A 60,948-nucleotide genomic window follows, 5' to 3' on the forward strand; every position below is an offset into this window, starting at 1 on the left:
AAGCCCCCCTAAAACCCCCCATGAGGCTTTTGTGTTCACACAATGCAGGTGGGTGTCAAGGTTTGGGGGGAACGTGCCCATGGCTGCCCGGGAGCCATCAATGGCAGCACAAAGCTCCCCCTCATTCCTGCATGGCAACCCCCCCCCCCCCCCCCCCCCCCCCCGCTTTGCGGAGACCTCCAGTGGATGGCTCCCCCTCGACCCTAATCCCAGCACTCCCTCCCCGATGGCTGTAATAACACCAGCTGTCTGTTACTCAAACTCTGAGGAGGAAAAAGCACTGATTATCCAAATACAGTCATTAAAGGGGAAATGTGTTTTTAGGACTGTCAGAGTGATTAATGAGGGCTAGCCGTCTTTGCAAATGCACTTGTTTAGTCTAACTGGCAGCCTCTACTTTCCTATTGATTTATTGCAGCCGTTGCCGGGCCTCGGTGTGTGCGGAGTCAGGGCACTTCACAACTGTGCCCTGTTTAAACAGGAAAAGCACGCACCGTTTTGTCCAGGAGGGAGGGAACAGCCTAAAGTCTCTCCCCTCAGTTCAGTCTCCAGGGCCCCAGACCAACAAAGAAGACATTAAAAACCTGCAGCCCAGAGAGAGAGAAGGAAACTGCCTCCCCTTGGTCGTCCCCAGTTCCAAGGTCAGCGGAGGTGCACCCTGGCCCCTGGACAAAGCCCGCCCTATTGTCACACTCAGCATGCCCGCATCCTCTCCTCCGGTCCCCCCAAACCAGCTGTCAGCCACCAGGTCCAAGGACAGGAAAGGCACCCAGCAGAGAGGGAGGCCAGGGAGGGGGCCAATGGGCTCAGCCAAGCTAAAAACAGAACCGAAGCAACCCCGCGGTCCGGGGGCGGGAACAAGGTCAGGAGTTTGTGGGAAATTGATGGAGCCGCGTGGTTGATTTCAACATTTAAAAAGGGGCGGGGGGGGGGGCGATACAAGAGCGATATCGACTTCGTTCCACTTGTACAGTTTCTGTTTTGACAAATGATGTACCTAATGACCAAGATAGAGAAATGGCAGCTTGAAAATAGAGACCCAGTACTGGGGAATTAAGACTTCCAGGAGGTCGATCACCAAAGCAAACAATTTACAGGATTCCTGGTCCGTGCCCAGCGCAATGCGGGGCGTCGGGAGACACAAGAGAAAACTCAGACCATGTTCCTGCCCAATTTGGTTGGACGAGACAAGATATACCCATGAGATCGGGAACAAGACAGTATTCTATATCACTGCCTTCATGCCAGTCTAATAAGTGCTGAATTGCACGGTGCAGACAGTGGAGAACAGGACAGAATATAATAAGGGGCTAGCTGTGCAGATTGACAGTCAGGCTACAGAAGCTGGAGGGAGAGCTCACTGGGGCTGACACTGGGGACCTTCCCATGGGAGCGCCATTCTGTTGGGAGGCTCCCCAATTCCTCGTAGGCCCATCCTCTTCTGAAGGCTGGAAGATGGGTGAGGCCTTCATTCCATAGTGGTGAGAGGGCTGAGCCAGAGCCCAGCGATTTCCACTCTCAAGCAGATCAAGGAATAGGCCTGCCTAACCAGCTTGCACTTTCCATGGAGAATTCCAGACCTGGAAATGGTTTGTGCTTCTTCCTAGATGAAGTACCTTTACAAGTTTTCCCAGGGGTGGTGGCATATCACCAGCTTTATTAACACTTCCCGAGACAGGAAAAGCTGTCAGTGGATTCGGATCACAGAGGAGCTAGGAAAGCATTCTCTTAAGAGAAAAGAAATTGAATCTGCTGACTGAGAGGAAATGAAGTGACGGTATTGTTCAAAATGGAGACCAAGAGTGTGAGTGTACTTTGGTAGCTTGAGGACTGTCCTGAAAAGTCCAGAAAGTGTAGTCATCATACGTATAGTAGAAAGAGCATTGAAACAGGAGTGAGAAAACCTGGATTTTGCTGTTTCTGAAATTTAATTTCTGTGCAACCTTGAATAAGTCACTTTATCTCTCTGAGTCTCTTTTTTTCCCATTTCTGAAATGAAGTTGTGGCACCTTGTAATTTTTAAGCCCCTTTTTTTTCACGTGAAGCATTTTATTTTTTTTTTAACTGAAGTATAGTTGATTTACAATATTAGTTTCTGGTATACAACATAGCAATTCAATATTTTATAGATTATACTCCATTTAAAGTTATTAAAAATATTGGCTATATTTCCCCGTATTGTACAATATATCCTTGTACCTTATCTATTTTATACATAGCAGTTTGTATTCCTTAATCCCCTACCCCTGTCTTGCCCCCCTTCCCTCTCCCCACTGGTAATCACTAGTTTGTTCTCTATGTCTGTGAGTCTGTTTCTGTTTTGTTATATACATTCATTTGTTTTATTTTTTTAGACTCCACATGTAAGTGATAACACAGAGTATTTGTCTTTCTCTGACTTCTTTCACTAAGCGTAATACCATCCAGGTCCATCCGCATTGTTGCAAGTGACAGAATTTTGTTCTTTTTATGGCTGAGTAGTATTCTATTTTACATACATATATATATACCACATCTTCTTTATCCATTTGTCTGTTGATGGACACTTAGGTTGTTTCCATATCTTGACTGCTGTAAATAATGCTGCTACAAACGTTGGGATGCATGTATCTTTTTGAATCAGTGTTTTCATTTTCTTTGGCTATATGCCCAAGAGTGGAATTGCTGGGTCATATGGTAGTTCTATTTTTAGTTTTATGACCAGCCTCCATACTGTGTTCCATAGTGGCTGCACCAATTTAATTCCCACTAAAAGTGTACAGGTGTTCCCTTTTCTTCACATCTAAGCCCTTTCTAACTGGAATATTCTATGAGTTTATAAAATGTTTAAAGGGTGAAGCATGGTGGTCAGAGTTGGGCAGGTTGCTGTGACACTGGTTCCCAGTCTAATGCAATACTGAAGTTCCCATCAGGACAGTAGAAGTGGAAGACCCAGAAAAAGAAACCTCGTGACTTTACCTCAGTGATGGAGGGTAGGTGGAAGGTCCACAAGAAGAATGTTGTAATGTGGACTTTCCATCCAGGGAACTGGGCCCAAAAGAATGAAGCATTAAAATATTTTTTCAGGGCTTCCCTGGTGGCGCAGTGGTTGAGAGTCCGCCTGCTGATGCAGGGGACACGGGTTCGTGCCCCGGTCCGGGAAGATCCCACATGCCGCGGAGCGGCTGGGCCCGTGAGCCATGGCTGCTGAGGCTGCATGTCCGGAGCCTGTGCTCCACAACGGCAGAGGCCACAGCAGTGAGAGGCCTGCGTACCGCAAAAATATATTTTTTTTTCATTTGATGAAATGCTGAGAATAGGGTAATGCCGGTATTTCAGCGACTGCTTGGTAATTAAGTGGGTCAGACATTATTATTTTAAATAATATGAGGTTAAACCAAGGTCTACAAAAAATCCATTTTTCACAGCCTCCATCCAATTGCTTTTGGAAAATGGGACTGGCGAGGGAAGAAATGAAAGGCAGATAAAAATCAAACCACAGTGGGGGGACCTTTGCTCTGAGTGGGCAGTGGCGATCTCCATAGCTCTTTGGAACATAAAATAAAATGATCCTCCTGGAGTTTAAATCAGAGCCAGATTTTCGAATGGAAACAGTCATTTGGAAAATGTCACTGCACGTTCCCCACATCCTATTTGTTTTCCTGGGTATGTGGATGTGTGAATTCTTGTGGAGGGGTGGGGGGCTGGGCGGGGGGCGAGTTATATACAGGTTTGTCCATAAAAGGAACTAGCATGACTACGCCGCCATGCTTATCCTTCTTACTTACAGCTTACAACTTCAAATACAGGCAGCACCAAACAAGTATACAATAAGCCAGGCATACCCTAGAGCATCTCTAGGAGCATCTTTTGTGTGCGCCATGGCACAGTTAAATATAATAATATGTGCTGGCCATTTAATATTTACAACAAACCTCCAGTTCACGCTGATGAGAAAACTGGAATTTGGAGAGGTTAGGGAACTTGCTCACGATTTCACAGTTAAAGAGCTGTGGAACCAGGATTCCAACACAGTCCTGACTATAAAATTCTTTGCACTGAGTCAGTAGCTTCCGACTTTGTATCCAGGTGGGTTTAGATGCTGCAAATGGATAGAATCAGGGGAACTGTCCCATCGGAATGTCTTGGCCAGTGTGCCTACATGTGTTGGGACCTTGCTGGACACCATGCAGTTGAAGGTACCTAGGTCCTTCCTTCCAAGAGCTGAGATGCCACTGAGTACAGTGGGTTTGACTCATTTGTTAAACATTACAGAATGTCCCCTGCATACCAGGTACAATTGTCTCCTCTGGGCACTAAAAAGGTGAGAGTGACCCTGGCCCTTGCCTCAAGGAGCTTCAGTCTACTAGGAGATAGATGTATAAGCTAATTAAGATATGATGGACTAAGGGCGTACTAATGCTGTTGCAATAGTCAGTATAGGCTAGATTATGCTACAGTAACAAATTAACCCTGAAATCTCAGAAGCTTAACACAACAAAATCTTGTTTTTCACTTACACTACATCTCCATCGTGGGCTGACAGGGATCTCTGGATCAATCCGGATTTGACCAGAGAAGCAGAACCAATAATATAGTAAGGCATTTATTGTAAGGTGTTGGCTTACACAGTCGTGGTGGCTAGCTAAGCACGTTGGAAGTCCGTAAGGAGACAGGCAAGAAGAGAAGACCACAGCAGGCTGAAACTCTACTGGCATGAGCCCTTTGGAGTCTCTGAGCTCAGGGAAGCCTCTTTGAAAGGGCTCACCTGATTAGGTCAGGCCCACCCTGGATCATCTCCCTTTTGAGCCACTTAAAGCCAACTGATTAAGGACTTCAATCACATCCACAAAGTTCCTTCCCAGAAGCAGAGTTTGATTAAATACCCTGGACTCTCGTTCAGTCTAACCAAGGTGACACCTCAGAAAGCATCACGGTGTTGCACATAACTAATCAGGACTCCTGACATCCTCAGTGGTCACAGCAGGGGGAGAGCTGGAGGTCTTGCATGAACACAGCTCAGGCCAAAAGTGATACATGTCACCTATGCTCATAATCCTCTGGCTGGAACTGGTCACACGGCCCCTCCTAAGTGCAAGATGTTGACCCTCCCTTGTGCACACAAGGAGAGGGGAGCTGGAGGGTGGTCCGCCACAGGCGTTGTCTGGGTGCTCTGACGGCTTCCATCTTGCCCTCCCCATGCTCAGGGCGAAACTGAGTTTGTAGCAAGATGAAGGCACGTGGTGACTGCCAAGGGCCACACGGTAGGTCAGAGAGAAGCCAGGACAGAACCCAGCTCTCCTTCACTCCAGCCCACCTCCAACCTGCTTCCTCGGACCTTCCCAAACAGAAGCCCTTCCAAACCCACAGAGCCCTGTTCACCTGGAGGAAGTTTACATTTGAAATCGTAGGAAACAGGTGCGGGGATGGAACGCTTTAGCCAGACACGGCTGACCTCACTCCTGTTGGGACAGACATCCCAGGGCTCTGAGACCCTGAAGCTCAAAGAGGTTCGTGACCTTCCGCATAGCTTGTAGTCCTGAGGCAGCGTATTAACACCTCCTCCTTATAGGAAGCGTAGGGACCTTCTATGTATTGGACTCTAGCAAAGCTTCCATCTGTGAAACTTACAAAAAGCTAAGGATTGATTCAACGTGATAATGATCAATGGTCACCAACAAACAGGTACCATCAACAGGATGTCCGCTTACATTCAAAGGAAAAGGTCTGGGCAACAGGACCAGACGTGGCCTTCTTCCTTCTCTAACATTTACTGAGTGCTTGCTGTATGCTAGACACTGCGCTAAGTACTTCCATACAAGGTTTTATTTAATCCTGGCATCCATTCCCTGCAGTAAGTCTACTCTTGAACACATTTTGCCCAATGTCACAAAGTCAGTAAGCATTAGAGGCAAGATCCCTACCAAATCTATCCGATTCCAAAAACCTATATTCCTGCCACCAGAGGCATCCAGCCAAGGGAGCATGAGGGAGCTCCACGGCCACCCATGACACCTGGCCTGGGCTGCATTAGCTGGGAAGGGGGCGTTTGTCTGAGTCCTCCAAAGGCCCCAGGTGGGCGGGGGCGGGATAGGCAGAGCCTTGGTGACCTCTGACCCTCTCCCCTAAAGACCATGGGTCAGAAAGGGACATTAAATCCCCTGATCCCAGACTCACTTCCTGAAGTCACGACTGAGCCTTGTAGCATCTCCTGTGGAGATATTTCTGGAGAACCTGAGAAGTTCTCTAAATGCTATCAGAGGACAGAAGATGCATAAGACATGAGCCCACACATCCAACTGTTTGCAATCTAGTAGGAGAACCAGGACAAACACATATCAATAACATGAAATAACGTATGACATTAACAAATGAACGGGAGCTGCGAAGAGTGCCAGGCGTTTGGAGCAGCCCAGGAGCTGGGAGGACTCACTTGTTCACTCAGCCCCCGGAGGAAGAAGGAGGGGCCTTCCAGGCCAGTGGGGCGGCCTGAGCAAAGCCAAAGCTGGAGTTTGCAAGGTGTATTGAGGACGTCGTCCAGCCCACGCCAACCAGCTGCCATCTGCTGGGAACAGGAAGGCACTTACAAACGTAATTTAAGGGAGTCTTTGCTTGGGGCCACTAGCATGAGTGTGGTCACCCAGCAGCCTACTCCAAGGGGCGATGGCCTCAGTACAGACACAGTCCAGTGAAGGGGCTGCAGCAGAAGGAAAGGAAGGCTCTTTGCAGACTTCAGCTCGGGCTCAGAACTGAGACATGCCTCCCACTTGCTGGCCCGGGTCACCTTTTTGACAGCCACCCACCCCAGGCTCTCCTGCTCCAGGCCCACCTTCCTGGATCCACTTACAGCCTCGGGGCCCAGAGCACAGAGAGGGGCTGGGGAGCCTCTTGGCGATGACCCTGACCGGTGGGGTCACCCGTGCCATCCCCAAGCTGAGCCTCACCTGTCTCCCCTGACTCCGCACCCTTCCCTGGGGGCACTAGAGGAGGAACTGTTCTTGGAAGCATCCTTCTTGGCACCCCTTGGCCCCAACCATCACCCCCCCACCCCATCCCTCCCCGATGCCATTCCTCCCCCACCACACACACACACACACACACACACACACACACGTGCGCGTGCGCCCTGCCCCCTTCCCCTCTCGTCCTCCCCACCCCTCCCCCTCCATTTGTGTCAATGAACAGCCCCTTTTATCTATTCTGTAGGTACAAATGGAGCTGTCAAATCTGATGAGGCGCTTGATATGACAGGCTCTAGGAGTCAGGACCCCTGGAACAGAGTACGCCTTGTCCGTCATGGCCCGCCCGCCACTTTCCATAATGCCCAGACTGATGAGATTCTGAGTAGGGCCCAGCACATTTTCAACTCTATTTTGGGTGAAAACCCTTCTTGAAAGATCTTGAAAGGAGCTGGCAGTCCAGCCGCCCAGATGATTAATGAGGGTTGGCTCCGCTGGATGGATTTCTCCGGGTGCCAACAGCCGTCCTCCCGACAGGCCAGAGCCTGTGGCCGTCGACTTCCCCCAGCACTGCTCCCTTCCAGCAACACCCCCCAAAAAGCCTTTCCCCGAACCCTCAGACATCCCCCCCACCACGCCTCACCTCCGCCCACACCCACCTCCGGCCCCGCATCTCTCCGGCCCATGCTGAGCAGCCCGGCAGATGGAAAAAAGTTAGAGCTCGCAGCTCGGTGAGGCCTGGCTGGGCGCGCAGGGCCCGCTGGGGAGCTTTGCAGGCCTGTGGGGCGCGGAGGGGGCACCGAGAGGGGGTGAAGAGGCAGTGACCCAAGTTCTCCTTGAGCGCCGTGTCACACGCCCCCATGGTCAAGCGTGGGCCTGTCTACTTTTTTCCCATGGATCTCAGGAGCTCTGGGGACAGAAGCCATGGGGCATCTTACACCCCAGAGAGTCGAGCATCAAAGGCCTTATTTTTCTCTCATTTCAGTGTTGCACGGAGGGGACATTTGGAACAAGACAATTCTTTATTGGGCAGGACTCTCCCACGCAGGGCAGAAGGTTTAGCATCCTTGGTCTCAAGGCACTACTTGCTGGTAGCTCCTCCCCAGTCGTGGAGACGACCCCAAAATATCCTCTACAATCGCAGCGCCCCTGGGGGTGGTACCAGCCCTGGTACCTGGTGGTTGAGGACCACCATTGAGGTCAAGAGCCTCCCCTCCATCCCTCGTGCCTCGAGGGCCTCGTCCACTCCCCTGTCTCCTCCAGCTCTCACATTCTCAAGCCCACTCAGAGAGGAGACCCCTTGAAAGTCAGGAAAGAGGAGGTGGGGTGTGCTCTCACTCCCCATAACACTAATGCTCCCCCTTTGCCGCTCACCTCAGGCCAGCCCCGCTCTAAACTCTATTTTCTTCCCTCTTCTTCTGCTCTCTTGTCTCCCCAGCGGACTCTGGCTCATCCACGCGTCAGGGAAGAGAAGGGTCCCCGAAACTTCTTTGGGCTTTCCAAGCTCAGAATCCTTCAGGAACAGGCTGGTGGTGGGCAGCTGGGATTGGGAATGGGCTGTCTGGTTCTTTCTGGAACATCCATTTATTTCTTTTTCAAACAGGCTCCTAGGTCTGGGGACTCCATCAGAGGAGAAGCTGGTCCCTGGAACCAGGGCTGTCACTCAGGATGTCTTGTGGGGCAGGCTAAGCACCTTCCACAGGGCCAGACCATGAGGGAGGGCTCCCAAGAATGCCACGCCATGCCTACTCTCCTCACTCCCTCCCTTTGTTTTTTTTTTTTTTTTTTTGCGGTACGCGGGCCTCTCACTGTTGGGGCCCCTCCCGTTGCGGAGCGCAGGCTCCGGATGCGCAGGCGCAGCGGCCATGGCTCACGGGCCCAGCCGCTCCGTGGCATGTGGGATCTTCCCGGACCGGGGCACGAACCCGTGTCCCCTGCATCGGCAGGCGGACTCCCAACCACTGCGCCACCAGGGAAGCCCACTCCCCATTTTTTTAATTGAAATATAGTTGATTTACAATGTTGTGCTAGCTTCAGGTGTACAGCAAAGTGATTCAGAATATACATATTCTTTTTCAGATTATTTCCACTATAGGTTATTACAAGACCTTGAATATAGTTCCCTGTGCTATACAGTAGGTCCTAGTAGTTTATCTATTTTATATATAGTAGTTTGTATCTGTTAATCCCAAACTTCCAATTTACCCTTCCCCTCCTTCCCCTTTGGTAACCATAAGTTTGTTTTCTAGGTCTGTGAGTCTGTTTCTGTTTTGTAAATAAGTTGACTTGTATTGTTTTTTTTTAGATTCCTCAGATATTTGTCTTTCTCTGTCTGACTTACTTCACTCAGTACGATCATCTCTAGGTCCTCCCGTGTTGCTGCAAATGGCATCATTTCATTCTTTTTCATGGCTACTCACTCCCCATTTTCTGCTTTCCCTTTCCTTCTGAAAAAGAGAGAGAAGTCCCATAGTCTACCTATCCCCAGGCCACTGGGTAAATGCCCAGCCAGCTCTGAGATCATCCAGCCACCAGGTGGACACAGCTCATGCATTCCATTACATCTCCTGAGCAGCTACTGCACACCAGGCATGGGGCTAGACTCCAGGCATACGATCGTGGGCAAAAAGACACTCAGCGCCTGCCTGCATAAAGCTTGCAGACTAATACGGAGGGAAAAACTAAACAAACCAATATATAATTAAAAACTGCGGTAGCAGCAATGACAGAAATTGTTTCACAGCGCGTACACGGCGGGTAACAAGGAACCATCGTTTAGAACTAAGGTCAGGGAGAATCTCTGGTTACGTGACCTTTGCAGCCAAGCCTGAAGGATGAGTGGGATCAAGCAGGTGAGGCGGGGACTGTGTCTCAGGCTGGGAAATCCACACCCGAACGGCGGCCGGATTCTCCCGTCATGAAGGAACTTTCCCTTGGAGCTGTGCCTCCAGAGAAGGACAAAAATTCAGCCTGAGCCCTGGAAGGACCCAGAGCGGGACGAGCTGGGAGGAGAAGGGATGCCGCCGAGGGTGCGGAGAGAGAGCATCACCATCCAGGGACCGCCAGCCGCAGAAGCAAGGCAGGGCTACAAACCAGCACGAGCCAGAGGGAGATGAAGGAAGATCCAGTGCTGCCGGGACTTGTCCAGGGAGTCACAGGGACACCCTGGGACAGAGCTTGGAGGTTCTTCCAGCTCCTGGAGCTGTGGCGAGGACAGCTGCTGATGGAGACAAAAATTAAACTGGTGATCACTCAAATCAACCTATAATTCCAGGGTTCTTGCCAGGAGTGTGAAGCTTGAGGGCAACCTCAGCCTTCTCTCTTCCTGAAAGATACATTTTTAATGAAATACGCAAGGGTGTGTTTCTAACTCTTGGAAACTCATAGGCCTTATGTACCCAAGGTCAAACCTGTAACCCCACGTTCAAGTCCATCACTAAGTAGTCCACAGAGACCAGTCCATCAAGTTCTTCCTTCTCACTCCTCCTCACAAGTTCACTGGTCTTTTTACCATGACCACTTGTGGTTTTCCCTCGCTCTGAATCCCTTGAGCCCCTTATTTTATCTTCTGTCTAGTCCTTCTCTATGTGAGGACCCCTCGTTGCCCTTCACCCGCCCATAAATTCCTTAAAGGAGAGAAGGATCTTTTATTCATCTTCGTGTCCCCTGCGTGCCTGGGACAGCGCCAGGTACGTGGTGGACAGTCAGTGGAAGTTTGTTGAATTCTACTTAATTGGAAAACAGCGAAAGGGCTAAAATATTTGTCAATGTCTTTGAACTGAAGTCCTTAGCTGGGTGAGAGAAGAGACCAGGGGGTGAAACTCAGAGGAGGGACAAAAGACAGAGCCACCAGGGAAGAGAGAAAGAAGGCATGCCCTCCAGCGATGCCCAGTGACCAGCTGTTCCAGAAGCCTTTCCTTCTCATCAGTGCAGAGCAGGAGGGGTGGTCCCGGGGGCAAGGCGGTCACCCTGGGGACTCTGGCTGGAGTGGCAAACTCTTGAGGTAGGCAGAGGAGATGCACTTGGGGACGGAGCTGTCAGTGGCCTGTGTCCTCTAGCAACTCACAGGGGTGGCTGGAATCCCCCCACTCAACTCATTCCTTGGAATTAAAGAACAAAGTCCCGTAAAAACATTATAAAATGTGCGAGTGAAAGGGATGGAGGGAGAAGTCAACCCTCTGGAGACAGACAGCAGTGCTCACCTGTTCGGGGACAGCCTCCACCCGGGTAGGCAGAGGGCAGGGTCTGCAGGGCATGAGACATCAGAGTGGTGAAGGAGCCAGGTCAGGAAAGCTTCTGGAAATGACCATTCTCCCACATGCTCATGCCCCTTGGAAGAGCTGGCAGCTGGGCAGCACACGTACCAAGGATGCAGAGGAAGAGGACTCCCCTTCAGAGAGCAAGCCTGGGGCAACACAGCTTCTCTCTCTGACCCTCGTCCCACCCACTCAAAGCCACCACCACGAGGGAGGGACCTGGGCCTGTGTCCATCGCTGCAGTCCCAGTGTCCAGTCCAACGGGCCCTCAGGAGATAGTTCTGGAATAAATGAATGAATTAATACGGCTATAGAGAGGTGCTGAGATTGGACCCCAAGGAGAAATAGTCCTTCCTCTCTGTTCGGCAAAGGGACCCAGAAGACCAGTGGAAGTTCAGACCCACATTCCTGGAAGCGATCCCTGAAATTAGTCAAGTCCCCCAGCTAGCAGACACAGGTCCACACCTGAGGACACACTTGACAAACTTACCCCACCAGCTTCTGAAACAGAACCGAGCTCCCTGCTGTCTTGCAGAATTTCTTCAGGGAGAAAAAGAATTTTCCTGGCCATTGGGCCAGAATAGAAAAACAAGGCTACATAAAACAGCCCTAGGAGGGAAAGGGTAGGCCAAAAAAAATACGCTCCTCTTTCCCCTATTTTTTTAGACCTGGGCTTCTTTCCGCAGCACAGGGGAGGAGGGACTCAGCCTAAGGACCCCCGCCCCCTCACCAGGACAGAGGCCCTCACAGGCAGGGAGTCGAAGAAAAGTTTTCCGAGACTGATTACCGAGAGGGTAACTAGGCACACGGAGCACATGTGAACAGGCTCCTCGTTTCCAATTCAGGACTGTCAGATGGTGATTAATGACCAACAGCCACAGAGCGGCCGTGATTGCCAAGTGCCGTATTGTTAATGCTGACATTTAATGATGCCGGACACGACTCCAGCACAATTCCACACCACCATCCTCAAATAGCACTCGACGGACTTAATTGGTTAAGTGTTTGTGTGTGTGTGTGTGTGTGTGTGTGTGTGTGCGAAAGAGAGAGGGAGGTATAAAGGGCAGAAGAAAGAGGTGAGACGTCTATGTGTGAATTCGCCCTACGCACACGTCTATATTTTAACATGTGTCACCGTGCTGTCCCACGAGTTGGGGAGAGAGTCCATGTAACTGTATCTGCAGACCCGCAGTATCAACCCCAACAGAAAGGTCTCGGACACAGCGAAACCCCCCAGCCCGCCCTCCGCACTGGCCACACCATCTGACCCCTGCTGTGGTCACCACCACCACCGCTGTCTCTCAGGGGCAGCTGGGAAACCAGCATGTTTGTGAAGTTAAAGCACATGAGAGTGCATTGAAAGAAGAAGTTGTCTAGAAGTGGGCCAGGATCCAGGGCTCCTGAGAAGCCACTTTTTCACTGAACTCAGATCAATGGTCCCTTGGCCGCCTGACTGGGCAAGCCCTCCGCTGCCAAGAGAGAACTCTGCCCCCCCCCCCCCCCCCCCGTTGCGGAACTCAACCCTCTCTTAGGAGAGGAACAGAATCCAGCCTATTGTTCTAGAAACAGAGTCCCGGGCAACAGGGACAGAAAGACGGTGCCCAGCAAGGATTCTCGGGGCCCACTGAGCAAGGTGTCAGAGGGCACAGGAGAGGAGATCAATTCAAGGAATCCGTATCCACGGAATCCCGGCCTTACCGGGACAGAGGGAGGGAGGGGAAACCCAGGTAGCTGGCAATCAAGTTGGGGAAACAACAAGTAGATAGAGAAGGACAGCCTGGACAGCAATGCTGAGGCCAGGTGAGCAGCACTGATACTCAGTGCCGCCGTCATTCAGAGCAGAGGTGGGTTCAGAGGAGGGCTGGAAATGTCTAGAAAAGACAGGGAATATGCAAAGCGGTCTGAAAGATGGCAGCCCTCAGGTGGAAAGAGCTGGGAAGGCCGTTCTCCAGGTGAGGGTTTCAAAAAGTTGAATTCCCCTTTAAAGCCTCGTTCCTCCAAGTGTGGGCATAAGACCAGAAGCATCGACATGGGCTGCGCGCCTGTTAGAAATGCAGAATCTCAGGCCCCGGCCCAGACCTGTGGCTCTAAGTCCTCATTTGAACTAGATCCCTAGGGCTCTGCTGCACAGTCAAGTTTGAGAAGCACTGCTCTAAATGCCCTGCCCAGGAAACCACAGGCAGAAGCAGGCTTGACCCAAGGGCCTGGTGTCTGCAAGTCCCCTGACATTTGCCCACAGGGCTGCTCACCACAAAGGAGACACGGGCTCCCCACATAGTCCCCGTCTCACTCCCTGGGGCCCTGTGAACCACGGCCAGAACGCTGCAGAGAATCATCAGTGTGGGGCCTGTTGCTTTCTTCCATGTGGAGCACGGACCCAGCTGGACGGCCGGCCCGACTCGGTTTTTAGGCTTTGCTACAACGGGAAGGCCCCGGCCAGGTGGCTTTGCAGGACTCACTTCCAGCTGATCCCCCCTGGGGACTGAAGGGAGTGGGTCACAGGAGCAGGGGACTCTCTCCTGTGAGTGTCCCGGGTCTGGGGTCTTTGCTCCAGCCCAGGGGTTGGGACAGAAATGCCTCATGCTGAGGAATTCCGTTCATCACTGAGGCCACCTGGCCGGCCTTCACTCCGTCAGGCATTCCTAACCTCCCCAACCGCCCTGCTCCAGCCACCCTAGCTGTGGGAGGGTCAGCCTCAGAAAATAATAATCAAAAGCTAATGTTTTTTTTTCTTGTGACTCTGGGCCTAGGGGTCCCCCTGCTGTGACCCCACCTTCCAAACCCCTTAGATGAACCAGCACATCTGTCCTGCCTTGGTCCCTCCTCTTTTTTTTTTTTTTTTTTTTTTGCGATACGTGCCTCTCACTGCTGTGGCCTCTCCCGTTGCGGAGCACAGGCTCCGGATGCGCAGGCCCAGCGGCATGGCTCACGGGCCCAGCCGCTCTGCGGCATGTGGGATCGTCCCGGACCGGGGCACGAACACGCGTCCCCTGCATCGGCAGGCGGACCCTCAACCACTGCGCCACCAGGGAAGCCCGGTCCCTCCTCTTTGAAACGACAGACGGGTATATGGACTTTTTGCCCTAGATGCCCTGTTCTTTCTCCTCCTGCCAAATCAGGCTTCCCCCAGCTTCACTAAATGCTCCTGTGACCTTGATCCTGGAGGCTGACCCCACTCTGAACTTGTAAGAAAGAACTGGGAGCCCAGAGACCTAGTTCTAGCTCCCCTGCTCCCTGAGTGGCCCGGGGTGAAGCACTTCAGATACCTGTGCCTCGATTTCCTGCTCACAGAGGGAGGGGACTGGATAAAATGGATAATCTCGAGGGTTCTTTTCAGTGTAACACTGATTTTATTTCAGAGGATTATCGTGGGAACAAGGATCACCAATGTTACACTACATTGAGGAGTTTACAATGATACACACGCATTTGGCAATAAGGAATCTCCCTTCCTGGAATGGCCCACCAGCCTGTGTCTTTGTAAATGTCCCATTGTCTTCATGGTTCGTGGTCTCCTGGACAGATTGGGAGAAACATGAGGGCAAAGTTGACGGTTTTTATTTCTTTTGTATCCTGTCTCGGTGACTAACCCTCAGAGAAGCCACTCAACGACGTTGCTGACTAGGTGACAGCCTGATTACCCTCCTAGCTGCGTGTTCATTTAAATGGACCTGTAAGAAACTGAACAAAAACTGGTCACCTTTGCTTCTCAGCGGGGGAAGGTAAAGAACCTCTTTTAAATATGCATGTCTCACTTCTCTTAAGGGGAAAAAAATAGTTTGCCCCCTTAAAATTAGCTGGATTTGGAAATTCAAATGGAATTTTTAATACTGCCTTGCAAACGAGCACATACCAGCATGCCCAAAGCTTAACTCCATTCCCCACGTACTGACTGAGCGTACTGTGTGCTGAGTGCCAAACCTCTGCTCAGGAGAAGGGGGAATACAGAAGAAATACTATAAAGTAACAGAATTTTTTAACAGACATAGGATTTAGACATCAAAATCAACCCTGACCCACTCAAAATGGTTAATTTGGAATGACATACATTTATTCTATTCTCTTACCTTTCTCGAAACTCTTTGGAACTCTTTAAAAACCGTCGTCAAAGCCCGTCACATACTTTATTGGCAATGACGAAGCTGTGTGTTGATTAGGGGCCAGAAATGTCTCTTGAAGCCAAGCTGGATGGTCAGGCTTATTCAGTCAGGTCAAGAATCTAAATAATGGGCATCTTATAATGATGCTCTTAATCGCACATAGGAATAATGTGCCCCCTTCCCATGTGAACGCTTTGAATGTCCTCTTTCACTGACTTGCATGAGCTCAGCTGTGTCTGTAAAACCTGATCTCATGATGGACTTCCTGGCTTCTACCCCCAACCCCCATCGGCTGTTCTCAATCCAGCAGCTCAAGAGGTCTTTTAAAACCATCACTCAGATCATGTCACTCATCTGCTTGAAACTCTGCAAGGGCTCCCGTCTTACTAAGAGTAGAGGCCAAAGTCCATAGGGTGGCTCTGAGACCCGACGTGGTCCAGCTCCCTGCTCCCTCTCTGGCCTCCTCTTGCACCGCTGTCTCCTCTGTCACTGGGCTCCATCCACATGGCCTCCTTGCCGCTCCTCAAAATGCCAGGCATGCTGCAATGTAGCAGCTTTGTTCTAGAAATCTTTTCTCTGTCTAAAGATCTTTTCTCCCAGAGATCCACTTGGGCAAATGCTTCATTTCCTTCCAGTCTTTTTTCAGTTCTCACCTTCTCAATGAGACCTCATTTCGCCTTGTATTTAATACCTCTATTAACAACGCCTTGTATTTAATACCTCTATTAATAATGCCTTGGGGATTTCCCTGGTGGCACAGTGGTTAAGAATCCGCCTGCCAATTCAGGGGACACAGGTTCGAGCCCTGGTCCAGGGAGCTCCCACATGCCGCGGAGCAACTAAGCCAGTGCGCCACAACTACTGAGCCTGCTCTCTAGAGCCCACCAGCCACAACTACTGAGCCCGCGTGCCACAACTACTGAAGCCCACGTGCCTAGAGCCCGTGCTCCGCAACAAGAGAAGCCACTGCAGTGAGAAGCCTGTGCCCCTCAATGAAGAGTAGCCCCCGCTCACCTCAGCTAGAGAAAGCCCGCATGCAGCATTGAAGACCCAGTGCCACCATAAATAAATAAATAAATAAAATTATTTTTAAAAAATAATAATAATGCCTTGTATTTAATATCTTCCATTCAATAACTCTATATGCACACACAGACACACATGCACACTCACCTACACACGCTCACTCCTGATACCCCTTACCCCGTTCTCCTTTTTCTTTTATCTGTGGTACTTTTACTAGACTATATAATTTATCGATATATTATTTATAGTGTTTTTTGTTGTCTGTATCCCCTGGCTAGAATCCAGGCTCAGAAGGGCCAGTGTCTTTGTCTGTTTGATTGAATCCCAAAAGCCTAGAACTGACACAGAGCTGGCACTCGGTAAATAGATGTTGAATTGAACTGAATTGAATTGAATTGAATGATAGGTCCCAACTTATATAAAGTATAGTCCCTGTTTCCAGTTGCTTACAAATCTGCTGGTGAGACCTAGAGACACACACATGAAAGTGACCGACAGTACAAAACCACTGACGACGGTGTGGAATCCACAGTGAAGCTGTAGGAAGTGTGGCAGGGATGTGTGCAAGGCTGAAGGAGGGGGAAGGGCTGAGCTTTCTATCTAGCCAAGCAAATCTTCTTCTTGTCCCCAGCACATACCCCAATCATTTCAGCCTCTACTCATATGCTCATGTCATCCCTCTGCCTGAAGTCCTCTATCCTCTCTGCCCCCTTCCCCAAACCCCACCACCTATCAATACTCAGCCCAGCCCCTTCCTCCACACAACTTTCCGCAATTGCTCCAGCCCTCCCTGACTTCTCTCTCTTCTGAGCTCCGATAGCACCTACATCAGGTATCAGACCATTTAGTCTTTAAATAGAAACACTATGTTCTAAAAATGTCCCCAGTTCAGGACCACATCTTCTGCTTCTTCCCTCTTTTTAATAAGACTGTACTGTGCAGTAGAAGCAATTGACATGAGTGGCACAGTTGGTCCGTCAACAGGCAGACAGAAAAGAGGGGGGCATTCCAGGCAGAGAAAACTCAAAAGCAAAGATACCGTGGTGGGAATTGACGTGATGGGTGTAAAGATATTACACCCATAGTTCTCAGCCCACCCGAGATTTGAATCACCTGAAGGTATCGCCATGTGGGGACCCCTACCCGAGACCAATCTTATCGATAAGAGTATCAGGGAATGTGGCTTAAGCATCACTATTTTTTAAAAGCTCCCCAGGTGTTTCTAATGTGTGAGTAGAGGTAAGAACAACCATAGTATTAGAAAAAAACAGAAGGAAGTAAAAGAAAAAGGAATGTAAAGAAAATTACAAAACAGACCTAAAAAGCTGTCCTTTTCCATTTTGTTCCTACGAGTCGGTCATGGGAATTCATCTTGGTCAGAGGAGTCTGGATGGATCAGCTGGAGACAGACGCTCCTATTCTCTGCCATGGGGAGAACAGACAGCACCAGCTAACGCGGGCCAGGCTACGGTCAATCTGTACCCGCGGGATTCAGAAAAGTTCGGGGAAACTAGAGGATCCGTTTAGACCACTCGAAATTTTATGTTACAATTTCTCCCCGTGCTAGGTTTTAGCATTCGGTTGACTCTCTCTTATGCCTGCCCATCCAAAGAGCCAAAAGAAGTATGCAAATTACAGTCAGGCTACCATTTCCGAAATTCCTGGCTAATTCTAAGCGCCGCTCTTCTCTCCACATCCTCTGAAATGGAGCAGAAGTTAAGTTGCACCTTCTCGCTCTAAAAGGTCACATGGCTCAAGTGCATTGAAGAGCAGGCCAGTAACTTGAAGAGCCAGCGAGATCTCGCCTGGACTGGTGCGTCACCTTTCTCCGCTGGTCCCTCCTTGCCTCTGCGGACCAGCAGACCCAGCTGCACTTCCCGCGAGCTGCCTTCAGGAGGCGCCAGTGCAGACCGGCCCGCCCTCCCACTCTACCCACTGCCTGCGCCTCCCACACGCAAACTACCACTGTCACCCAAAGTCTCCTGTCGCCAAATGCTACGGTTAGGGATGAGGCTGACAGTACATGTGCCTGTGGGAAAGGATACAGGGCTTACATTCAGAGCAGGGAGTAAAGGATTGAGATGAAAGCTTTTCCCGAGCTGAGATCTGCTTAGGAGAGATGTGGGGGCGGGAGGGGGGGGGTCCGGTAGGGGATGGGAAGAGTAGGAGAGGAACAGAAAGGGAAATATGTTGGCACTTGGTAGCTGAAGGAGGGAGAGATGGGGTGCAGAGAGTGAGGGGGAGGGTGTATAAAGACGAGGCTGGGGCGCTGACAAGTCTCCCCAACCCCACGCTCGCGCTGGCCAAGTCCCAGCCTGGATCCCAGGGGGCCGACCTCGGGGGCGCCTCCCGGCACCTTCTCGCCCCCTGGTCCCTGTGCTGGAATCTGCTCTGGCCAACCTGTGGCCTGTCCACGCTGAACGCGGCCTCTTGAAAAGTCAAGGGGGAAGAGACTAGCCCCCAGCAGCGAACCCCATATATACCGAGAGGTAACTCGAAACCCCAGAGCTGGGCCAGGGGAGGAGGGGGAGGGGAGAGGGGGGGAGAGGTTTTTCCACTTCCATTCGCAACTGTCAGGCGGGTGATTAATGACCAACAGGTTTGGAATCGCCTTTATTGCCAGATCAGTATTGTTGCCCGTGACAGCTAATGAGGTTGGACAGGCTTCTCCTCGCTGAGCCTTATGGGGCCGGCTCCCTCCCCTGCAGAGCTCACAAGCCCTGCCAGCTTTTGTGCGCTGGAATGTTCCAGCCCCACCAGCCCCACTTCATTCTTCCAATACCACCTCCCCCCAAGGCCCTGAAGCACCATCTCACCCAGAACCTGCCCCATCCACAAAGGAAGCTGGTACCAGGGGTTTCCCATCCCCAGCCTGCTCAGAGAGACCCATCTGTTACACCCACTCCCCTAAGAGCCCTCTCCCCACCCCTGCAGGAGCTGGAGCCGTGGCATTGGGGGCACTGGTGGAAAAAAAGGAAGGGAAAGGAACAAAAGCAAACCTTAGGGAGTTTAGGCTGAAGACAAGGGGAAGAGGCTTCTGATGCCTGCTCTAGATAATCTGAACAGCGACCTTCACAAACCATTCCCCCAACAGCTGTAAAACCCAAGAAGTGTGTTTGTTCCACACTCACCACTTGAGTCCAGCAAATATGTTGAGGGGGTGAGGGTGGAGGAGTGAGGGAATTTAGGAAGGGAGGTTTAATAACAGTTACTAATGATTTTTAACCAACCACCTTAAGCCTAGTTACACAAAGCCAGGTTTCAGTGCAAAAACCAACTTGGTCTAAGGTCTCTGGGTCAGGAAATACCGGCTTTGTTTTCTGCTCTCTTCCAAATAATCTTTACCTTCGTGCGGGTTCGTATCTTGATACGGTTTAGCACGTGTTTGCCTGGGGTTTAATATTTGAAGGAGTCGGACCAATGTAATAAGCAAACAGCTTAAAAGACCCAGAAAGATCCCCCTCAGCTTAAAAATCTATTATTTTTCGATGTGATATAAATGTATTTTGCTTCTGCTCAGAGCAATTTTCCAGTTTACTCTTATTAAACCAGGAGATGGCTTAGCAGAGTTCTTGATTTATGAAACGCATACTAGATTCATTAAAACCTTAAAAGATTTAATACATTTTATCAGGACATTAAATCTGGGCAGGCTTTTTAAATCAAGTACCTGCCATATTTCATCCCCCACACCCTGCACACTTACTCAAGAACACTAAAATGTGAACTGACAAACATTATGGGTGTTTCAGGCCTGATTTCTAAGTGGCATTAAAGTTCTCCCCTCCAGGATTTACAGCCCGGCCTCTCCCCATGTCTGATCTTCTCAAGAACAAGTCATTGGAGGTCATTTCAGGAGGATGAGCTGAGATCTACATTCCAAACATATACACAAATGTTTCTGCCTCTCCTGTCCCACAGCCAGGGGTTTTTATCCGCAAAGCTTCTCCAGGACCCACCAGCAATAACCTCCCCGCCGCATCTTCCATCTTCCTCCAGAACCCCTCCTGGGCTCTGCTTTCATTCATCCGCACTCACAGCATCTACCCCATTCTCTACTCCCCTGGTTCTCTCAGCCTGAACAGCACGTCCTGGATACAACATCCATCACACTTTGGGATGCCTGGAGAGCTTGCTGTCTCGTTCTCAATCCCCCCCCCCCCTTTTTTAAGTCTTGCTATACAACAGTGGTTCTCAGCTGGGGACAACTTTGTCACCACACACACACACACACACACACACACACATACCAGGGGACATTTGGCAACGTCTGGAGATATATTTAGTTCTGACAACTGGCAGGGGAGGGGAAAGGATTGCCACTGGCGTCAAGGGATAAAGGCCAGAGACGCTGCTAAACATCCTGCAAAATGCACAGGACAGCCCGCAACAGCAGAACAACAAACAAACAAAAACAAAGAATTATCCAGCCTAAAATGTCAGAGTGGAAAGGTTAAGAAACCCAGCTGTGGAACCTTAACAGGTGTAAGTGGTCTCCCCCTTCTTCTGTGCTTTCATCACTTAGGATTGTGACGTACAGCTAGTAGATGGTCAAAAAAATGTTTGTTGAATTGAACTAAATTTCTCTCCTGATACACTGACATTTTCCAAATTCACAAATAGAGGGAGGAAGTACGTTGCGTTGACCATCAGAGGGATCTGCCCATGACCTTGAGGAAGTGACTTAACCCTCTAACCTGCATGCCCTCACCTGTAAAATGGGGTGATTGTGAAACTATCCTCATGGATATTATGAGGATCAAATGAGCTAATGTAACTTATTATGTTATTCAGCAAACACTTAGAGAGTGCTGGTTATGTGCTAGGAATAATTTAGCACCCCTGGGGTGGGCGACACAAAGGTAAATAAAATGAAACCCCTGCCCTCCAGGAGCATACATTCTTAGGAGAAGTACTGGCATACAACCAGCCTATTTCAGTATGTTAGAGTGAGTGCCACACGGGAAGAAGGCTCAGGATACTATGGAAACAGAGGAGAAGCACTTAGAAGGGTCTTGAAGGATGAGTAAGAGTTGGTCTATTAAAACCCAAAAAGCAGAATGAAAGCTGGAGGGGTGGGTTTCCCTAGTGGCGCAGTGGTTGAGCGTCCGCCTGCCAGTGCAGGGGACACGGGTTTGTGCCCTGGTCCGGGAAAATCCCACATGCTGCGGAGCGGCTGGGCCCGTAAGCCATGGCCGCTGAGCCTGCATGTCCGGAGGCTGTGTTCCACAACGGGAGAGGCCACAGCAGTGAGAGGCCCGCGTATCACAACAACAACAAAAAAAGCTGGAGGGGTAGGTAGGGGATCACATCATTAAGAGATTTGAATTTTTTTTCTCTAGGAAACCTATGATTGGGTTTTTAAGAACACATGGGGCACTGATTTAAGCTAAAAGGTGGAGTAAGAAGGTCACGAACATTAGATTCTTACAACAATCCAAGTGAGAAGTGATGAAGCCGGAATGAGGGCAATGCACAGAGAAGAGGGTACAGGGTCAAGGAGTAACCAGAACTTCATAGCTAAATGGATGGGGCAGATCAAGATAGAGGCAGAGCGTCTGGCTTGGTTGGTTGAGTGCATGGTGATACCTTTAATGAAGGAGCATGTTGGAGGGAAACCTCGAGTTCAGGCTGAGATACAATTGGTTTCCCTCCATCCGACATCTAATGAGATGGCGTGCTAGTGTGTAACTCACGGCTATCAATATGCATTTGGGGGAGTCATCAACAACCCCATAATTAGAAGACTGAGAACACAAGAGACCTTCCAGAAGGAGAAGGGAAGAGCAGGGGTTCAAGGAGAGAGCTCTGGGGAATCAGTGAGGATGCACTCACAATGGAGACTACAGAAGGAACATTCTGACGTGGAGGAGGAAAACCAGGCGGGTATGGCAGAAAGGAGTCTATCAATGATATAGAGAGATGTATGGATAGATACACACAGACAAAATGCCATACAATCTTTTTTATAATTCCTAACATTGTTATGGATTCAAGTGAAGGGGCATCCCAGGCAAACCAAACCAAGCCACACCTCACACCACCAGGCCCCCTGGCATAGCTTCCCAGGGTAGCTGGCTGCTTCCTCATCACTCCCCAATTGCAGTGTGGACCTTGACCAAGCCCCCTCTCTGAAGACTTCCTCCCCTTTGCCCTCTGTTTTTCCATGAGTGAAATAAAACGGTTGGATTAAAATCACAGCCAACAGTGTATATGTCCATCAACAGCTGAGTAGGTGAAACAAATTGTTGTACAGCTGTACAACGGAATATTACACAGCAATGAAAAGGAATGAACTCTATTCAACAACATAGATGACTCGCCAAATAATCATTCTGGGTAAAAAAATAAAAGCCAGACAACCCCCTCCCCCCAAAAGAGTAAATACTGCATGATTCCATTTATATAAAATTCTACAAATGCAAAGTAAGCTAGAATGACAAGCAGACAAGTTGTTGCTTGGGAATTAGGGAGTGGGGGTCACAGAGAGGACTTGGAGGGAAAGATTACACAGGGGCATGAGGAAGTTCGGGGGCACAATGCATGTGTTCGTTATCTCGACTGTGGTCATGGTTTCACAGATATATATGGATGGCAAAACTTATCAACTTGTGCACTTTATGTGCTTTTTATTGTATGTCAATTATTCCTCAACAAAGCTGTACAAACATATAATCACAAAATGATCTCTAGGGACTTCCAACTGATTTCCAACTCAATTTTGTTTTCATGATCCCTCTTTGATCCCTTTACAGAACTCTCTTCAAGAAACATCATTAGCCCCAAGTAAATATCCTTGTGTTGTTACAAGGCACCAGTCCTAGGTTTGCCAGCTGGAAAAATTCTGAGTAACCCTCAATAATTAAGGATACAGTTCTTCACTTCTCTTCCCCCCCAAGCTCACCAAAATCTTACTGGGATCACATGTCCTAAAAGATGACCTCTATTCTCTGTGTAGGGCATTAAGTAAAGAAGAAAAATCAAAATCAAACAAAAACTTTTTCCACCATCTTCCACTCTTGTGATACAAATGAACTGAAGCCAAAGATTTTAAGAGTTGCCTGACTCCTTTGGGGCTAACATGGTTGTTGATGAAAAGGGCTCTAAATGTGAAAGAAGGGGTCTCTTTCAGCATTGGAGTGACACCCTCACCAACAATTAGTTTGTTGGAGGACTAAACAGCAATCCAGAGATTGGGAGATGCGGATGGCTGTGGCGGGAATATTTTTTTTAAATCCTGTTTCAACTTCCAACTGCAAAATGAACCAGCCCAATTTAAAGTTTCACAACTTCTGACCACTGATCTACATTCCTGAAAGGTTACATATGAAATAAATGTGGTAAGTGTGTGTGTGTATGTGTTTTAAGTTGCATCATCATTCTCTAATTCGTTTACTATAATGAAGAAAGAGACTTGGGGTCATTTGAATTCTGCCTTAGCAACTTACAAGCTTTGCGATCTTGGACAATCCCTTAACTTCTGTAAGCTTCAACTTCCTCCCTAAAATGGAGCTGAACTCAAAGAGCTGAGCTGAAAATTCTACAAAATGAGAAAGGCACAGGGCCTGGTACATGGAAAACATTCAGTAACGCTGTATGAAATCTGTATTGTAAATATCTATGGGGCTGTCGTTTTGGAGTCTCACATCTCTTCCTCTGATAAGCCTTCATCTGGTTACGACTCAAAACCACGCAACTTACAGCTCATCGTTCTCTCACCTTCCGTCATATTAATAACTGGAATCCACAAAAGGGCAAGAACACATTAATGGAATTCCCTATTTAAAACAGCAACAGCTAAGGTTATTGAACACTTAAAATGTGCCAAAGATTGGGCTTCCCTGGTGGCGCAGTGGTTGAGAGTCCACCTGCCGATGCAGGGGATGCGAGTTCGTGCCCTGGTCCCGGAGGATCCCACATGCCGCGGAGCAGCTGGGCCCGTGGGCCATGGCCACTGAGCCTACGCGTCTGGAGCCTGTGCTCCGCAACAGGAGAGGCCACAACAGTGAGAGGCCTGCGTACCGCAAAAAAAAAAAAACAATGTGCCAAACATTGTTGTACATCATTTTCTTGGTTTGTCATTTAATCCTCACAACAGTCCTATAAAGTTCATACCATGATCCCCATTTTACAGATGAAGAAACTGAGGCACAGATAAAGTCTTTTTCCCAAGGTCACACAGCTAATAAGAGGCTGGGGGGCCCAGGTGATGGCCCAGGATTTAAATCCGTGCAATCTGACCATGGGGTATCTGCACTTAACCACTACTCTCTACTGCAAGCTTTTTATAAATTTATTTTATTTGTTTTATTTTTGGCTGTGTTGGGTCTTCGTTGCTGCGCGCGGGCTTTCTCTAGTTACGGTGAGCGAGGGCTACTCTTCATTGCGGTGCACGGGCTTCTCATTGCCGTGGCTTCTCTTGCTGCAGAGCACGGGCTCTATGTGCACAGGCTTCAGTAGTTGTGGCGCACGGGCTTAGCTGCTCCGCGGCATGTGGGATCTTCCCAGACCAGGGCTCGAACCCGTGTCCCCTGAATTGGCAGGTGGATTCCTAACCACTTCGCCACCAGGGAAGCCCTGCAAGTTTTTTTTAAAATGGATTTTTAAACACATTTGTTTGACTTTTGTTAAACAAATCATCACAGACTTACCTCCGGGGTAATTTTGGATATTGAGTCATGACAATCACGGGTCTCTTAAGGAAAGAGTTTTCAGAAATGTTAGATTATCATTTAGTTATGGCTCTAGGCAGGGCCATAACTAAACAACAGACACCTGGTAAAAAGCCTCCTGAGAACGAAATCCCACCACTTCCGTTCATAGTTCATTTCGAAGTTTAATAGTCAGGAAATTCTTAAATGACAACTAATTTAATTCCTTTATCTGCACGCTAAGCCCCATTCCTTGAGCTGATAAACCCCAATATTTCCATTTCTCTTAGCCATTCACTCAACTATTGAGTAAACATTCACTAAGTGTGAACTATTAAAGAAACCTTTATTAAGTGTGTCGAGCCCAGTTCTATCACTGAACATGTGGAGAAAAAGCTCTCAGGTTCTGATAGGATCAATCAGGAAACTGGTCAAGTTTGTGGGCACAATGCGTGTGTTGGGGGAGGGGGAGATTTGCAGTGACAGGGTGGGGAGAGGAGAAACCCTCTTTTATGGAGGTGGGCACAGAGCTCCCCGGCAGCGCCCACTTGTGGGCTTAACATATAATAAACTATCTCAACACAAACTCACCCAGAGCAAACCCCCAGGAGATGGGGAGGGGGTTGGAAATGGGCCCGTTCCATGCCTGGAAAACCTACACTTTCCTTTTCCAGTGTCCTCAGTCTGTCCAGCACCACCAGCTTGCCATCTTCCCTGTGTAAACGCTTTCCAAGTACCGAAGGCTGTAATTAAGTGGACTCTCTTCTGCGAACACAGTAACTTCAGTGGCTGAATTAGAAATGCCCTAGTGTGATGCTGCGGACCAGTGAAGGCTGCGGACTGGGAGACACAAGGTCTGGATGCTGGTTCTCGGCCACCGTGCTGCGGTCTGTTTTTACTGGGCACTTAAGGGCCCGGGATGCTGAGGAAGACGCAGTCCCCACCCTCAGGGAACTTACAGTCTAGCGGGGAGACACTGACAAGCACAAGCCCCTGTGCGGAGCGGCATCAGTTACGAGGCAGTTAAACTCCTGACGTTAAGGAAGAGCAAAGCAGGCTTTCATCCACTGCTACCCTCGCACCTCACTGAACCTAGATTTCGTTCACTAAAATTGAGATAATTCCTTCTTAATCTACTTTACGGTGCTGTAGGGACCTCAAAGGCCAAAGCTCGTAGAAAAGCATAAAGGGCAATTCAAAGTAGAGACTGTTGATTAGTTACGTAACGGTGCTAATCTGCACATTTAAAGGATGTTTCATTCAGCGGTGCTACAGGAAAGCGGAACAGAGGGCTAGAAGGCTTGCAAGTCGCTGGTCCCTGCTCCGAAAAAGAGCAAAACAAAACAAACAAAAAAACAGGCTTGACCTAACGTGGAGGGGAATCCGGAGCAAACTCCAAAGTCAAATCCTCGGAAAGTGACACGTCGGCCTGAGCACCCGCCGCCACTCACCTCGTCCCCGGGGTCACTCTCCAGGCGCCCGCACCACCCCCACCCCGGAAATCCCAGACCGCGGTCCTCACCGCCCGGACCGCGTCGCGGGCGCCTCCTGGCGGCCACCCGCGGCCACCCACCCCCCCCCCCCCCGCTCGGGGCGCGGGAGCGGCACTGGCGAACTAGGGAGAGAAGGGGCGTGGTCTTCTCGCGTGAACTAATGGCGTCATCGAAGCGACGGGCCCGGAAGGAAGTAGCGTGCGGAGAGGTGTGGCGGTTTCTGCGGTTGCACAGGGGTTCGGACGAGTACGGAGCGCCTGGAGGGACAGCCTGGTACGCGGCCCCCGCCCCTTAGAGCGCGCGTTTGGGCCTCAGTGAGGCTCCCGGCAGGAGCTGATCGACGGTTCCCCCCGGCCCCCAGCACAGCATCCTTTCTCCCTCGGGAGCGGGAAAGCAACCCCTTTCTGTCCCGTCCCTTCCCCGCGAGCCTCTAGGCGGGACGGAGCGGAGGCTCTTGGAGCCTCCAGCCCCGAACCAGGGGTCCTGGGACTCGCGACCCTCTCTCAGAAGAGAGCAGGGAAGGAGCGCGAGGTGGGCCGGGGGTGACTTCGGGGAGGAAAGGGTTTTTGCACATAGGACGCAGCTGCAGATCGGTAGCTGGAGGCCGCACGGTGAAATAAGCGCCTCGCAGACGTCTGCGCCCGAGTTAAGTTAGACCCGGGAGGCAGAAATCCACGCGCTGGACGCGTGGGCCCAGGCGCGCCCGATTGGGAACCTCGCTGACAGTTACCGTAGTTTTTCCAGATCATTCAGTGTTCAGGAAATGAGTCTCTGGATGCCAACTCCTTCGCGTCCTGGTGCCCGAATACAGTTGAACCCAGGAGCCCCAGAGTCTACCCAGCCTGGGGAACCCCCTTTCCCCTCTAACCATGGGCTTGGGGAACCTGTCAGTTGCAAAGTTCTAGTCAAGCATATGGGAGGGAGTGTGGCTTCAGTGCTGCTTAGATACCTATATTGTTTAGGGCCAAAGGAATAACGGGGAAGGTGGATGAAAGGCCAGAGAATCCCGCCATGGAACTCGGCTCGCGTGCTGTCTGTGTCGCTCCAGCCTCTGAAAGGAGTAAATAATGGTTTCCTTTGAAGTGGCAGGCAATTAAGGACTGGGAGGCTCTGACCAGAATTACACAGCCACAACTGCCTGTCATCTGACATCCTCTGTAATTTGGGCCAACGTACTGCAGCTGCCTCGCTTCCCTTTTACTAATATGAGTGGCTCCGGTGACAGGCCGTTCGTGTTCACAGGAAGGGAAGGCTGTGTCCTGAACGCTGCCCAATTGGCACTGGTTCTCCCTTGGGCCACGGCTGTATCTGGAGCCAGTTGAGGAATGGTGGTGCCAAGTGAGAGCAAGGAGGAAGAGAGTTGTAGATCTAGCCTTGTGTTCATACTACTACAGACTGGACGTGAGCCACTTTCTGGAGCTCAGCTTGGGGAGGTGCTCTCGCTGTCAGAGCTTTTCTCCCGCAAGTCAGAGCGCACACGTCTTGCTGTATCTTTTCCCCCAGGGTGAACGCTCACTGATGGCTCAGTTGGGAGCAGTTTTGGCTGTGGCTGCCAGTTTCTTGTGTGCATCTCTCTTCTCAGCTGTGCACAAGATAGAAGAGGGACATATTGGGGTGTATTACAGGTAAGGCAGTGACACGGCGTAGCTTGCAACTTCCTGTTCAATGACTGGCTTTCCTAGTCAATGTTTAACAGATTCTGCTGACCAATTGTGTTTATATTTTGTTGAATAGGGGAGTCTTTTAGATTGAGCTTTTGTGTCAGTGACCGTGGGGAGGGGAATACACACACACGTAAATACATATATAAATGTAAATATAAAACCTAGTAGTCTCATGCCATGGATGATAATCGATAAACGTGTAGAGAGATTTGGAGAGAAAACCTAAAGGCAATCATGCTCCTTGAAGATCATCTCTGAAACATTGTTTTCTCCTACTTGCCTCTGGGCGTCTCGGTGCCACAAGCTTACCTCTGACGAGTACCGGTTCTTGATGGCAACCTGAGGAGATGTCATGTGGACCTACTCTTTAAAATTAACATTTCAGGAAGAATGGAAGAGCCTGCAGGTTGACTTGTATCCATCAAGGCAAGCTCTAGGATAGTGGTTCTTACAATAACCCATTATGTCACTTTATTTTTATTGCTCTTTTTTTAAAAAAAAATGTATCTGTGCCTTAATATAAAGCAAAAAAGCATTTAGTATAAATCTTGGGTTGCTTTCCTTTGAGTCACCTCCATAACCAAGTTATGTGCTTTAAGTCTTTATGAGCACCTTCTTATATGTATCCCGTAATGCTTTTTCTCTGGATGCCAGTAGCGAGTTCTAGAAGTCTGATTGGGTTCCCCTCTCCCTTTAATTATTTCTTCCCACCATCTGCTTCTATGTCCCCCAAAATGGCTTTTAATTTTGTTACCATTTACATATAACTTGATTAGAAAAGTAACTGTACTGCCAAAAAAATATTTAGATGGTTTATCAAGTGTACTTAAAATTATCCTTTTGGTTCTTTGTGTCACTGGACTCCAACACTAGTACCATTAATTGGTCACTATATTCCCGGATTTAACTGCCCTTGTGGATCGCCACAAGCCCAACAGATACAACAAAACAGCTCTCCTCTCTTATCTCAAGTATAGCCAAGGATTCTGCTGTCTTTATTCCACTTTGTCTGTGTGCCCGTTTTTCTCACTGCAAAAGCATGAATAGCGGTTGTAGGTTTTAGCATCAGGCTTCCTAGAATATTAGGGTCAAGCTGAGAGGAAGACAGGGATCTGTGGGCATGGCTCTGGCACATGTCACTTTATATTAAATGTTTATGGGGCTGCAGAGAAAGTGGGCCCAAACAGTATTGATGTAACAGACACCCCTTTGCTAAACCAAGCCTGCCTCTCTCTCCCTCCTCTGCAGAGGCGGTGCCCTGCTGACTTCCACCAGCGGCCCTGGCTTCCATCTCATGCTCCCATTCATCACATCCTATAAGTCTGTGCAGGTATACTCGGCTTGTGGGGCAGGGTTGGACGACTGCAGACTTGGGTGGTGATTAGTGCGTGATTTGGAATGATTTAGCCATTGGATGAGCGGATGAGTGTAATGCCTTTTCAAGGAGTCACTTAAGAATAAGTCCTATATATAATATAAAGTATGAGGCTCCATGAGCCACTTACTTCTGGAGTTTTACTTGATTGTTGAAATAGCTGAATGGGGTCATTGCCTTGGCCCGTCATTCCCAGCTGGGAACTATGGCTTCACTTCAAGACAAAACCAGAGAAGAATCTGTTCTGAATACGCAGAAGGAAAAATAGGATGTTTGTGCATCTGTATGTTTTAAACCACAGGCTACCAAGATAGATGGAAATAAAACATGGTAATTTTGCTGGTTCTTTTTTGAATTTCAGAGATGTGAACATAATTGGAGGGGGGTGAACTTGGAGAAGGGAAACGACATCTAAAATAGGTGTAGGATCAGTTATGACAGACCCAAAGCCAGGCTAAGTTAGACTAGTCATCTTTGAAGTATGTCCAGCTAAGAGGAATAAGAAGATTCAGAGAATGACTTTTAAACTAACCCAGGGAAGTATCCTGGGATACCTCGTCAGCATCTGCCCTGTAGGTTTCTTCTGCCATTTACTGTGCTTGATGGTTTCAAAGTGCATTCCGTGCACAGTATCTCATTTGAGTCTCACAGTAATCCTGAGAATGGGCCGAGCAGGTTTTAGAGGCTATGAGGTTAAATAAAGAATCTGCTGTTTCAAGACTAGTAAATGGAAGAAACGGAAGTAAGCACGGGTCTTAGGACTCCTAATCCAGGGTCTTTTTCACTAAACCATCGTTGCTCAGCTTGTTCATGGGGTGGTTCATTTACAGGGAAGCGGGGTGGGTACCTTTGCTTGGTTTAGTCTCACACTCTGTAAGTGAGGAGCACTCATTGGGGGTGTTCACATTTCACAGAGGCCAAGTTTAACGCAAATAAGTATTCAAGGCAAAGGCTGTTTGGGTTTCCCAAAAGAACTCACTTTGTTTGTCACTGCTCACCTTACAGCATCTTATGTCTCCCCTAATTCCAGACCACACTCCAGACAGATGAGGTGAAGAACGTACCTTGTGGGACAAGGTAAGGTGCCCAGAATAAAGCTGTGAAGCCCAAATAAGAGGCAAGGCCATCTGGCTGGCTACAGTAAGAGACAGTGAAAAGGGACGTACCACTTGGTGGTTTCACCAAGTTCTCTGCCCCCAAGCTCCCTATGTTCTGAGTTGAGTAGGTGGTGGAGTGCAGTAGAGAAAATCACAGAAGGGAGACAAGTTTGGAAGGGCCTCGAATGCCATGATAAAGGCTTTTAGCACACAAATAACTTGCTAGAGGAAGATCACTTTAGCAGAACTAGCTATGGAGAATGTTGGAAAGGTGGTAGGGGGAGAACTCAGGGGCCGGAAATTCAAAGAGAAAACCAATATGGTGGTCCGGTTGAAAAGTCAGGAATGTCTGAACAGGGACAGAGTAACAAAGTAAACCACACCATAAGGAAACACTCGGACAAACACAGAATCAGAACATCCCACAGAATGACTGGCCCTATTTCATCACAAAGTCATTGTATTTGGAGGGGCCTTGGGTCAAAAAGGGGACGTAAAGATATAAGCAAATGTAATGGTGAACCTTGCTTAGAACTTGGTTCCAAAATAACAGCTATTAAAGACGTTACAGAAACTGCGTTAGTCATTTTGGGCTGCCGTAACAGAATGCCGCAGACTGGGTGGCTTAAACAACAGACACTTATTTTCTCACGGTTCTAGAAGCTCAAAGTCCAAGGTCAAGGTGGCAGCAAGGTTGGTTCCTGGCCTGCAAGTGGCTGCTTTGCTGTGTCCTCACGTGGCTTTTCCTCTATGCACGTGTGGAGAGAGAGAAAGATCTCTGGTGTCTTTTTCTTCTTTCCTTTACCAGTCCAGTCAGATCAGGGCCCCACCATTATAACCTCATTTAACCTTAATTACCCGTGTAAAGGCCCTGCTTCCAAATACAGTCGCATTGGGGATTAGAGTTTCAGCATATGGATTTTGGAGAGCACACAATTCAGTCCATGACAGGAACTTCTGGGGAAATTTGGAGAAAGACTGGGTATTAGATGGTAAGGAATTATTGCTAATTTCCTTAGGTTTGGGAATGGTATTGTGACTGTAGGAGACTGTCATTATTCTTAGGTGATTGATGCTTGACAGGTGTTAAGGTATCCTGACTGCAGCTTGCTTTGAAATGTTCAGCAAAAAAAAAAAGTAGATCAATCGATAGGTAAAATGTTAACAATTGTTAAATTTAGGTGTTGATATATGAGTGTTAGTTGTACTATTCTTTCAGCTTTTCTGTATGTTTGAAATTGTTTTCTAATGAATGTCGGGGCGGGGAGGGCTGAACTAAAGTGATGGTGAAAACAAAGTGAGAAACAGTGACCATAAACCCCCACATTTTTAAGTTCTGAGAACTCCGTTACCTTCTTTAGTCTCTTCCTTTCGATTGATTGCTTTAATCAAAAAGCACTGCAGATTAAAAGGAGATGAACTACTCTTGTCTTACCGCCAAAGTTTCGTTTTTTTCTTCGCGGAGGTATTTTTAGGAGGTGTGATTTCTCACGAGATTGCGTTCTCGCTAGCAGCTCGGAAGGACTCCTGCCTGGAGAGCCTCCTGCCTCTGACCTCTCACCGCCCCCCCACCCCACCCCACCCCCGTGAGCTCTCCTCTTTTCCTGTCAAGTCACACACCTCCCGCCACCCCCTAGGAGAGGCACCATATTCCAGAGCTTAGCCTTGACTGCTGTGTCCGTCCCTCTTCCGACAGCGGTGGCGTGATGATCTACTTCGACAGAATCGAGGTGGTGAACTTCCTGGTCCCACACGCAGGTGTGTGCTTGTCGTGCCCCTCCCCCAGCCCAGCCCCTCCCCTGCAGCCCACTCCCCCCGCCCCACCACCGGCCCCACGCCTGCCCCGTGTCTGCAGCAGCGCCCCGGGAAGGGACAGCCGCTGTGTCCGGGGATATGGTGAGTCCCGCCCATCCTCATCCTGAATCTCTCCTTCCTCCCAGTGTATGATATAGTGAAGAACTACACTGCCGACTACGACAAGGCGCTCATCTTCAACAAGATCCACCACGAGCTGAACCAGTTCTGCAGTGTCCACACGCTTCAGGAGGTCTACATCGAGCTCTTCGGTAAGAAAGCCTCTTGGGATGATCACCTGCTCAAGCAGCCCTGCTTCCCCGCTGCCTACTTCTGAGCTGCCCACAGGGCGGGATGGGTACCAAAGGCCCGGAAGTGTTGAAGATCCAGTGCCCGGGAAGCGGGCGGTCACACAGGGCACTCCTGGGAAATGCTGATGCCGGTGGAAGAAGCTCGTGAGAGTGGTTGAGCGTTGGGCACAGGAGTAATAGTGGATGCGAGGGCTCGCTCCTGCGCTGAATCAGAGGCCTGGGATGGAAGTGTGTTCCCACTGTCCCTAAGCATCATTTTGTAATGAAGAGGGGTCAGTTCTAGTAGAACCTTAGAGATTACCCAGCATCCTCCTTTCAAGATAAGGGTACTAAGGCCCAAAGGGAGAAAGTGCCAGAGCTGGCTAGTAGCAGAGCTGAAGCTCAGACCTCCCTCCCCTGGCTTCTGGCTTCATCCATGCCACCCTGGATGAAGGGCACCAGGACCGAGTGATGAGAACAGCAAGGGTCACGTTTAATTCTAGAAGTGGGACAAGGACCATAGCTACTTACAGTTCCTAGAAGCTCTGTGGGTTTTGGTTGTTGTTTTTACCCTATACCTGTAGAGAGGAATAGGGAAACGCTTAGAACAGAAAGGACCCACGTGGGACTTCCCTGGTGGCGCAGTGGTTAAGAATCCGCCTGCCAGTGCAGGGGACACGGGTTTGAGCCCTGGGCCGGGAAGATCCCATATGCCGCGGAGCAACTAAGCCCGTGCTCCACAACTACTGAGCCTGCGCTCTAGAGCCCGCGAGCCACAACTCCTGAGCCCACGTGCCACAGCTACTGGGCGCACACGTCGCAACTACTGAAGCCCGCGCGCCCAGAGCCCGTCCTCTGCAACAAGAGAAGCCACTGCAATGAGAAGCCCGCGCACCACAACAAAGAGTAGCCCCCGGGCTTCCCTGGTGGCGCAGTGGTTGAGAGTCCACCTGCCAATGCAGGGGACACGGGTTTGTGCCCCGGTCCGGGAAGATCCCACATGCCGCGGAGTGGCTGGGCCCGTGAGCCATGGCTGCTGAGCCTGCGCGTCCGGAGCCTGTGCTCCGCAACGGGAGAGACCACAACAGTGAGAGGCCCGTGTATTGCAAAAAAAAAAAAAAAAACGAGTAGCCCCCACTCACCGCAACTAGAGAAAGCCCGCGCGCAGCAACGAAGACCCAACACAGCCAAAAATAAAGTAAATAAATGTATTAAAAAAATAAAAGCAAATGAACTTTGCAATCAGTGGTAACAGCTATTCTTGACATCAGGACTGGACAGTGATTTTTCCCAGAAATCTTCATTAAAAGGACCCTGAGTGAGAACATTCTGTAGAGTAGACAGAGGCGGAATCGTTGGCGACACCAGTCGTCTTAATTAAGCAAACAGCCTTTTGCACTGTGTTTCAGATTTGGGAAATCATCAGAAGCACTTTTGACTTTTCTGCAGAAGAAAATGAATCTAAATTCACTTTATAGGCTTTGGATTCTCTTGTGGGGTTTGGATTCAGTGTGCTGTTAAGAACAGTTCAGTAAATCTGCTGTTGATTTTTTTTAACCTCAAACTGATATAATTTCATAGAATATCTTAGTTTTCTCTCTAGCCATTGTTTTAGAACTTGTGCCATTAAATGAACGTTCCAAAGCATTTGAAACAACAAAAGACAGAAGAGCTCTAATTCCCATGTAGAGGGAATTAAAATGTGAAATTATTCTGCATTAGAGAACTTCTCACTATCTTGCAGATGAACTTGGCGTCCTAGTAAAGTAAAACTTCTTGTACAGAGAAGCTAGGGAAGTGTGTTTGCTTTGAAATATCTTTTAACATCATTCTTGCCAGCAAGCACTGTTTTGTTTAGAATCCATTTGCATCTGCAAAGGAGAAACTCAAGTCTCTAATCCTGTTCCTTGAAGTTGGAAAGTTTTTCTCTGGTCCCCTCCTCTCAGGACGCATAGCCCTGACTTTCAGCTTGACTGCAGTTTTTATCACTGCTTGCTCTGATGCATCCTCTTTGCCTGTTTTATTAAAATGTTATCCAGTACTTGTTAAGAAGTTTGTCTGAAGACCCTCTTTGTGTTCACGTAATAACATAACTTAATCTGCATCTGTCAGCATAACCATCACCTATAAACAACTTAGTACTGGTGTTACTTTGGTATTAAACCACCATGCAAAACATTTCTTCCAGATTTTCCTAGAAAATTACTAGCCCTGGGTCACAATTTTCTGCCTTGACTCAGATAGAATTTAATCTGATAAACAACTGTGTTATTAACTTATGGAGGGTATAGGGCATCTCCCTTAAAGTTTGGTCGGTCTCCTATTTAAAATAGAAAATGTGGAATGTAATGTTTATCTCTAGCCGTCAAATTGTTAGACCCATGTCAGGTGGGAGGTGCTGCCCTTATGGGCATTCCTCTCTCAGTGCTGAGAGGCTGCTGGGAACGTATCTGATATGTAGAAGTATTAAAACCCCTTGCTTAGCGATATGACAGTTGAAGAAAGTACTGTTCTCAACCCTAACAACCAAAGCATAATAATTAAACAAGTTCTTTATTTTGGGTCCTGACTAGCTTGAGCACATCACTGAACCTCTGTGGGCCTCAGTTTGAGCATCTATAACAGGCAAGGAGTTAGACTTACTGTTCCTCAAAGGCTCCTGGATCACGAATGGCCACTTAAAGCAGATGGCAGCTGACAGTAGGGAGATGGTTCCGTGAAGATGTCCCAGCCTGGTTTCGTGGGTCCTTTTCTCAGTGCTCTTCCAGGATCTTACTGAGGATCTCATGGGCGGGGGGCAGGGCAGGGAAGGCCCAGGTCAGAGCAGGCAGCCTGGGCGCCGCTGTTCTAGGGCCACAGCTAGAGGGACAGTCGGTTACAGCTCTTCCAACCCTTGTCCGTGAAGTGACTCACGTGTCATGTTTCAGAGAGAGAATCAGGACCAAAGCAAACAACACATCAGACCACTTGGGCTCGTTTCCAGAGCTGTAAATTGTCATTCTTCTCCTTGTGTTATTTGATGGAGTTCCTAATGGAATTAGTCTTCCTTGGGGCTTTCCTTGACATCAGAGTCTGTTTTTCTTTTAGAAACCTCTAAAATTACTAGATTTAATGTGCTTGGCTTTTTCAAAATACCTAACTTGGCCATTCCACCTTCCTTCTTCGTGAAAGCCAGGCGGCCACCTTCCGTTGCTGCTGTTTCTAGGGAAAGGCTGCTGCCTGACTCAACAAATGTGCTCGAGTTGTTTGTCCTGTTAAAGCTTAGCTCCCTCTGGGCGAGGCTGATGTCTTCTTGAGGCCCCAGGGAAAGCTCACGTCTGGCTCACGTAGAGGACCGAGTGGGCCTCCCGCTGTGAGAGCCTTGCAGGGCGTCTTTAGACATCCGGGCTCTGATGAGCACTCTGCCTTGGGAAGACCTTTTGCCTGTCAGGTGCATTCGTGAGCCGGTGTCTTGCCTTGCGCTCTACCACCGTACTTCCCTCCTCCCCTCCTGAAAAGTGTAACAGCTCTTTCTTCTATCTGTCTTGATTCCAGATCAGATTGATGAAAATCTCAAACTGGCTTTGCAACAGGACCTGACCTCCATGGCCCCCGGGCTCGTCATCCAAGTAAGCACCGCCCTGGTGGGAGCCCTGCCATCGCCCCCCGACCCCCGAGGAAGGCGCATCCCCTCTTCCAGAGGATGTCCTGTCTGTGCAGAAAGATCAAGGACCGGTGGAGGCTGGTCCCTCAGCCCCTCACCTCCCCATCAGGTGCTGTTTTTATCCCTCTCCAGGCTGTGCGGGTGACAAAGCCCAACATACCTGAAGCCATCCGCAGGAACTACGAGCTGATGTGAGTGTGCCCGGTGCCCCAGCTGTAACCACCGCTCTCCCCTGCCTCCCGTTCATCCCATCCCGGGGTTGATCGACGCCGGGCCAGGCATCCCCTCTTGAGTATTTGTTACAGCGCACCACCCTGGAAGATGGGGCAGGCATGTCAGGACGCTCACCTGGGCTCCGCAATGACAGAGCAGGGATGCTCTTCAGAGGGCCGGGGCGGGGGCGGGGGGGAGGCATGTGGCATTTCACGGCTCGTGCCGAAGAAGACGGGGAGCGGCGATTGCGTGGGCAGGCAGGTGCCTTTTACTGAAGTCAGTTATGCTTTATTTCCTACCAATGAGTTTTGGAGGAGAAGGCAAGCCATGTTACTGCCTGCAGCAGAGCCGCTTTCACCTGGGACGTTAAAGAGCCTGCCAGGAGAGAGGAAGGAATGACAGCTTGCGTCCCCCGGGGCGGAGGCAGCTTGTCTTCTCCAGGGCGCAGTGAATCTCCGCAGAAGCTGGTCCCCAGCGGCCTCACAGCTGTGCATTTTTCTCCCCTTCAGGGAAAGCGAGAAGACGAAGCTTCTGATTGCAGCCCAGAAGCAGAAGGTGGTGGAGAAGGAAGCCGAGACAGAGCGGAAGAAGGCCCTCATTGGTCTGACTGTGCTTGTGGGGTCCCCCTTCAGAGCAGACAGGCTGGGGAGGGTGGAGAGATTCAGGAAGCCTGGGGCTCGGTCCTCCAAAGCCCTGCCACACGCGGGGTCGGCCTGCATCCCCCGGAGACAGCTGAAATTGTCAGATTACAGCCAGGGATCCTGAGTTCTGAGTTTCCACACATCTCTTAAATGAAAGGAGCCCTTCCAGTTAACTCCTCATTCACAATAATAATAACACCGATTGGGCCCTTACTACGAGCCATGGGCTTTTCTAAATGCTCGCGGGTGAATCATCTCGCTCCTCACACACCCACCCCTGCCGGGTGAGGAAGGCAGCATCCTTAACCTCCTCTCACTGAGCTGAAGCACACGGAGGCTAGATTGCTGCCCACGGTCACATGGCAGAGAAGTGATGGAAACGGGGTTCAAATCCAGGGACTCTGCCCCTGAACCCAGCTTCTTTACCACTGCACCAGACCACCAGCCACAGCCCTGGCCACTTCCTAAAGTGCAGTGGCAGGAGGAAACCTGTACCTCAACCCTTAAAACATTCCTTTGGGAGAAATATCCTGTGACTTGGGAGAGGGAGCCTGCCATGGCTGCCTCTGGGCCAGTGGCCCTTCACCCGAGCCCACCCGCTGCCCTGCATCAGGGCCACAGATCAGGTGAAAGGTGCAATGCCGTCAAACTCTGGAAGTATCGGGGCTCTAAACCTTTCTCAACTTCATTAATACAGAGGCAGAGAAAGTGGCTCAGGTGGCAGAAATCACCTATGGGCAGAAGGTGATGGAGAAGGAGACGGAGAAGAGGATTTCGGAAATCGAAGGTGAGCGAGAGATTCCCGCCTGCCTTTTCCTCAAACCCCGCTCTGTGGCCGGGGTGGGGGGGGGCGTCATTTCCTCTGCTCTGTAATCTCTGTGCTCAGATGTTATGGTTTCTTTGGAACATCCCTTGTTCTCTGTGCTCTGACTTGAGTTTTGGGGAGATTCGGTCCAGGCTGGCATTAATTTTCCACTTCAGAGAGTTTCAGTCATTCATCAGATTTTAGTTGGGTGCCACCAGGACTCTTCTGCCAGGCTTAAGAAAAAGGGAGGTCATGTGGTCCCTGCTGTCTTGGGCTCACAGTCTGGCATTGGAAGTAAACCAAGAAGCTAGGTCCAGACAGCAGCTCTCTCCCCCCTGCCTTACCCGCCCCCCTCCTCAGAAGCCCGTGAACACCGTCGTTTTGGCCTCTCAGGGTCCCTGTGGATGTTAAGCTGGGTGTGAAGAAGACACCTTTCAATACTGACACCACGAGCTGGAGAGAGGTGTTGTCTTTGCCAGCTTCTCTGAATCTCACTCACCTTCAGTCCCCTGCCCCTCAGCTCTCACCTCATTCCCACCACCCACCTTCTCCTCCGTGTGGTGCCTTTATGTCAAGCAAATTCTAGGCCAAAAACAAGACCTCAGGGCCCAGCTTCAGGCTGCACAGTGCTGTGTCCAGTAGTACTCACGATGGGGCCTCTCGGGCTTTGCAGGTGCCCGTGGAGGAGCCAGTTAGGCCTTTATGGATCAGCAGCTCCTCACTGGGGAGCTCTTAGCCGAACAGCACATTTTTATTATAAACGCAGGTCACCAGGCGCTAAGGCCAGTCGAGTTGGCCGCATGCACCCCAGCCAGCCTGCAGGCTTCCACCACCCAGGGCCTTGCTGAGGCTGTGCAGTAAGAACCCACCCCCAGTCCCTGCTTGCTTCCCAGGCTTTTGCTACAGCCGTTGCTCGTGCAAGGCTGGCATCATTCCCAAGGCCAGGGAGTAAATATTAGAAATTTTGCATCAGCTTGACCGAAAGCTGGTCTGAGCAGATTAAGGAAGCAAATTGCAAAGTAGAAGTTTAAATGTGTCTTAGTCCAAACAGGTGTTAGTCTAGACCATGGCATGTCATGCCCTTCAAGTTGTGCCAGCTTAAGCGCTGCTAATTGGAGCCTTTCTGAAATGATTGATGGAAATGAAAAGGCAGCTGAAGTTGGAGAGGGGCTGAACTGTTTTGTTTATGGTAGTCGGTTTCAGGGCAGATCCACCTCGGGCCGTATCCAGAGCCTTCTTCGGGCTTCCCTTGGTCTTGCTGTGTACTAGGAGGGGAGAGCGCCGGGGTGGAGAGCTCGGAGACAGGAGGTTGAGGCGGGTCCCGTCCCTCTCCTCACAGGCCACAGAAGGAGTAAGCGGCTAGAAAGAGGACGTGTCTCCACGATGCTGTCAGAAAAGACACTGTCGGGCACAGCGGCAGACTTACTCAGAGTTAGCTAGGCCCCACCACCGGGAGATGCTGTCAGAGCACTCCTTCATCTTGGTCGATTTTCACAACCACTTGTGAAACAGGAGAAAAATGCCTTTTCCCCAGTTTCATAAATGAGGAAATCAGAGCACAGAGAAGCCAGAGCAGTGTGCCCAGGGTCACGGAGGCAGTCGGGGAAAGTGGCGGGGACTAGCCTTCTGATAGCCTCTGCCCTTCACTTCACTGCGTTCTTCTCTTAAGATGCGGCGTTTCTGGCCCGGGAGAAGGCCAAGGCGGACGCCGAGTGCTACACTGCCATGAAAATAGCCGAAGCAAATAAGGTAAAGGCCCAGCGCCGCCTGGCCGCCAGAGGGCGTGTGCCCGGCTTGAGAGTAGCCGGGTGCTTGTAAGAACATGGCGCCTGCCCCAGCCCCTCGTGGTCGCGAGCGAGGACTCCTGGGCCGTGTGGGCCAGCGCCTTCCCTTTCCCTTAGCTGGACCCTGAGAGAAGTTTGATTTTGCTGGTAAACAGAGAAACTCCTGAAACTCTCGCAGTTCTCACCTTGAGGACCTGAGATTACTCTCTCCCAGAGAAGGGGTTTCGCGGTTACTAACGTAACATTGAGACCAGGAAGAGGCGCAGGGGGTGTGGTTCTCACGGAGACCCTCTCCTCGCGAAAGTAAAGGGATGCCGCCCAGACTTTCCCTAATCTGGCCCCATCAGAGTCTTCCTTCCTCATTTTTCTTCCAGCTGAAGCTGACCCCTGAGTATTTGCAGCTGATGAAGTACAAGGCCATCGCTTCCAACAGCAAGATTTACTTTGGCAAAGACATCCCTGACATGTTCGTGGACGCTGCGGGCAGCCTGGGCAAGCACTTGGAGGCGCTAGCTGACAAGCCGAGCTTTGGCTTAGAAGAGGAGCCTTCGGAGGCAGACGCGGAGGAGAACTGAATGTTTCTGTCCCCAGCCGCACATGACCCTCAAAGAGATCTTTATTTTTTAATGATGAACCAGCCCTCCCTTCCACACTACCTTCTTTGACTCTCTTCCACGTACTGTGGTGAAAAAAGAAGAAACGGACTTAAACCTATTCCCCTTCCTGGGAAGCGGGGGTAGGGACTGATGAATTGGGGTTTTCTTCAGGTAAGTAGGTTACGTGGCTTCTGTTAAGATTTGGAAACCATGGGCTAGCCCTTTGAGCTCCAGGCACTGATTTTCGCCCTTTTGAAGCTGGCTTAATTAGGGATGCTATTAATAAGGAGTGGGAGAAATGCAGGGTGTCGCCTCCGATCGGACTGCCCTTATTTGGGGAAAGGCAGTCCAGTGTTCTCTACCTGCCTCCAAGGTGGGAGATGCCCGTGGGTGAGGCCCAGCTACCGAGCAAATACGTGCTTGTAAGTTTGCCAGCAGAGCTGTGGAGAAACGGCTGCGGTGGATGTTGGCTTTCCCGGCGCTCCTGGCCATGAGCCCGTGGGTTACTGCCGAGGCCCGCTCTCTGGAGCCCTGGTAAGGAAGAGCTGGTGCTATAGGTTTTGCAGGCTTTTCTGCACACCACCCTCCTTGCCCCAGGGCTGAAAGAGTGGTGGCTTCCGACCACATTTCCAGGGTCAGGGTTTGGCCGCCACCACACAATTCTTTTTAAAACTTTTCACCTATTCTGTGATTTGGTTTTTTTCTCCTCTTAACCTGTTCGTTGGTTCCACTCAGCATCAAGAAGACAGGAATGAAGAACTCAGGTGTCTTCAAAGCTGCTGAAGTGGGACCGTGCTATCTGTTAGCCACTGTGGTACCTGCTTGGCAAACTGTGCGCGTTCCTTGAGATCAAGTGTCTTTTCATTGCTGTGGGGATCCTACGGTTGAAGACCTCCTCTGGGGGAGGAAGAAGGGCTCGTCCCAAAGATTCCCCAATCTCAGTGCCTGTGACTCGTGCTGGGGTCTGTCTGATGTAGTGATAAGGGGGAGCCCGTTCGCTAAGCGGCCGGTGTCTTTAAATCCAGGGCTCCAGGGGTCACACCGAGTGTTAAATCTCCAGAGACAGCTGTGTGGGTACGAGTTCATGCCCTAGTCCCTGGGTCAGGACTGCATCAGAATCCACTCAAATGTTTTTTCATTACTAATTGGGAGATTTGGATGGGGGGAACACAAACATGAAAAAAAGGTTTTCTTGTGTCCAGAAGTTGGAGTTGGGGGCAGGAGTGTGTACCAGGTCGCTAAGTGGAGGGCAGCTGTCTGGAGTGAACTTGCAAGCCTGTTGGTATCGTCCACGACAAGCCCTGGCTGAGGATTTGTTATTAGCTGCCCCCCTCCAAGAAGAACTCCCACTGTACCCCTCTTTTCTCTGTGAAACTACAAATGATACTTTCAGGCACAGATTTCCATCTCATTTTTGATCCCACACCCAGACTTCTGATTAATCGAATGGCCCCAAAAGTCGGGCTACCTTGCTTCTAAGTAGCACCAGGCTCTTCGAGAGTTGGGGGAGCGTTCAGCCGGCCTAGGAATACACAAAGGGTTAATCCCTCTTAATTTAAATGTTGCCCTTCTCTGTTCTAATTTGTGGGACTTAGAATTCTCAAACCACCATTCCTGGTCACACTTTGTGCAGGCAGCCAAATGTTCCTGGGAGTGATGGATTTTAATGTGCTCAGAAGGCCTTGCAGAAGGCAGTTAGTCTAAGACCAACATAAGGTATCCATCATTAAGATACACTCACCCTCCTCCCACTTCAGTGCCATTGATCACTTGTTAGGAGTACCATGTCACATCCAGCATCCCTGATTTACATATTTGTCGGCTCCTCTGCTCTGAGACCGGCTGCCTAAGCCTCAGAAAACACTACTTCTCTCCAGTGGAATACGCAGCAAGGACATCTCAGCCTCTCTGAATAGCAAGCTTGCTCAGTTTCTTAACCGGAACTTCTCTCTAATACTAGCATCCTGTGATGGCTTGTCCCTTGCACTAGATCACAAAGGAGCCTTGGTGAAGTCCTGCTCCACCTGCCCCCCTTCAGTGTCAATGTCACTTCTTCTTTAAGCAAAAAATATAACTGTTGTAGTACCCATTCGTTTAACTCCAATGTTGTCTGTACCTGCCTGAATAGGAAAATCATGGAAATGGGCTGTTTTCTTAGCTTGGGACAACTAACCAGTCTGTCTGTGTGACTTCGTTTCTGTAACACTTACTAGAAAACCTGATCTGAAAACATTTGAATTCTAAACATGTAAACTGTGACAGCCTGCAATTCTGTAGGCAGTAAAGTCATGGCTGCTACTGATAAATGGAACCTCTATCAAAATAAGGAACTGTTTATAAGAGTCAGTTTTTGTAGGACTTTCCAAGGAAAAATCACCTTGGTTGAATGTTTCTCACTCATTAAACTTTGCAGAAGTGATCTATATTCAGTACTGTTTTTAATCACTTTTTTTAATATCAGGACAGAATATTTGAAAGGAAGCCACAGTTTGTTAATTTTTATATGACTAAAATAAATTCGGAGGGATCTGCGATCATATTAAGTTGAGAGAGGGAAAAAAATCACTGAAAGAATTTTAGCAATATAGTCATCCCTCGGCATCTGCAGGGGACTGGTTCCAGGACACTCCCCCCGACCCCATACCAAAATCCGTGGATGCTCAAGTCCCTTATATAAAATGGCCGAGTGTAGCTGCCCCTATATCCGCGGGTTCCACATCCACAGATACAAAGGGCCGACTGTATTGATCCGAAAAAAGTAGATGTTTTATAAATGATCTGTTGCAGTTTCTATGAGTCTCTATCTTTCAACACAGATAACTTCACCATTTATAAACAGTGAAAGTAAGAGCTTCATATTTACTGACTACCTATTTAAGTTTGATCGAGGATAAGTTGTATCCTGACTAGGGGTCACTCTGCCTCTATGGACTTAACCACTGCTTCTTTAGTTCTATTCAGTAGGGTTCTAGCCACTATTTCTGGTGTTTCCTTTTAAAAGAGGTAATAGCCAATCATTTTGTGTTTGTATTTCCATTCCTCTCTATTTCTGCTTTTGTGCAAGCTGGTGATTGAATAGTCAAAACTAATTCTACTTGCAAAGAGCCCCGAGGACTGAATGACCCCCTTTGAAACTGAGAAATGATTGTTGTTATATTAATCACTCTACAAATGATATGCTGGATTAATTGCCTTGGGCTGATAGATGGAAGAACTGTTTTAGACAACTCTAAAGGTGTGATTTGATGTCTTAGTTTTATTTTCAGTCTTGCTAAATAAAATGAGTCTTTGTATTTTTTTATTACAGTGAAATTTAGCAATAGCTAATATTAGATTAGGTGATATAAAGAGATAAAACATTTCTGCCTAGTGAGTTAAGTCGAGCCCAAAAAATATATTCAGATGAATATCTATTCCCATTATCAATGTAGAAATAATAAACAGCTTATTTGTGAAAATGGCATAATTCTTGGTAGGTGCTACGGAGATTTATCGTAAAATACTCCAAACACTGCTGCAATTCTGCTCCAAAAGAGCAGAGGTACTTTCAACTGACCCAAAATATACTTTGATATCAATTCGGTAAGAAAGTCGCAGTCTCTGTCTGGGAAATATGCCCAGCCTAGAGTTGCCGAATAAAATACAGGATGCCCCGTTAAATGTGATTTTCATATAAATAACGAATAATTTTTAGTATAAGTATGTCCCAAATATTGCATGAGACATACTAAAAAGGTATTCGTTGTTTATATGAAATTCACATTTAACTGAGCATCCTGAACAGTTGACCCTTGAACAACACGGGTCCGCTCTTACACGGATTTTTTTCAATAAACGCATACTACAGGACTATTCAATCTGCGGTTGGTTGCCTTCGCAGGTGCAGAACCACAGATACGAGGGCCTGCTATAAAGTTATAGGCAGATTTTCGTCGCTGCCAGCCGGGGTCAGTGCCTCTAACACCTGCATTGTTCAAGGATCAACTGTATTTTTATTTGCTAAATCTGGCAACCCTAGCCCATGCTTTCTCAGGTTTTTCGATGGTGCTCCCAAACTTTTTCTGTTGGTTGGAGAGCCCAACACAAATACTATGGATTTACAATTGAATAGGTAAATTAAGAATGTAGTTTCTAGAGTTAGACTTGCCAAGATTCAAATCCCTTCTCTACCACTTCTTAGATGTATGGTCTTGAATAAATTCTTTAACCTGTCTGAGCCTCAGTTTCTTCATCTATAAAATGGGTTGAGTGGATGAAATGAAAACGCATAGTGAAATGAAACGCATGTGAAGGGGTTAGCACGGTGCATAAGTGTTCAAAAATAACTTATTTTCAGTCATCTGGAAAAACAGGCTAGAAAACACACAGGTAACTAAGTGGGAAATCAAACAGATGTGATAACATGGAATAAGATTACAGGTAGGATAGCACATAGAGGAAGAAAGGAACAACACTGCAATTCAGCAGACGCAGTATTGAGAATTCGTACTTCCAGCAATGCAGTAGACAGGTAGAAAATTAGCCAGTTTGGCCCTGTTGAAATTAATTGCCCACTTCTGGGCTCCAATTAAAATTTAAAAAGACTTGTAGAGGCTAGAAAGAAAAAATGTTAAAACCAAAAGAAAAAAAGTAGTTAAAAGCTAAATCTCATGGTTGACCCCAGAAAAGGCAGAAGGGGAGTTTAGCAACTTCGGTTTTATAAAACTTGCATGATTGTACAACACAGGGAATATATCCAATATTTTAAAATAGCCGTAAATGGAGCATAACCTTTAAAAACTGTGAATCACTATATTGTGCACCTGTAACGTATAATATTGTCCATCAACTATACTTCAATTTTTTTAAAAAGTTGCGGGTTTTCCTTGGTGGTCCAGTGGTTAAGACTCCACACTTCCACTGCAGCGGGCACGGGTTCGATCCCTGGTCAGGGAACCAAGATCCCGCCCGCCTCATGGCACAGCCAAAAAAAAAAAGGTTGCATCATGGTCAGCTAGATAGTCTAGCTCCTCAGAGACCAAAGAAGAGGAAATGGGCTCGCAGAATAGAGCATTTTGAAAGATTTTACTTTAAGACTGGCTAAAATTTGAAATAGGGAGAAGTGGTTATCTGCAAATAGAAAATAAATCCAGGGATTATCACAGATAACATTTTCTTCTCTGATGGTCTTGGGGAGATTCTGTGCTGTTTGGGATGGTTTAAATGTCATCCTCTCTATATGAAGTATCAAATGATCTCTAAAGGTCCTCACCAGGTCTAGGGTTCTAGAATCTATATTGACATTTCAAAAGCCAAATGTGACAGTATGTTTGCTGAGGGATTGCTGACATGGCTTCTCTACCTGAATTCATTTAAACTGGAACATGGGCATTATTTTTCCATTTCTCTTCAGAGCCAAGTAACCAGGCAACAGTAATTTTGTATTATTTTATCTTTTTTTTTTTAATCCCCCTGAAAGAATCACAGTAAACTCAAAAGGAAACTTTTATATTTGGCCACGCCGCGCAGCATGTGGGATCTTAATCCCAACAGGGATGAAACCCACGCCCTTGGCAGTGAAAGTGCAGAGTCCTAACCACTGGACGGCCAGGGGATTCCCTAAAGGAAATAATTTTTAAATCCATAAATGTTTTTCTCATAATTCAGGGCCTTAGACTACAGAGGTGTATATTTTAAAAGTTTGATGGCATTTATGGTAAGTATACTAGATTTTTATAAAATTGTTTGTGAAACCGGTTCCTCTGGATATTTGGCTTTCTAATCTCTTTTCTTCTTTGTCCTTGCAAACTGTTGGAGCAATTTAAAGACAATTACTAGGGATGAGGTGATTTCAGACTTGCATTTTTCAAGGATTAAGTAGTATGGAAGGATGAAAGGTTAAATTAGATGGTTGATGTCCCAGGAAGAGGAAGAAACTAAAAATGAAAATAAGGAGGAAAAAGTGGAATAAAATTCATTCAAAAGTACAGCTAAGACGCTAAAATAAAAAATTGGAAAATGGGAAATCATAATGAGACTGGGGTCCCCATGATCTTTTTGCCTTTATTTCCATTTTTATAAGGTCATAGAATGTTAGAGATGAAAAGTATCTTAGAAGTGAATCCACAATAAATCCTGTCCTACTCATCTTGGTCTCCCCTGGTTCCTTTACAGAGAAAACATCTCAATAAATGTTGACTAATGGAGGGACTAGTGTTCACTGAACACTTGCTTTGGGGAGCACTCTGCTAAGTGTGTGTCACATGCTACCTTGTTTGATCCTTACTGCAAGTCTGAAGGAGATATTGACAGACTCCATTTTATAAATGAAAAACTGAGAAGTTCAGTTACTTGTCCAAGATCACAGTTTCGTGATGAAACCAAGATTCAACTTGTGTCAGTCCTATGCCCACCACCACCCAATCTTGCCACCACTATCCTTATTAACTTGAAAGCTTAAATCACTCTTCTGATACTTTTGGGGGAGCCACACTCACATACACCATTGGGGTGGGGAGGTTGACCTTGTAATTCAAAGAAATGACCTGACTTATTAAATGAAGTTACTTCTACTTATTGTCATAGTGAGCTATCACCTGGATTATACATCCCTTAGTTCTGTTAAGTATTTATGGTCTTTAAAATGTTTTCTATATAGCATATCCGTTGAAGTATGTCATGCTCACCCAATCCTTCCGCTATACAGCCCTTCACCATGATCCCCATCACCGTAATCCCTTTGTTCCTTCCACCACTGACTGCCGGCTAGCGCCTTCCAACCTTGCACCTCTACCACAAGCATCTATTAGTATATTCACACCATGAAGGGCTAGTCTAGTCATTTTTTAATCTTTATCACTTTGGCAGGAGTAGAAATTATCAAGTCCAGAGACATTTTACTTGAACACAATTATTGCAACCCTAGTTTACAGATAACCCAGTTTTGTGTTCGTGGTAGATGGAAACTTCCCCAAAAGAAGTCCTTCATGACAAAGACCCTAGGTTCTGCTCAAAGTGATTTTCCCAGGGCAGACATGTGAAATTCTATCTCAGTTCCCAGGGTCTGGGAAGACGATGAGAGAAGAAAGTACGAACGTTGCCCTTTCTTTCCAGAAGGCTCGAAGCCCAGTCACCTCAAGACAACATGGAGAGCAAACTTTAGCCCTTTCTCCAACGTAATAGCATCTCATTCATGAAGCTGAATTAATGCTTGAGAGTCTTTCAACAGTACAGCAGTACAGCCAAGAATGTTTTCTGCAACAAAATCCATCTCTACTTGCCTCACCACCTACCATTTCACCATCCGACTATTAAACTTAGTATTTTACTGCGCTAATCTTTTTTTTTAATTTATTTATTTGTTTATTTATTTATGGCTGTCTTGGGTCTTCGTTTCTGCGCGAGGGCTTTCTCTAGTTGCGGCAAGCAGGGGCCACTCTTCATCGCGGTGCGCGGGCCTCCCTAATTGCCGAGCACAGGCTCCAGACGCACAGGCTCAGTAGTTGTGGTTCACGGGCCTAATTGCTCCGCAGCATGTGGGATCTTCCCAGACCAGGGCTCGAACCCGTGTCCCCTGCATTGGCAGGCAGATTCCCAACCGCTGCGCCACTAGGGAAGCTCCTACTGCGCCCCTCATCCTGTTTGTGATCTTCATATGCCCAGAGCTACACACATAGGAGACTCAAGAACTGGGCTGAATGTGTGCGGAGCCCAGGCTGGACTGTCTAAAGCTGCCTGTGCTCTCCTCCCAGAAGGCGGCACCTGCCACCGGGGGGACTGCGGCGTGGACAGTCTGAGTTGAGGCTTGTCGTCCAAACTACACACCGGGTTTTGTAAATTAAGTATCAATACAATAAGAATTCAGAGATCTCATTAAGTTTTTCTATTGGTTACATATTGAAACCTTACTCTGGATATATTGGGCTATATAAAATGTAGTTTTTTAAATGTGCCTATTAGAAAACTTTAAATTACATATGTGTCTTACACTGGGCAGTACTGGGCTAAAGGATGACCAGAGGAAAATAACCGTACATTTGAATCCTGCCATGTTCTTTGCAGTTTTCTTTTATATCTCTTAACGGTTCCTCCCGAGAATCATCTGAGATAAAAGGCATGTCTCCCGCCCCAGCAGCTTCTCCTGTTGATCCGCTAGCAAAGGACCCCGGGAAGAGGACCTCGGGCATAGGCCACGTTTTCTGCGTCCCTTCGGTTCCGCGGGGGCGGCAGAGACGGCGGACGCAGAAGGCCCGCCCCTCGTTTTTCCCCCTGGCCCGGGAACAACGCCAGCAGCGGCTCCGCACCCAGGAGCCCCGCCGGGCTTCCTCGGCGACCTTCCCAAGATGGCGCCGCCGAGGGGCCGGGGCCGGGGCCGCCAGCCGCACAGGCCCCGTCCCGCCCCGTGCTGACGATTGGCTGAGACGACTCGGTGGTGAACGGTGATTGGGCACAAGGAGACGTGAGCTGGGCGGGACCGGAAGGGGTCTCAGCCTGGGGAGCGGGGGTCCGGGCTGGACGTTAGGCCCTGGGGGATGTGGAGAGCTGGCAGCATGTCTGCGGAGCTGGGGGTCGGCTTCGCCCTGAGGGCGGTGAACGAGCGCGTGCAGCAGGCGGTGACGCGGCGGCCGCGGGTGAGGAAGGGGACCGCGCGGTGACGGTGGGCGGCCGCTTTGAGGCGGGGTGGGGGGGAAACACCTGCGTGTGAATGGGTCGTCACAGTGACGCAGAGGGGTCTCCCGGAGGGGCGGGACCTGCCCGCCGCCTTGGCATTGGCGCGGGTTGCAGAGCCCCCAAAAGGCTAGCGAAGGGGTTCCTCAGCTTACGTCAGGTTTTCTGGAGGTTGGCTTGGTCGGAGCAGGTGTCGGTATCCCGGGAAAATGACCAGTCTCCAGGCAGCGCGATCATTCTCCATCCCGCTTCGTGTTAGGGGTCAGCAGCCTTCGCGGATGGGAGAGGGGCCAGACCTGTGCCCAGAGGCCGCAGGAGAAGACGACCACTACCAGAGCAGCCAAAGGAGGCCAGGTCTGCCGGAGATCACGTGTGTGGCAGCGTCTCAGCTAGTAGATATGCTCAGTAAATGTCAGTCCCCCCACCCCCCTCGCTGGCGCAGGACAGGGTGGATTGGCCCGACTTAGGAGGGAGGCACCAGAGCTGCACTTGCGCGTTTGGGGCAGGAGGAAATTGACCTCCAATCCGAAGCAGTTTACGGGGAGATTTTTTTTTTTTTCCTTATATATATTTCCTCTCCTGTTGGAAGTTCACTAAACCAAAGGTCAGTATCTTCCCCCCTCAGTGCAAGTTTAAGCTGAATTGTGTGGAGTAAGACAGGCTTGAATAGAGAGGTCAAAGTTTTCCCTGATCAAGCATTTATGGTGTTAGAGCTGAGAATGCTGGCCTGGAGACAGAAGACCCGTATTAGTGTGGCCTTTACTTGGCTGTTACTTAGACATTACCTTGAACAAGTCACTTAACTGCTCGGGCTGTCAGTTTCCTCATATGTACAGGCAATGGAAAGCTCTAAGCTCCCTTCCAGCATTAATTTTTTTGTGATTCTCCAAGAAAAAGCTAGAGATTCCCCTAATAAATAATCACGCTAGGGGGTGCTCCCAGTATAACTCTCAGGCAGGTGGGCTGCCTATTCCACTTTTTTCTCTAGAAACTGTCAGTTCATCCGCATAATCCTAGGAGTTATGACATGGTCTCCAAAGGTTGGCAGTGCAGCCCTCAGAAGGAAGGGAAAACTCTTTGCTAATCATTGTAACTTTTCAGGCCCTTTGAGAACTCTGTGATTCTGTAAAAATTCCAGAGGGTGATGGGGTACCTGAAAACTGAGCCATATGGGGATAGGTGAATCTCTTCCCTGTGTGGATTTGGTTATAGCGGAGTCCAGGGAAGCTGCTCTTTAGGTAATGGCCATGACAGGGGGGTCAGCTAGGTCTAATCCTGAGTCCAGAGCCTTCTGTGTCCTTGGCTCAGTTCTGCTGCTGGTTCCTGATTAGATTGTACAATAAGTTACAGAGTTGCCCTAAGCAGGCTGCTTTTGAGAGTGCCTGTGGGCAATACTGATAATTACACCAGGACCCAGATGAGTTTCCAAGACTGTTGACCTCGGGGTTTCAGAAGCCAGAAGTGGCCTCCCTTCTAGTCAGAGAGCAATGCCTTCTCTTGGCAAAGTGATTCTTAAACCTCCAACCTTGGCATGCAAGAGACTCATCCGGAGAGCTTGATTTAAAGGAGATTCGCAGACTCCAGACTGAGGTTCAGATCCAGTGGGTCTGGAGCAGGACCCAGGTGATGCTGATACTGTCGGTCAAAGACCAGGCTCTACGGAAATCCTGCTCTTACTTACCTGCCCAGCTCTCCTGAGGGAGAAAGGTCTTCTGCTAGATGTTAAGGTAGCTAGCGTATTAGAGTTAGATGCCACGCATACAAAAGACATTTGATCAACATCATTTGACACTGATCTCCCTGCAGTATTGGAAAAATGGATCTTCCAGAATGCCAAGTTAAAGATCTCTGCCAGTCTCTTCTACAGGATGTCCTACAGGGCTTATTGGGATAATATTTCCAACCTTTGATTCATCTGGGTCTTTTCCTCTTGGCAGGAACTCCCAGCCATCCAGCCCCGGCTAGTAGCGGTCAGCAAAACCAAACCTGCAGACATGGTGATCGAGGCCTACAGTCACGGGCAGCGCACTTTCGGGGAGAACTATGTAAGAACCCTTTTCCACGCTGCCCTCGGAAGAGTCACGTATGCCAGGCTTCTGACTTGCTCTGTTTTTACCCTCTAGGTTCAGGAACTGCTTGAAAAAGCATCAAATCCTAAAGTAAGTGGAATCTGAATTCTTAGTTTGTATCTCAGTCTTGGCTGTTCAGTTGAAAATTAGACCCACGTCGGTGGTTGAGTTTTAGAGCTGGAGGTCGGGCTGGCGGTAGAAATGTCTGCTTTCACCTTGAGCCCTAAACATTTCTCATCTAGATTTTCTTTCTTTCTTAAGATCATAGTTTTTTCCTTTGTGGCTTTTTGAAAATGGTGATTTTTAGGAGCTTGCTGTAATCTTGGATCCTTTTGAGATTTGAAAGCTTTAATCAGTTCATTCTTAATGGGCAATATCTGAAAGAAGGAGAGAGTGGATGGGAACAAGGAAGAGAAATAGAACAGAAGCCTTCAGGTTTTCTCTAAGTATCCTTAGGAGCCTGACGGAAGATGACAGTAGTGGTTTATTGCATAGAGGGGAAAGGTCAGAAGGCAGCGTGCAAGGTATGTGGGCGGGCAAGGCCTCCGCACAGTCTAAGTCAAACACGCTCACCTCTTTCTCTTCAGATTCTGTCTTCGTGTCCTGAGATCAAATGGCACTTCATTGGCCATCTACAGAAACAAAATGTCAACAAGTTGATGGGTAAGATAAAACTCTAAATATGAAGACACAATTTTTTCATCATTGTATCACTTACGGTACCTTCTGTGGAAGAGAGAAGATTTTAGAGTATTCCTGATTCACCATTTGTGCTTTGGAGTTTCTTTGGGGAAAGAAATCTTAGTTCTTTTTTCAATTTTGTTTTTTCAATTGAAGTATAGCTGATTTACAATGTTGTACCCATCTCTGCTGTGCAGCAAAGTGACTCAGTTATACACATATATGCATTCTCTTTTTATATTCTTTTCCATTATGGTTTATTACAGGATGTTGAATATAGTTCCCTGTGCTGTACAGTAGGACCTTGTTGCTTATCCATTCTATATATAGTAGTTTGCATCTACTAACCCCAAACTCCCAGTCTGTCCCTCTCCCTCCCCCGCCCCCCTTGGCAACCACAAGTCTGTTCGCTGTGTCTGTGAGTCTGTTTCTGTTTTATAGATAGGTTCATTTGTGCCATATTTTAGATTCCACACATAAGTGATATCATATGGTATTTGTCTTTCTGACTTACTTCACTCAGTATAATCATCTCTAGTTGCATCTGTGTTGCTGCAGATGGCATTAGGAAATCTTCGTTCTTAATATAAGGGAAAACGTGTAAGAAAAGAATGAACTCACAATTGACTGGGTAATATATACTTGGAAACCTACCCTACCTCACATTAGGTATTTTTTGGTGGTCTTTGAAATAAATTATAAGGAATTAAAGCCCATAAAATTTTTCAGCTGGCAAAGGAGACACTTTTGTCCTTTTCCCTTTAAATGAAAGGCTATAGTAAATAAAGTGCAATAATATACAATACTACAAGTAAAGTATATAATAATAAAATACAATATATAGTAACATACAGTAAATAAAGTAAAATTAAGAATTAACTATAGAAAGACTTAACTGTGTGAAAATGACAGGTGGAAATCTTCCTGAATAACTGAATACTTACTTCTCTCAAGGTGTCAAAATTAAAGTAACCTGTACTTATTTTTTAAAACAGCCTTATTGAAGTATAATTGACATACAATAAATTGCACATATTTAATTTGATAAGTTTTGACATATGTTTGCACTTATGAAACCATCACAAGAATCATGGTCTTAAACATATTCAGAATGGCCATCATCAAAAATTATACAAATAATAAATGCTGGAGAGGGTGTGGAGAAAAGGGAATCCTCCTACACTGTTGATGGAAATGTAAATTGATATAGCTACTACGGAGAACAGGATGGAGGTTCCTTAAACTAAAAATAGAACTGACATATGATCCAGCAATCCCACTCCTGCACATATATCCAGAAAAGATGAAAACTCTATTTCGAAAAGATACAAGCACCCCAGTATTCATAGCAGCTCTGTTTACAATAGCCAGAACATGGAAGCATCCTGAGTGTCCATCAACAGATGAATGGATAAAGAAGATATGGTACATATACACAATGGAATATTACTCAGCCATAAAAATGAATGAAATTCTGCCATTTGCAGCAGCATAGATGGACCTAGAGATTATCATACTAAGTGAAGTAAGGCTGAGAAAGACAGATATATGCTATCACTTATATGTGGAATCTAAAAAAAAAAGGACAAGATGAACTTATTTACAAAACAGCATCAGACTCACAGGAAACAAACTTATGGTTACCAAAAGGGAAAGGGGTGGGGGGAGGGATAAATCAGGAGTGTGGGATTAACAGATACACACCACTATGTATAAAATAGATAAACAACAAGGTCCTACTGCGTAGCACAGGGAACTATATTCAGTATCTTGTAATAACTTTTATGGGAAAAAAATCAGAATATATGTAGCTGAATCACTTTGCTCTATACCTGAAACTAACACAATATTGTAAATCAACTATACTTCAATTTAAAAAAAAGAATGCAAATAAGGTGATTAGCATATTACCTGGAGGATTTCAGTGTTTAATAAACGTAAGCTGCTGATGTTGCTTCTGTCTTGTTGTTTTTTATCTGAGGCAAGACTAAATGCATCTTTGGGAAAGAAGTTGGTTTTGATGACAGCTAAGTATCTCCCTTAGCTGTCAGTGGTCATTCTAATGTCCTTGTTGAATAAGAGCATCCCCATCCCAGGAAGTTTAAAGACATGGAGATATCAGGCCCAGGGAGCACTTTAGCTTTCACTCTTTAACCTTTCCTTATTGTCATCTTGGCCTGTTTCTCTTAGTTTGAACTGAGATTTAATCAGATCAAGCCTGCCATTCAGAATCTCTACAATTATCAGCTTCTTTTTTTTTTCACTGTTTATTGTTTTTTTTAATTTTTTTTTTATTGAAGTATAGTTTATTTTCTTTTTTTTAATATTTATTTATTTTTGGCTGCGTCAGGTCTTAGTTGCAGTGTGTGGGCTTCTCTCTAGTTGTGGCATGCATGCTCTCTAGTTGTGGCACGTGGGCTCTGTAGTTGTGACGTGCAGGCTCCAGAGCACATGGGCTCTGTAGTTGCAGCACACGAGCTCTCTGGTTGTGGCGCATGGGCTCAGTAGTTGCGGCGTGTGGGCTTAGTTGCCCCACGGCATGTGGTATCTTAGTTCCCTAACCAGGGATCGAACTCACATCCCCTGCATTGGAAGGTGGATTCTTAACCACTGGACCATGAGGGAAGTTCCTAAGTATAGTTGATTTTCAATGTTGTGTTAGTTTCAGATGTAAAGCAAAGTGATTAAGATAGATAGATAGATAGATAGATAGATAGATAGATAGATAGATTCTTTTTCAGATTCTTTTCCCATATAGGTTTTTGCAAAATGTTGAGTATAGTTCCCTGTGCTATACAGTAGGTCCTTGTTGGTTATCTGTTTTATATATAGTAGTGTGTATATGTTACTCCCAAACTCCTAATTTATAAACTATTAGTGTGCCGCCTGATTGTAGCACGTCATCACCTCCCTTTCCTTATTCGTGTTTTCTGATTAGACAGCAATGGGCTGACATTCGAACTTAATATCTAGTAAACTGTCGCATAAGTCTTAGCAGAACTGAGACTTAACTGTCCTTTTCCTGGGAAATTATTTTCCTGTCTACCAAGAAAAGCTTTGTGGTGTGTTGCTTGCTGCGGTCAGGTGAGTGAAGAATGACCTGGCCTCTTTCTCGTTACAGCTGTCCCCAATCTCTTCATGCTGGAAACAGTGGATTCTGTGAAGCTGGCAGACAAAGTGAACAGTGCGTGGCAGAAAAAAGGTTCTCCCGAAAGGTTAAAGGTTATGGTCCAGATTAACACCAGCGGAGAGGAGAGTAAGTGACCAGACCTGGACTGCAGACTTTTCTCCCCTTAGGATGGTTGTACCTCAGGAAGAATGGCAGGCCTAAGCATCTGATACCTAAGGTTACAGAAAGAAGTCACAGGCCTTTAAGGAAACTGTTGTATGTAGGGTCTCGGCACAGTGACATCCAAACCTGTCCACGTGTAATTCTTTAATACATCATGGTTTGTTATTTCCTAATTTTTGAGGAGGTGGGCAAGGGGAATCGAGAAGGGCATTGTGACTTTGATCCTGAAAATTCTCAGAGGTCACCATCCCTCCTGAAAGAGATTGCAGTTTTACATGTATAATACTTCTCAGGACCTAACAAAACTATTTAATGTTACATTAGGAGAAAATGGAAGAAATATCACTGTGAGTACCAATCAGTGAATATGTTTATGGGGCTTGGGTTAACAATGTAAAATAGTAAACAGAACCTGGGCTCTGAAATCAGACAGACCTGGAGTCTGAGCTCCACCACTTGCAGCGTTGTAACCTTGAGTAACGTACCTAACCTCTCCGTACTTCACTGCCTTATCTGGCAGTGCAAGCAGGGCAGTACTCCCAAGGGTGTTGTGAGGCTTGAACGTGGAAATGGAGGTAAAGCTGTTGCTATAGAGCCCTGAGCATCTTACCTGTTAGCTCTTTGTTAAGAATAAGTGTTTACAGACCAGTCATTTGCCTACAAAGCTTAGGCTGAAGGAACAAGCATGGGGCCTAGAGTCAGGCTACCTGGAGTCAGGCTACCTGGATCCACATCCCAGTTCCACATTTCCTGGTTGTGTGACCTTGGGAAAGGTACTTGGTTTCCCGGTGCCTCAGTCTCCCCCTCTTTAGAATGGAGAAAGTAAGAGTACTTACTTCATCCAGTTACTGCATTTAATGAAAAGCTCTAAGGACTTGGCACATGTGCCTGGCACAGAAGTGTTCAGTAAATTTTAACAATTATCATTATATGTACATGTACCTAGATTCTACAATACATTATCAATATAGGTAAATCTGAAATTGACTCCAGATCAAGTCTGTTACATCATTTCCTGATCAGTGGCTGTCCTTTGCCCCAATTAAAGATTGGTGGATGTTAGCATCTCCATTTGTTAAATTAGAGAAGGACAGTATCCATCCTCATAACTGTATAACAAATAATCATTTGCTGCAGACTCCTCCTCTGCTTGTTAATTAGCGAGTTCAGTTAAATTTTGCAAGTTATAGTCAAAACTATGTAATATATACTTCATTTTTTATTTTTTTACAATTCTAATAAATTAATAAAATGGTAGAAATACCAGATTTGGAAAAATAATTCTCGGGTTAATCTGGCATTTTGGCGATGTGAATCTTCTTGGTGTCTCAAGAAAAGCAGTGTTCTTTCTTTTCCTTCTACTCTAGCTGTTCTCAGATGCTGAGATAGAATAAAGAGAATCCAGTTTAGAGCTCTTCCCTTGAGAAACTCAGAACCAGGTCAGAAGGGGAGTAACACACACGGAGACCTCAATGTAAAGTCACTCTTTCGGTCTTGAGGACAAGTTCTTCCAAGAAGTCCTCTTGTCTGAGAGCCACCTCCTCCGTCATAAGGAAGGGATGAGAAGGGGCTCTCCTCTGGCTTCCTGGAACATCTTGGTATGTTCTATGTGTCTTCTGTTTCTTTTTGTGAAGGCAAACACGGCCTGCCCCCTGCAGAGATGGTGGCCGTGGTGGAACACATAAGCGCCAAGTGCCCCAGCCTGGAGTTCGTGGGGCTGATGACCATCGGGAGCTTAGGGCACGATCTTAGTCGAGGACCGAACCCAGACTTCCAGGTACTCGGGGCCCGGGGTGGGGCGCTGCTCACGTGCCAAACAAGCATCCGGTGAGGTGCTGGAGCAGGGCTGGCCGCTGCCGTCAACTCCACAGACATCCCGGGCGTTGCCTGTCATGTTATATGATTACCCTCTTCTGGAACTCTCCTCATACGGGACACAGAACAGATCCCCAAACCTCCAAAGACCCTTCTCGGCTCAGTGTGAACCTGCCTGACGCGGTCTTTAGAGAAAATGAGCTCTGACTTCCTCCCCAACGACTGACAGCTTTCTTGAAAAGGAGGAGAATTTGCTAAAAAAAAAAAAAACCTTTCAGTAACTTCTGGCAATTTTTTTAAAACATTTTTTTTCTATCTTTTTAAAAAATTTTATTTTATTTATTTATTTTTGGCTGCATGGGGCCTTCATTGCTGCGTGCGGGCTTTCCCTAGTTGTGGTGAGCGGGGGCTACTCTTCGTTGCGATGCGCGGGCTTCTCATTGACGTGGCTTCTCTTGTTGCGGAGCACGGGCTCTAGGCGCACGGGCTTCAGTAGTTGTGGTGCGCGGGCTTAGTTGCTCCGCAGCACATGGGATCCTCCCAGACCAGGGATCGAACCCGTGTCCCCTGCATTGGCAGTCGGTTGCTTAACCTCTGCGCCACCAGGGAAGTCCACTTCCAGCAATTTTAACAGGGCTTGAAACCATGAGGAATAAAGAATCTCTGTCAGAGATGTTGAGATTCAGCCGCTTTCAGGCATCCTCGGAGAAGGCAGGGATAAATGGATGTCACACTCGTCTCTCTGTCAGGTGTTACTCTCCCTCCGGGAGGAGCTGTGCAGGAAGCTGAGCATTCCTGCCGACCAGGTGGAGCTGAGCATGGGCATGTCCATGGACTTCCAGCATGCGGTGAGTGTCCTCCCCGGCACCCTCAGTGCCTCAAGTTCGGGTCCAAAGGCCCCCAGCAAGAATGTGTTTTTGCTACAGAAAAACCTCGTTGTAGCGTTAGGTGCCCAGGAGTGCTGGCTCTCACCTATACTAGCATCCCCAGCTGCTTCTTTTTTGAAATGAAGTGTATAGGAATTATAGCCCCACACATAATTTTTTAAATTAATTCCCTAAGTGGAATCTAAAGGAAAATAAGAAGAACTTAAACTACAGCTTCTTAAAAAGGCATTTCACTGTGTTCATGCCTGGGCGTGGCTACATGACAGTAAGTCATGACGAAGCAGTCTGATGCCTCGTCGTACGTGTAGATTCACCACGATGGCAGCAGCTCTAAGTACGTTCTGACAGGTGTGCTGTATAACAGCTCACATACGTGATCTTCTGGGGCAGTGAGTAACTTGATAAAGTGTTCCAAAAATCACACTATAAACTTTCCTCCAGGTATACAGTAGGAGCTCGTGTGGAAAATAGAATATTCTAAAGCAATGCAAAAATACTTTGTGTTTATAAGTAAAATGGAATTAGATCCTGTGCTCAGGAGGATCTAAGCCGCGCCACGTGGCTTGCAACATCTTAGTCCCCTGAGCAGGGATCGAACCCGGCCCCCTGCAGTGGAAGCACGGAGTCCTAACCGCTGGACCACCAGGGAAGTCCCCTTACTTATTTCTTAAACACCCTCTCCTGGTGAACCACTGCCCCATAGTCCTCTGCAGCTGCGTCATCGTTGTCCTTCCGAGAAGCCCCTCAGATGAGGCGCAGCTTCAGCGTCTGCTGCGTTTCATTACGTTAAACTCAGCCCTCGGTACTCCTTTCCCACAGATTGAAGTGGGATCTACGAATGTCCGAATAGGAAGCACCATTTTTGGAGAGCGAGATTACTCCAGGAAACCTGCCCCCGACAAGGCTGCAGCAGAGCTGAAGGCCCCGGCGGCGGAGGTGGCCCGGGCACACTGAGCAGCGGCCCAGCCCAAGGGCCGGGTCCAGGAAAACTGACTACGCACTACTCTGGGCTTTCGCTTCCACGTGCCCCACGTCACAGCACGACCACACCCTCCTCGGGAACTGGAAAGAGCACGCCGACCATTATGTGCGTGGATGGAAACCATCTGACTTAGTGTCTGACGCAGGAAGCTCACTTCAAGCAGTGACTTTGGATTGGATTTGAGGAATCCAGACTTTTCTGCAGAACAGGTACCTGGGCACTAGTCAGGAGTTGAGTTCAGGCTTGAACATTGCCCAGGAGCACCAACCAACCCATGAATGCCTTTCCCAGGTTCAAACTTGCTGACTGTCGATGCCTATAATCACCAAAGTCAGAGGGATTCTCACTTGTCGTCCACTTCAATAGAAAGTTCCCTGTTACCAACTCCGTACAAACCCCACTGAGTAGCCATCTCTGCTGCTCTGGAGCAGCGTGGTTTCTGCCCCCAGTCTCCACCCCAGCCAGTAAACGTTGGTCTCCACTCTGGAGTGGCAGTACAGGTAACTTCAGGACCTGCCTTGAGTTAGTCCTCCAGACCCACATTGTGGCTGATGAGAGCTGTGTCCTCAGCCACCGTGTGGTGCTGACCCTGAAAATTACAGGGCAACTAACAAGCGGTCCTTGGGCCTTTCTAACGTCCTCCTCCAGAGACAGGACTTTGAGCTTTTGCCCTGGGCCCTACGGTGATGACCATCAAATGATACGATTTTTCCGCCACCATAGTCCCCGTTATGATGATTTCTTATCTCATAGCTCCCCAGATATGAAAGATTCCCTCAAAGCCAGTTCAGGCTCACAGTTTCAACAAAGCCTGGCTTTGAGGTTCCTGTTCCTGGGAGCACTTTTTAGGCATATTTATAGCCTCCCCTCCCAACCATGTTTATAAGGCAGAATTTTGCAAGTCTTGACGTTAATGGAGTAGCTAGCTCTTCAAAACCCAGAAAGCACAATTCTCGGATAGTCACAACAGACAACTGTAGTCTGGGTCGTTGTTTGTTTTCTAGGTGGGTTTTTCTTACTTATTCAAGCCCCAGTCTCTAATTTTATGAAACAACTTCCATTAAGCTCCTGCCGAAATGAAATTTTGTAAAACTTAAACCATTATGATTCCTGTACTGTTTCAATCAAAGCTATAGTGTGATATTTCAGTCTATTAAATAAAAATGTGAGTCTGAATTATGCCATCTATGCCAATTACAAAGCGATTAAAAGATTTATTTTCTCCATCTGGTGTAGTGAGTGAGTATAACAGGAGGGGGGCCTTGGACCCGATAGGAGGCCACTGTGCCCGTCACTGGCATCGTACAGCTTTGGAGAAGGGCTTCCTGCGGGTCACAGATACAGCCAAAGCCAGACTGCGGATGAAAGAGGGATTCTGAACTTCTAAGAGCAAGAAAGTGAAATGTTGGCATTTCAGGAACTGCAAGAATAAAGAGGTTGCCTCTTGCTGTAAGAAAATCTTAAAACTGCCTCTAGGTGGCGACATTGGCTAACCTGAGGGGCAAGCTTTGGCGCGCCACTGTCCCCAGACTACTCTAGAAGAGGCTGTCATCCGAAGTCTCACCCCTTATTTTTTTTTTCAAATTTGCCTGGGAGTGGGTACAGGGTAGGGGGCCCGGGAGCCCAAGAGTGCGCCCCGCCCACTGCTCACAGCATCCGCCACCTCCTCCAGGCTGCCCTCCCGGTTCTCTAGTCAGACGCTGCCGCCCGTCACCCCTTCCTTTAAGGCAGAAACAGAAGGCAGGGAGGATATGATTCTCCCAAGTGATATGGCCGACTCTTGCAGAGTCACAGGGTTCTTCCAGATACAGCATTTCTTTTCGAACTCGGCTGAGGGTCCTGAGGGTGACTGTGGAACCTTTGGGTGAGAAACGGGTCTGAGCAAGAGAGCCCTCTGGCCTGTGCCTGGAAATCAAGAACAACGAAGCAAGGGAGCCCGGAGAGACGGACTCAAACCCAGATCAGGAAAGGAACTCAAAGTATGTCTGTCCGGTGTGCCCACCACAGGCCGGGACCTTTTGCGGAGAGAAAACAGCAAAGTTGTGACTTTGTCTTTTGTTACACGGGCCGGGCATGAGTACTCACAGATTTGCATCAAAGCCGTGACAGTATCCACAGCAGGTTTCCGGAGTGACAACGGCACGCTGTCCTGGGTCGGACCCACCCAGGCAGCCTGTCTCTGTGACGATACTGTCAACCTCCTGGGCCCC

The 60,948-nt window shown here is 48.1% G+C and overlaps 2 protein-coding genes across 2 annotated transcripts; both read left to right on the forward strand.

Annotated features, from left to right (window-relative positions):
* Positions 1 to 26,652: 26,652 nt before the first annotated feature.
* On the forward strand, positions 26,653 to 44,547 carry ERLIN2 (ER lipid raft associated 2). The gene is made up of 12 exons (XM_082863863.1): positions 26,653 to 26,737; positions 27,968 to 28,089; positions 29,377 to 29,458; positions 30,534 to 30,580; positions 32,297 to 32,358; positions 32,541 to 32,666; positions 36,219 to 36,292; positions 36,460 to 36,518; positions 37,050 to 37,141; positions 37,879 to 37,968; positions 39,656 to 39,735; positions 40,145 to 44,547. Exons 2-12 carry the CDS (start codon positions 27,983 to 27,985, stop codon positions 40,343 to 40,345), a joined length of 1,020 nt encoding a protein of 339 aa, XP_082719989.1. The 5' UTR covers positions 26,653 to 26,737; positions 27,968 to 27,982; the 3' UTR covers positions 40,346 to 44,547.
* Positions 44,548 to 48,043: 3,496 nt separating this feature from the next.
* PLPBP (pyridoxal phosphate binding protein) lies at positions 48,044 to 59,964 on the forward strand. The gene is made up of 8 exons (XM_082863920.1): positions 48,044 to 48,975; positions 50,950 to 51,057; positions 51,136 to 51,171; positions 51,669 to 51,744; positions 54,884 to 55,018; positions 56,689 to 56,831; positions 57,619 to 57,717; positions 58,576 to 59,964. The coding sequence occupies exons 1-8, from the start codon at positions 48,877 to 48,879 to the stop codon at positions 58,708 to 58,710; spliced, it is 831 nt and encodes a 276-aa protein (XP_082720046.1). The 5' UTR covers positions 48,044 to 48,876; the 3' UTR covers positions 58,711 to 59,964.
* Positions 59,965 to 60,948: the final 984 nt, after the last annotated feature.

Source organism: Leucopleurus acutus, assembly GCF_964270905.1.
Source record: "Leucopleurus acutus genome assembly, chromosome: 21".
In the NCBI taxonomy this organism is placed as follows: Eukaryota; Metazoa; Chordata; class Mammalia; order Artiodactyla; family Delphinidae; genus Leucopleurus; species Leucopleurus acutus.

Coding starts and splice junctions, on each gene's coding strand:
- ERLIN2 (XM_082863863.1), top strand. CDS start 27,983: ATGGCTCAGTTGGGAGCAGTTTTGGCTGTGGCTGCCAGTTTCTTGTGT. Junction 36,293..36,459: donor CCCCCGGGCTCGTCATCCAA/GTAAGCACCGCC, acceptor ATCCCTCTCCAG/GCTGTGCGGGTGACAAAGCC. Junction 37,969..39,655: donor GAGGATTTCGGAAATCGAAG/GTGAGCGAGAGA, acceptor TCTTCTCTTAAG/ATGCGGCGTTTCTGGCCCGG.
- PLPBP (XM_082863920.1), top strand. CDS start 48,877: ATGTGGAGAGCTGGCAGCATGTCTGCGGAGCTGGGGGTCGGCTTCGCC. Junction 55,019..56,688: donor TAACACCAGCGGAGAGGAGA/GTAAGTGACCAG, acceptor CTTTTTGTGAAG/GCAAACACGGCCTGCCCCCT. Junction 57,718..58,575: donor CCATGGACTTCCAGCATGCG/GTGAGTGTCCTC, acceptor CCTTTCCCACAG/ATTGAAGTGGGATCTACGAA.